Source organism: Triplophysa rosa, linkage group LG22, assembly GCF_024868665.1.
Source record: "Triplophysa rosa linkage group LG22, Trosa_1v2, whole genome shotgun sequence".
NCBI lineage: Eukaryota > Metazoa > Chordata > Actinopteri > Cypriniformes > Nemacheilidae > Triplophysa > Triplophysa rosa.
The window spans coordinates 1-72089 of NC_079911.1; the positions used below are offsets into that span (position 1 = coordinate 1).

Here is a 72089-nt window from a genome sequence, read left to right on the forward strand (position 1 = left end):
TGTGGAAATAAATAAATGTATAAATAAATAAATGAAAAAATAAATAAGCGTGAAAAAATATATAATTACCCATAAATAAGGAAATAAAAGTATAAATACTCATTTATTTTTGCTTTTTTACATTTCTTCATGGATTTATTTTTGTATTTATTTATTTTTAATATTGTCACTTTTGGAATTCCATAGAGGGTGGGGACAAAGACGCGACACCGGCGAGAGAGGATATGGAAGGCCAACAGGGCCAAAACGCCTCTCTCCACGTGAAACAAGGGATCCTGCCGTGATTCTGCCACAAGATCAAGAAAGACATGACAAGATGGGGAACCCCTGCCTCAAGGAGCGACATCCTGACGCTCCTCAAGGTGACTAACAGGACAAGACAGACTGAGACACTATCTGCGTTTATATGGACACATTGGATTGAATTTAATCAGATTGTGTAATCCGAATGTAGTGTTTACATAAACAATAGATTAAATTTACGGATTGATGTGTGTGTTTATATGCTTAAAGTGGATTAAATCTTTTGACATGCGCACAGCGCATGAATGGGTCTTTCCCGCTGTTTCAGGATGCAGATACTACTATCCTTTCTCGTGCCACTATTTTACTTTTTAAAAAATAGACTTGATAATTTACTATTTGGTATTCTAATTAGAAGGCGACGCGAAGATGAAGCTTTATTCCGTGCTGCCTTGATTTATACAACTTTAAAGTCTGTGGATGCGGGTTCGAAGCAAAGACTGGTGGGAAAACGTTGTTCTTTCCCACTTCACAGATGATGAATGGAAGGAAATTTTCATAATGACTCGACAGTCATTTATGAGACTCTGTACGATGGTGGAGGGGTACATGGCACCCGATGATATTACCGTGAGAGCACCAATACCGCTAACAATGCGAGACGCAATCGTGCTCGGTAGCTGTACAGAGTACCGTGTCATTTCTAATCAGTTTGGGGTCCATAAAAGCACGGTGAAGAAATTTGTTTACTTGTTCTGTAAGGGCATGGTGCAAGGACCGATAAAGCAGCTGATTTGGGTACCAAATGAGGAGGAGGCAACGGAGATCGCTAGAAGGTTTCAGGAAGCACACAACATCCCGCAAATAATGGGACTTAAAGATGGCACACATATTCCCATCCTTCCTCCTTCAGATGGGTACAAGGACTTTGTCAACAGAAAAGGGTGGCCGTCTTACGTCTTGCAAGCGGTTGCTTCACAAATCATGGTAAGTAAATTCATTTTTAGCATGACATAATTTTGACATGTATTTTTTCAAAATAATAAACAATTAAAAACTATTAATGAATAAATCATCTGCTTTTAAAAAAGCATTATGACACTATGTGGGAAGAACAGTATTTATTTTATAAATAATGAAAAAAATATTAGAGAGATTAGTAGCACAGCAATTTTTACAAAAACTAATTATACTTTATTTTCAGTTTTTGGAGCATCAGCTGTAAAATGCCTGGCAGCGCACATGATGCCAATGTGCTGCGCCAGTCTGATCTCTTCCAAAGATGTCACCTGCTGCCAAAGGTGAGGCTTGTGACATTTTTACTTTTTAGTATAAGAGAACATGAATTAAATAATGTCTCACCTTATTATTTTTTTAGGGTGTGAAAAACATCGAGGGACAGGACACGAGACTTTTAATAGTCGGGGATCCTGAATACCCACTCCTCGACTGGCTCTTGAAAGGGTACACAAACTCTGCACGTTTAACCCCAGAACAAGAATCTTTTAATGTGTACCTGAGCTCACTACGGGTAGGAGTTGAAAACACCTTTGGGATGTTAAAGTCAAGATGGAGGGTGGTGTTAAAAAGGAGTGATTTTCACTTTTCCATTATGCCGGCTGTGACTGCCACCTGCTGTGCACTACATAACTTCTGTCAGAATGAGAAGGACAATACCAACAGCAGGTGGTTGGAAGAGGCTTGTGACCTCAATGCCATGTATCCTCAGCCTAACCAGCCAGTGAATGTGAAGTACAGTGCAACTGGAAACAATGCAAGAACAGCTCTCACAACTTCTATGTCAAACCACTTTCCCCTATGTGCAGGGTATTTCCACTAAATGAAGCCACTTAAAAACAACACTGCGTTGAAAAGGTAAGACACTTTTAATAAAGAACAGTTTGACACATTTGAAAAAGTTCTCTCTCACAAGTGCAAAAGGTACCCATTTCTAAAACACAACTAAAATGTTAATCATGACATGTGCAAAAAAGTTTGCCTAAGCTGCAAATACAACTTTCTTTGCAAAACTACAACATTAAAGTTACAGGTGTCAACTCAAATTGAAAAAAAAAACTTGCCATAACTGGCAATAAAACTTACAAAAACACCCCAAAACAAATGGCTAACACAACAAGAGCCTGACTGTTTTTTTTTTCTCTCTCATCTAACCCAGATCGTGTAGGCTATGGTCAGAGCTACAGTTTCTGCTGCCATCTGGGCTACTATGGGAGTGGTACATTGGCCTATTGTAAAACTGGCCCATGTATTGCTGTTGAGGCTGCAGAAAAGGCTTTGGAGGCTGTCCCGGGAAAGGAGGAGCTGCTTGGTAGGGTTGAGGAACAATACTCCATCAATAGACCATCAAAATATCCAAGACCATCAAATATCTTTCCTAACAGACATTCAGTTGAGCGAGTGCTTTCTTCCATAAACCTTGAAAGTAACATCTCATCACGTTGTTGATTTCTCTCTTGGTGGTGTTCAATTCTATCCAAGAAGGATTTTTGTTCAGCTGACCAAACCTGCATGAGTTTAGCATTAGCATAAGCATAACATTTTTTCCCTAAAAAATGAAAATATATGCATTATTTCAAATGTCTGATTGCAGTGACAATCAAAAGAACACATAATACCTGTTTGTTTACATATTACCTAATATTCATGCATCTGTTAACTAAAACATACTGCAACGTACATTTAAAAAATGACAATAGGTATATGACAACATTAAGTTCTTCTTATTGTGTGTCACAATAACATAAAGTTCCACTAACTGTGTGTGTGTTTCTCTATAAACACAAGAAACTGCTTTTTTATTTTGAGAAATTGCATACAAACCATGTGTTGTTCTGTTAAGCACTTAACAGCCAAGTAAAACTAAAAACTTTGTAAAACCTTCCTGTTTTTCGATTAATAAAGAATGGTGGGAAATTGGTGGGAAATGAAGCAACATAAAAACTTATAAGCAGTAACTTGATAAACAGTAATCGAATGAATTGAGTGCATAGATGTAAATAAATGTAAATGCACTAAAAAGGCAAATGTATTTAAAATGAATGACTCAGCATTAAACCCACTCTTTTTTGCAGCCCTTTCTTGGCCTTCACCGGTTTGTGCTCAATACTGCATTTAAATGTGGAGGTAGTTGCACATGTGTTAACTCGCTGTTTATTCAACTCAAATGTTCCTGAATTCATCAACAGTACTAATGGACAAATAAAATATATACATTATGTTTAGTGACTTAAGTAAATATGTTAATTTACATGACTTATATGTATCTATGCAAGCAGTGAACGATGCTTTGTACCACATGTTAACAGACGTAAGCTACATTACTGTGATGTGTATTTCATGTTGTGATGTGCTCATTTGCAATACTTATCGAGAAAATGTCAGGTCACATGTTACACAGACATTAAAAAGCATCTTTAACATCCGTATGGTTTACGTTAAGTCTACTTCGAAGACGCGTGTGTGCGTGGAACGCCCCTTTAAGCTAGACATACAAACCCGATTCCAAAAAAGTTGGGACACTGTACAAATTGTGAATAAAAACAGAATGCAATGATGTGGAAGTTTCAAATTTCAATATTTTATTCAGAATACAACATAGATGACATATCAAGTGTTTAAACTGAGAGAATGTATCATTTTAAGGGAAAAATAAGTTGATTTTAAATTTCATGGCATCAACACATCTCAAAAAAGTTGGGACAAGGCCATGTTTACCACTGTGTGGCATCCCCTCTTCTTTTTATAACAGTCTGCAAACGTCTGGGGACTGAGGACACAAGTTGCTCAAGTTTAGGAATAGGAATGTTGTCCCATTCTTGTCTAATACAGGCTTCTAGTTGCTCGACTGTCTTAGGTCTTCTTTGTCGCATCTTCCTCTTTATGATGCGCCAAATGTTTTCTATGGGTGAAAGATCTGGACTGCAGGCTGGCCATTTCAGTACCCGGATCCTTCTTCTACGCAGCCATGATGTTGTAATTGATGCAGTATGTGGTCTGGCATTGTCATGTCGGAAAATGCAAGGTCTTCCCTGAAAGAGACGACGTCTGGATGGGAGCATATGTTGTTCTAGAACTTGGATATACCTTTCAGCATTGATGGTGCCTTTCCAGATGTGTAAGCTGCCCATGCCACACGCACTCATGCACCCATACCATCAGAGATGCAGGCTTCTGAACTGAGCGCTGATAACAACTTGGGTTGTCCTTGTCCTCTTTAGTCCGGATGACATGGCGTCCCAGTTTTCCAAAAAGAACTTCAAATTTTGATTCGTCTGACCACAGAACAGTTTTCCACTTTGCCACAGTCCATTTTAAATGAGCCTTGGCCCAGAGAAAACGCCTGCGCTTCTGGATCATGTTTAGATATGGCTTCTTTTTTGACCTATAGAGTTTTAGCCGGCAACGGCGAATGGCACGGTGGATTGTGTTCACCGACAATGTTTTCTGGAAGTATTCCTGAGCCCATGTTGTGATTTCCATTACAGTAGCATTCCTGTATGTGATGCAGTGCCGTCTAAGGGCCCGAAGATCACGGGCATCCAGTATGGTTTTCCGGCCTTGACCCTTACGCACAGAGATTGTTCCAGATTCTCTGAATCTTTGGATGATATTATGCACTGTAGATGATGATAACTTCAAACTCTTTGCAATTTTTCTCTGAGAAACTCCTTTCTGATATTGCTCCACTATTTTTCGCCGCAGCATTGGGGGAATTGGTGATCCTCTGCCCATCTTGACTTCTGAGAGACACTGCCACTCTGAGAGGCTCTTTTTATACCCAATCATGTTGCCAATTGACCTAATAAGTTGCAAATTGGTCCTCCAGCTGTTCCTTATATGTACATTTAACTTTTCCGGCCTCTTATTGCTACCTGTCCCAACTTTTTTGGAATGTGTAGCTCTCATGAAATCCAAAATGAGCCAATATTTGGCATGACATTTCAAAATGTCTCACTTTCAACATTTGATATGTTATCTATATTCTATTGTGAATAAAATATAAGTTTATGAGATTCGTAAATTATTGCATTCCTTTTTTATTCACAATTTGTACAGTGTCCCAACTTTTTTGGAATCGGGTTTGTATTAAAACACTGCATTTTCACAGCAAAATCACAAATGTACTTTACTATGTAGCATCTTACAGGTTAACTTTACGCTACAGCACTTTAACAAATGCGACTGCAACGCAAAGAAACGCGTTGTTGGCTAGTAATACTCACTTTTGAAAACACCTGCCTCGCAGTTCTCCGCTATGCTCCTGTATGAACTTATCCTGTCCCGTGGGCTCATGGGATATAGTAGTATCCCAAGGATCTGTCGCTGGGTGCTTCAGAATGTGGGCGTAACCAGTAAGACATCCGCGAATTTCTCACCTACTCTTTTATGAATACTGAGGATTGGGACATACTATATTGTTTTCTCATACTATAGGTAAGTAGGTGGTTTCGGACGCCACAGTAGTATACACACGTCCAAATCTCGCGAGAAATAGTGCACCAGGCGTAAATTTCTCGCCTACTGTTTTATGAATACTGAGGTTTGGAACATACTACTCTTTCGCCTACTGCTTTTTGCCTACTATATAGTACGACAGTATGCGGTTTGGGACGCAGCGAAGATCTTCTGGCTTACTTGAAAAACAACAGGCAGGTGTATTTCATTAGGGTTGAGCTGAACTCTGCAGGATAGTAGATCTCCAGGAGCAGGATTGGGCACCCCTGATCTATTGTTAATATGGTTATTTATATCTGCAGTAGACAGATAAAAATTGCTTCACAATTAGGAGTCATTAGATCTTGGGAAAATAGTAAAATATTTGAATTACAAAAAATTATTTAATCTAAACATGTACTATAATCTATGACTAAAATATCTTGATATCAATGCTAAACCAATATCACGACAAAAGCCTAAACTAAATCTTAATGCTACAGCATATAATGACATTCTAGAGCAGGGATCTCCAACCCTGTTCCTGGAGAGCTACCTTCCTGCAGACTGCAGCTCCAGCCCTGTCTTCAGCACACCTGTCTGTAATTATCAAGCAACCATGAACACCTTGATTAGACGCTTCAGCTGTGTTTGATTGGGGTTGGAGCTGGAGACCTCGTTCTAGAGGATTGTGTGCTTCTAATTTTATAACAGCAGTTTGGGCAGGACCCTTTTCTATACCATGACAATTCATGATTTGTCGGTCTGGTTTCACTGGCCCAGTTGTCAGAATCAATTCCTGGAGGGCTGCAGCTCCAACCCTAATCAAACACACCTGATTCATCTCATCAAGGTCTTCAGGATTATTAGAAACTTTCAAGCAGGTGTGGGTTGGAGCAAACCTCTGCAGACCTGCGGCCCTCCAGGAACTGAGCTTGACACATAACAAATGGTAGTTGACAGTTATGTTTGCATGTTGTTTCTATATGATGTATTGTCATTATTTTTAAGTTAGATATAACTATATCATTTGTGAGGGGAAAAAAGTATTTTGTAAAAAAAAGTTTATAAAATGCTCTAACATCTTTATCATCTTCACCCTAAACTTTAGGAAGAACCAGTCTGTGATCTCCTAAAATGCATAGATCGAACTCTGGCCATCTGACCATCACCCTAGCTACCTCATGTGCAAACAACGTTTCATGCATGATCTGCATACTGTCCATGACAAATGTAATTTTAGTTCCCTTCGAGCTTATTAAGACTTGCATTGAGTTCTCTTATTTGTGACTATACACATGGTGCTTTCAGACGTTGTTATAGGCTTAATTGATTTCCTTTTCCAATACTAGAGATGAAAAGTGTTATGATGATCAGCTCAGGCTCTTGTGCAGTAATATAATGAGCAGGTGATCAATGTCAGCTGTGCTGTATTTGGACACCTGCTGCCGTTATGCAATCATAAACCGTAGGTTAAAACCATTTGAACAAATTAGTCAATATTTGTTTGTTCCGGTGCTTTGGAACAAACGGCTAGGTGATTGTAGCAATTTTAATACAGGACATTGTCCCAAACTCAAGGCTGTGATCTTGCACTTAAATACCATGGTATAAATGTATTCGTTATGAATCATGAGGGACATGAGATGATATAAACTACATATAATAATCAGGAATTGCATTTTTATGCAGGCTTGCTGTCAGGTTAACCTGCTGGCAGTTGTATGAATCTTTTCCATGATGGGATAAAGAACCAGAGGCTGTTTAAGTGTTCAATGTGTACAATAAGAATAACAAATATGAGGTCATCTTGTGGGAATGCCTTTATTAAAATGTTAATGAAAAGTGCACTTTCTGAAATGTGTTTTTAACTTGAACTAAGCAAAGACACAATGTAAGTGCAGGTTCCCCTCGTAAATGATACTACAAAATGGACAGGTAAGACTGTGGCTATGAATTACCATATGCAGCGAATATATTACGTTTTCAATAGAATTGTACAAGAAATGTCAACAAATGAGTTCATGATGAAGCTCTTCGTCTGCACTTGCTCGGGATCCCGGCCGGCGCGATATGCCGCACATGTTGAATGTTTGGAGACCTCGTATAGACATCTGGCAGAGATATGGCAGACATCTTCTTTATCAATGTTCAAAGCCGATCTACAGACGATGAAAAATTGCTATAGTTCTTCTGATAAGATGGAAGGATCTTCCGTAACTCGCCAACAAAAACACACACGATCAACCTCCACTTTTAAATCATGTCTTTGGATGCAGATCAGAAGCGTCCGTTTTTACAATAGTGATGTTATTGACATATCTATTGATTATTGAGGTAAACAACACAATTATATCAGTCAAATTCCTCGTTACTTCAGTTTGTTTAGTGTGTGAATGTGTGTGAATCAAACTGAATACGAGTGTATGGAGGGAGAGAGAGCAAGAATTTGTTACTGTTGTGTTGTGTTGTGTTGTTTAACCCTTGACAAAATGTTAAACGTGTGTAGAACCATCACATACTGTGTTGACTTGACACAATTATTTACAATATTATCACGTGTAGTATTAACACAATGTCTATAGTCATGTCATGGTTATTGATGTCATGACCATACGGTATATTGTGTCACACCTGATGTCAGTGATGGAAAACTGGTCTTGTGAAAGTGAAGTCGATGTGAATCTGTTGTGTTTTCTTTTTGCAGAGAAAATGATTCCGAACAAGTTTAGGCGTTTAAGGCCCATCATCAACACCACAGAACAACAAACTTGTTCAGGTGAAGTTTGGCATCTTTATTTAAAAAAGGTATTGCTTGAAAGGAAAAGTGCATGAAGCTTCTTCTTGAAAGCCATATTTAAGATAAAAATATCCTTTTGCAGGTGTTGATGCTTTACGGCCACACCCACCTGCTGGGAAAAGACCTGTGCCACCACCCGTCCCAAAAAGTAGAGCTCGGTGTAGCGTCTGTGGCAAAATTCCATCTTTCGGTGAGTTAGACATTAAACCAGCGTGCCAACTTTGAAACGTGTCATATTATAAGAGAGGCTTGAGGGTGAAGTAAAATACACGATGTACACGTTAACGGTTTCAACACGAAAGAAACCTGATGTTATTTCGCTGTTAGACAATCCAGCCCCCAAAAGAATCCTGTTCCTCAACATCCCAGACGACAAACCGAAAAGTGTGTGGACACTAACTGAGGAGAGCTGTTTCACACACCATATCATAAGAAGAAGAGACGGTTGCAGCGTCTGCGGATCCATTCCAAATATTGGTGAGTTGGTTAAAACGACATTAAACCAAATATTACAAATTGTAATATTTTACAAGAGGCTAGAAGGTGAAGTCAAAAACACACGATGCATACTAACTGTTTCAATCTGATGTTTTGTCGCCGTTAGTCACCCCGCCGCCAAAGAAAATCCCATTCCTAAAGGTCACGGATAGCAGATGGAACCGTGCGTGGAATCAGTCCGTCGCACGGCACATGGGTGAGCTCATAAAACCTTGAACCGCTGTGCTACATTCCCAATCGTTCGAATGAAACAATCCTTGATCGAGTGTGAAGTAAATCATGACTATTAACATGAAATATTAATGTTGCTTAGCAGGTGGCGTGCTGCCTCCGCTGAACCCACAGGAAAAGCCCCCAACATATCATGTATTTCACTCGTTGTTGTATTTTTTTCTTAAAAATACATTTGTATCCAACAAATCATCTTCTTACAAAACGTATTAAATATCTCTTGTTCCTGCTTTGTTTGAACAGCGTCCTCATGTCCGTCGGCGCGTCCTGGAGGAGGAAAGACATGAAAACGAAGATGATGTGAGGAGTTCTATTCAGAAAGCTGAAGCGGAGTAAGACCCTTCTCATTCGTATGATTTCATGAAATGCATTTGTTGATATTGGTGGTTTTTGTGTCAAAACAGATTTCCAAACACGTGTTGCCATTAACCCTAATAATCAAGAGAGGTTTTAATATGATAGAAAGGTGCGCGCACACAGATCTGATGTGTCCATCATAGAGTCGTTTGCTTCAAGCATCTTGTTCATATGGATTCATGCTGTCTCAGCTTTTGGTCTCTTCATGTGATCTCACATCTCTGTGTGGGCCTCACGTTCTGCTGTAGGAAAAAACTTCACATAATTATTACTGTCAAAGAGAAAACGTGAATTGTGTCTAAGACCACAGGACATGAAAATGAAGATGAGCGGAGTGACGTCCTGTACGCCTCACTTCATACTCCTGAATCAAACTTGCCTGAACTTATTGAGAAATGCATCGTGATTCTGATCGTAACGATTTATTTCACAGGGCTCGGAGTGTTAGGATTGCCCTTGGGGATAATTTCATAGTCCTCAGTGGATGGAATGAGAGGATAAATAAACAAGAAATGCAAGTAGACGCATCACACATCTAAATATACACAAGTATTCTTCTTCTGTTTCCTTACGTTTCAGTTGTACACAGACAGTGCTGCTAAAACATGTTTTACCGTTTGTTAATGCCATCACTGTTATGTGATCCGATTGCAGTGAACTCCAGAGTCTCGAGAAAGAATCCGAGACATTCGACGTGTTGCAATGTCAAGTTTTTCAAAGCCTCCCACCTGAGCTGCGGGAAAGTTTCGTCTGGGACCCAGATGAAACCAACCCAGAGGTGTGTTTGCTCTTTTCTTCTTTAAGTGGGATGGAACGCTGTGCTTTCATGTGATTTTGTTCTGAGGGAATGTTTTTCTAAATGTGTGTTTGTGTAAAACAGGATCAGCAGACTGGACACCCGGAGCACATGATGCTGCTGAAAACGATGTGAGTTGTAACGACGGCAACTCTCTCATTGATTTCACATCAGCAACAGTGCTAGAATGTGTTTCTCTTTAACCTCTGACTTGTGTTTTTTGTCTAGAAAAGAAGAGTTGGACACAATAGCTGTGCACCAGAAGGCCATCGCTGGTGAGATGATGAGCATGAAAGAGAAACTGGAAAGACTGAGGATGGAATGGAAGATAACGTACTGGAAGAGGGACGAGAACTTGGTAAGAGCTCAAACTATAGTGCACATATACTCGTACACATCTAAATGCTGAACACGTTAAATCTCTGTGTTGTCAATCATGATGTTTTGCTCTTGTCTTATAGAAATTGCTGGAGAACATCAATTTCAAAATAAGGAAGCTAAGAGATTCTCTCGAGGCCCTCAGAATGAGTCGCATGGAGCTCATGAGAACTGTCAGAAAGTCAGGTAAGATCAACGGAATATCATCGCTAGTAATGCATTTAAACCTGCAGATTAAGACACATCATGAAAGATCACTCGCTCTCTCTTTCACAGTGAAGTGAACAGACACGCAACAACTGCAAACCTGGACACAGCAAAAAACTTCTTGAGATCAGGGAAGTAACAAGACCAATACCCTACTAACATGCTAGCATACTGTGTTGCTAAGGTATGCTAGCTTGTTACTAGGGTATTGCAGCTGGTAAATATGTGTTGCTAGGGTGTTGTAGCTGGTAAATATAGCGTTTCATCTGGTTGCTGTGTGATGAGGTTTTTAAATTGTTAACCATGTTGCTAAGGTATGGTATCTTGCTACTAAGCTATTTCGTCTGTTAAGTAGGTGTTGCTAGCTGGTACAGTATTTAGGTAGGTGTTGCTAGAGTTTTGTAGTTACATGTAGTCATTTAGCAGACCCTTTTATCCAAAGAGACTTACAGAGAGTTCAGGGTTTGCAATAAGCGATATGTCATACAGGAGCAATAATACAATAGGTGCTAATACAAAGTTACTAGTTTCGACAAAAGCCAGACCAATACCTGTTGAGAGGAAGAGAGAGGGGTAGTGTTTTTTTCTTTTCTCTAGTTGGTTACTAGTGTTTAATCTGGTTGCTATGTGTTGTTAATTTTCTTTAGCTATTAACTGTGTGTGGGTACAGTATGCTAGCTTGTAACTAGGCTTTTTCGGTTTGTAATTAGGTGTTGCTAGGGTGTTTAATCTGGTTGCTGTATGTTAGGTTTTTCAGCTGTTTACTGTGTGTTGCTAAGGTATGCATCTGGTTGCTAGGGCATTTATTCTGGTTGCCATATGTTGTTAGGTTTTTAAGCTGTTAACTGTGTGTTGCTAAGGTATGCTATAGCTTGTTACTGGGGTATTTTGTCTGGCAAATAGTAGAGCTGTGCAAAAATATAGACGCTCAATCTGCGGATACGGACCGGGAGGGAATTCGTTCCGGGCCCGCCAAAGTCAAATCATACCACCAACTGACGTAGATTTGTGGGGGTGTGGTTACACAAGGCATTTCAGGCAGGTCTGAGTGAGCGTTCGCTTTCAGATAGAATGACTCTTTTGTTCCCACACTTTCATTTCTGCCATTTTACGTGTCTAACACATGCATGGGCAACTTATAACACACCAAAGACACAGAAAAACATGTATTTGCGCCATATGACCCCTTTAAATAAAACGAATGCTGTTTGTATTCTTCATGCGTCGCAACCCACAGTTACTTGGCTATTGCGGTGCATTAGACTGGAGTCCTTTTTAAAGGGATCAAATGGCACTTGGTGTGTTATAAGTTGCCCATGCATGTATTACACACGTAAAATTGCACAGAACGCATCTTTTGTTCCCACACTTTCATTTATGTAAAAGCCAATGCTCACCCCGACCTGCCTGAAACGCCTCATGTAACCACACCCCCACAAATCTACATCAGTTGGTGGTCTTATTTGACTAAGGCCGCCCAAATGTATTCGCAAGTAAGGTGGGCGTACCGGTCAGTACAATTGAAGAGGAACCTGATGTTCCAAGTATGGTAGGAGGCATTACATTTCTGTCACATGCTTGCAGTATTCCACCAATCACTACACACTGGTTAACTGGCCAATCATAGCACACCTTGCTTTTCAGAGCCATGAGCTTTGTTAAAAATCTGCGTGTTTCAGAGAGGCGGAGCAAAGAGGAGATGCAATCATGCACGGTGTGTGGAAAATACAGTGTTTTTAACCTTAAATCGTGTATACACATTGCATTACATCTAAAACAAACAATAATATTCCTTTTAGCTGTGTCACCCAAGGCCGGACTTACCATTGGCCTTGACTGGGCTCCAGCCCAGGGGCCCCGCCCTTCAGGGGGCCCGCCTGCTGTCGTTAATTTGATTTGTTTAGTTATATGCCAGTAATTTTATTTTTCATTTAAACTTTGTGCATTGGCCTACCAATGTTCAATAGCACTGCCTTATGTAAGGAACGATGTCATTTAATTGGCTAATCGTTCCGTCAGTCATGTTGGCGTTTCCTGATTGGTCATTTTTGGATTCTATCCGTTACGTTTACCGCAGTTGAAACCTGTCTGCTCATTAAGACGTTTGTTCTAATGGCTGACAAGCGCAATCGCAGTGCCGCGCTTAAAGAAAACCAAAAACTGAGAGACAAGAACGCGAAAGAACAGCATTTAGGAAATAATGATTCTTTACACCCATGGCACCACACCTTGATCTTTAGGCAGAGAATCCAGAGCATACCTGTCACCATCTCCCGCCAGGCCGCCACCCTCCGGTTTTATTTCAGTTATTTCTCCTTTGAAACTCGCGGACCGACGTGGCTGGCGCCCGCCTTTGGTAGGCGAAGTTGAACGGTAGCCGAAGTAGAGTAGAGAGGATTCACATCCCCGCGAAAAACTTTCTCTTATTACACCGCTATATGATTCCACTCCGCGTTTTCCATTTGACGCTCGCGCCTCACAGTCTGTGTCCGCTCACTGAAGACGACAGATCGGTTCATCGACAGGTAGATGCAGTAGAGTCTACTAGCTGTTGTTGTTGTTACACTTTCTTTGCTTTTACAAAAAACGTGTTATGAAAAGTGTTGTGTTCTGCAGACATCTCTGAATAAAAACAGGTAATATAGAGTTTATTTCTAATATTTCCCGTTCTGTGGCCATAAGCGGTTCTTGTAAATAATACGCAAACACTGTTAAATCCATCCATGTAAATAAAAAATGAAAACATTCTGCTAACTAATAAACAAAGTTAAAACAACCGAACTACGGGACGCGTGAAGGGACAAACTGCGTTTAGATAGTTATTTCATTTCTGACGTTGAGATCTCTGGCAAAATGTAAATGCTAAATTAAGATGATACCTTGCAGATATACCATTCATGGATTCATGGCCTGTGAGCTGCATTAAACTGTCTCTTAGATTTACATTTAAGAATTTGACATTAAAATGATGTTATGTTAGTCATAAAGTAATTAAAAGAATTTATAACAGAGGGGTGCCCTATTTGCCCTGCACAACCTCAGTTAACTAGACTTTACAAAACTATGGACCCATCTCATTATTATGAAACTATTTAAGCCATAATAAGACGTTTCATCTCATTATATGAATACAATTTTAATGTGCATTTCAAACTCATAGATCTGTCATATGCTTTACTGATGGAATTGCAATAGAATACTAATATATTTTTAACACTTTACACCGTTGCATTTGTTAACATTAGTTAAGCATTAGATTACATGTCTGCATTTGTTAATCTTTATTTTCAGTATTTACTAATATTTTTAAAAACATGCACCTGAACTAACATGAACAATTGTATTTGGCATTAACTAACAATAAACAAGATTAATAAATGCTGACAACTGTATTGCTCATTGTTGGTTTCATGTTAATGCAGGTGTTCTCAAATTTTAGATCCAAGACGTATAATCTCTCAACATCCTCGAGAAATACAGGGAGAACACACACATTTGTTCCTTTTTAGTAGTTTTCTTATTATGGATCAATAAATTTAATTTTAAAATACATAATGGTAGGGCTGTATGATTATGTCAAAAACTATATTAGTCCCCTTGATATTGTAATGTTGATTATTAATGTTGATTGGATTTTACATTTAAGTATGTTTGAAACGTCCTACACGCTATAAACGCACCACTTGTGGCTCCCACTGTCAAAACAAGCATTACAAACGTGTAAACCAATGAACACGTGTCATTGTTAGTCATTGGAGAAAAATAACATTTACTAATGCTAACAAACACATGATTTAAAATGGTACGAGAGCCCCGAAAACAACTCAAGCCCAGGGACCCCCATCCTCCTAAGTCCAGCCCTGGTGTCACCCCTTTAAAGAATAACAATGACACTTTGGTTCCCGCATTAATTGTGCTTTCACGGATGCGACACCGGTGCGTTTACAGCGTGGATGGAGATCACGTTCATGGTACTTCGACAAATGCGCAACCGTGAAGTTTATGGAGCGCGCGTTCATTCATTATGCTTTCATAGATGCGCGAACGGTGTGTTATATTCCGCGGATTCAGCGCGGATGAACCAGGCGTTTCATACTGCCTGCTTTGATTTTTTTTTTTAAATGTAATGTAATGCACTGCAACAGCCAAGTGACTTTGGATTGTATTGGATAATTTTAGATTAGATTAGATTAAACTTTATTGTCATTGCACATGTACAAGGCAACGAAAGGTGACCTCTGCATTTAACCCATCCAGAGAGTAGTGAACACACGTACCCCCGGAGCAGTGGGCAGCTATCACTGCAGCGCCCGGGGAGCAAGTAGGGGTAAAGTGCCTTGCTCAAGGGCACCTCAGTTGTTACCCGCCGGCCCTGGGAATCGAACCGGCAACCTTCTGGTCATGAGTCCGACTCTAACCATTAGGCCACGACTGCCCAATGCCGGAGACCACTGGCATGACAAAGGCTTCTGTGTGTTCCATTTTTTGCACTTTCTTGTTATTTTAACATCACGCAATATTATCTGACTTCAATAGATAAATACATACTATACATAGACATAATATAATAAATGTATTATATTATGTGAATTTGATTACTATCTTAATAATAATCATGAAATTTAGGTCAGCATTTGATTCTCCTGCTTTAGTCGAAATTATACTTGTTCATTCGGATTGCTATTCCTATGTCGCTCAGTCTCACACCGGCTGTGTCTACGCAGATTTTATGGTCACAAACTTGTGAGTCTTGCCTACTGGCAGAGGTAATGGGCTTTATGCATGCGTGACTTCTGCGTTTCACGGTCAGAACCCTAGGCAATTTCCGGTTGGGGAGACTTAAGCCCTATTCGCACGGGATTAGTATTACCTGGGGACCTCTGGTCATTTGTAATAATTGCAGAGGTTGTCTGTGATCTTAATCCCTTGGGAATCGGCCATGTCTGTAATTTGTAAAGTAAAAATTCCCCCACAAATCACCTACCATAATTTGACGAACACCGAGGTCCTGTGATAATATTAGTCCCATGCGAATTGGCATCTCTGTGATTTGGCGGGCTCATGTATCATTTTTCAAGGTTTTATCCACCAGGGGTGGAAACTTGTCACCTTTCGACGAAATTCGCCGTTTTCACCTTGAAATAGGTCATTCACATGAATCGTTTAGATCTGTAAAAAAAATCGTGGGGGGGGGTCGTCGGTCGTCGTCATTGTATCTGCGAGTCATCCGTCTCATGTCACCTGTAGCGTTTTTTTTCCCCTGTTGGCAAAGTGATGGACCCGCCCTACTTTGCCTCTGATTGGCTCGCCTTAATGTTCTTTCCCTCATCATCCAACCAATCTCACTCCTGAAGCCTCACTTTCAGATGCTGCAGGCAACTGGTTTTACGTAGCCTCTGGAAATATGGACAGTGTTGCCAACTTGGCGACTTTGTCACTAGATTTAGCGACTTTTCAGACCCCTTTAGTGACTTATTTTTCAAAAAGCGACTAGCGACAAATCTAGCTACTTTCTGAATGAGCCTTGGCGACTTAGCGAAACATTCTGCTTCACATCTATTGCCCCGCGAAAGAGAGTTTTTGCCTTCCCAGCGCAGCACCGCCTCTGTTCAGTGAGCGGCAGGGAGAAGCAGCACATTCAGTTCAGACCGCACTGACGCGTGAATGAGAGAGGCATGTACAAACAGTGTTTACAAGAACTAATCACTTATTGACCTTGTTTGAGCATTTATGATTTAAAACGCGATGACTGTATGGACACATGAACACAAATGGACTTTAGCTGTTCAACGAAAGTGACTGCTAGTTTTAAGTGGTTGAGTTCACTCACTATTACATAGTTTTTTTATGTCTGCCAACAGAAGCAGAAAAATAAGTCATTAAGAGCCTATTTATTGTGCATTTGGGAAGCAGACCTGAAGCGCTTAGCTTGTCAGATACTACGTGATGACGTCACTGATATGCAAACTAGCGCGTGACGTCATCTGGCGACATTTAGCGACTTTTCGGGTAGGCTTTAGCTACTTTCCATTGAAAAGAGTTGGCAACACTGCGTAAAACATGAAGGAACAAGCTAACGGTAAGCAACTTATTTTTGAAGTAAATGATGGTTAGATTAGCCTGTTTGTAGTCAGCTAAATTAAGTTCGCTGGACGGAATGCATTTGTATCTGCTGTAAATTATGGTGTTCCAGTTTAAATGGTGATTACCGCCTGAGGCTGGGTTTATTTTTTTGGCGCGAGGCTTCCGTTGTGATGGCTATGAAGATTGTAAGTTACGTTATCGCTACAGTAGTTCGCTAACGTTACCCTTTGCAAAAATGCTTCTCAGTCTCAACCTTAACATTTGTCTCACATATCAGTAAGCTATTACTCATATTACGACATGAAGTCGATTTGAGAACTGTTCGAGCTACAAGTAAAGCACAACGTGTAATGTACAGTAATATTAGTATCACTCAGCTCAAGTGTCAGCCTGTAACAGCCTGTTTCATGACGGAGAAACACCTCACGTTTAGCCCGTCAGCCGCTTCAAAAATTTGAGTGCTGAAATGAAGATTTACAGTGGTTTATTTGCCCTGACTAAGTTCATGTAACATCTTAACAACAATCCTTGTTGATTTTAGACCGTAGTTGTCGCTCAAACGTTTTTTAATCATATAAAGGTGTTTATCCTTGAATGGTGCACTGCAAAAAATGCTTTCCTACTTAGAGTTTTTGTCTTGTTTTCTAGTCCAAATATCTGAAAATTCTTAAATCAAGAAGCATTTTCTAGCAAAGTAAAAAATATTGTCTTGTTTTCAGAAAAAAAGTCACAGTTAAGTGAGTTTTACCTTAAAACAAGCAAAATAATCTGCCAATTGAGTAAGCAAAATAATCTTAAATGATTTTGACATTTGGTTTTTTTTTTCTGAAAAAAAAAGATTTGATTTAAGAATTATTAAACATTTGGACTGGAAATAAGACCGAAATGTAAGAAAAGCATTTTTTGCAGCGTGTTACATTTTCTCCCTATAAACTAGTTTGACTTGCCTTTGCGTGTGAAATGTGCTATGTGAATTAACTTGCCTTTACCTATGTTGGCATTTAACTAGCGGGGCGGGGCTCGGGGCGGGGTTTAGTTTGTCACCTTTTTCACCCTTGACAAGTTTTCACCCCTGATCCACCGTTTGCAAATAATGGAGGCTGTTTTGAAGTGTTTTGATATTATTTTGGTTGTTTATTTATCATGGAAACTCTCGTAACATTTGTGTCCCGCGATTGCGGTGATCTTCTGTCTGGTTCGCGGGTCTTAAATCCTGACAGGTACGGTCATATATCATTTAACACCACACAACTAGGATATACAAACTATACACAAACGCCTTGCCATCACATCGGGGAAATAAGTCAGTAAATTTGAGTAAAATCATCCCGTGCGAATGCGCCACATGAAATACAGATGTGGGGAGGTCATTTCTAAATCACACGAGGTCCCCAGATAATGCTAATCCTGTGCGGATAGGGCTTAAAAGTAGAGAGAAATGGAAAAATGAGAAAATAGTTGAATTTAGCAGATGCTGTACATTGCTGCACACAGCAGTGGTATATAGAAGTGCTGTTTTACCGTATTTGAAATGATACTTTCATAAGTTAACATTTCGTTATAACATTCAAATACGGTAGATATGTATGTTGTGTTTATTTCTCCGTCTGTAGCACTTTAAATTGATGTAGATTTCATTTTTAGTCTGCCTTTGCACTACTTATACAGTACAGTTAAGTGCATTTATATTTGGACACAGGCATATTTTTCATAAATTTGTCTCAGCATGCCACCAGAATAAGGAGCGTAACATATCAATCCCAAATACACAAATATTGTGGAGAATTTAAAACGGGTCGCACGTTAGTTGGTGTGGACAGCTTGGCACTGGCCTTGCAATAATTACTTTTGTTATTTTTTTATATTCTTTTTTTTAAGATATTTCTTCAGCTCCTTGCGCCCCAAAGAAAATCCGAACGGACTACACAAACACTGGTAGGACTTTTTTAAAGAAATAGTACCCATAAATTATCTTTCTCTCTTCTTGTTTTCAACCTAGCCTAACCGAGTGTAGCATCTGTGGCTTTTCTACGATCACACCGTGTTCTAAGAAACAGTTCTAAGAACGGTAAAGAAGGGTTACAGTTCTATTTCCACTTGAATCCGTTGGTTTGGCACGGCACAATAAGAAATAGTTTTTGGCACAGAATTCTTAGTATGGTTGGCTAACCATGCTGGTAGAATGTGTTTAGTGACATTGCCACATGCGAACACAAAGAACAAGTAAAAAGGAGTCCTAAAAACAAATATTCTACATTTACACATTTTACATTACATCTCATAACTTGTGCTACCAATGCAATAACTGGCACGTTATATTGCAAAGAGCTTTGTGGACAATGAGACCAGAACCATAGCAGTTTGGTTGGATTTGCACGGAATATAATTGTAAGGCAACAGAACGTTTTGGGCTGATGGTGGGAAATAGGCTTATAGTACCACTAGCTACCATTCCTTAAACTGCAAACCAATGTAGAACACTTGACCAAAGTGTTTTTGATACTGGTTAATGACCTTTTTTCTGAACTTTTATTAAACATTAATCCAGAAAGTGCATACTGATTATGTGCAGATGTACACGAATTAGTCATGTTTAACTAATAGTGTAGCAAGTATTAGTCGACTTGGCAAAAAAATAGATTTTTACATTTATTCTGGCCATTAGTTTCTGGTGTGCTGGAAACAAATAATAGTAGAAATAAATTACATGTGGAATTGTATAATACTAATTTGGTGGTTAATAAAAATACAACACATAGAATGTAGTGTGACCATACTGTAATAAATAGTGTCTTGCATTTTTTTGTCTTCCAAGTTTGTTTAACTTCTATTTTTTATTATTACAACAGTGGACCCTCAGCTGCCAGTTCCACCAGCAATTAGGACATTCCTATGGAGCGAAAATTGTGCCTAAACTTAACAAACAAATCCAGCGTTTTGCAAACAAACGCAACCTTTTTTTGCAAAAGAAACTAAACTCTGAAACGAACAGAAAGCGTTTTACAAATACATAATGCAATTTGAGAGAAAATGCAAAGGTGTAACATAAATGTACTGTGTTTAAGTCTCACCTTTTTATGAGATTCTCTCAGCTTGATTTTCTCACAAATGTGACGTCCAGATTTTCTCACAAATGTGACCGTGCAGATTTTCTCACAAATGTGACGTACAGACTTTCTCACAAATGTGACGTCCAGATTTTCTCACAAATGTGACGTCCAGATTTTCTCACAAATGTGACCGTGCAGATTTTCTCACAAATGCATGTGCAACAGCAGGTGGTGCTATTGGGAATTAGTTTCTATAGGAAGAAGCCATGAACATTACCTTGCGTGCCACCCTTGCCAGTGCCAGAAACTGAATTAATTTCATTCATCAAGTTTCATTCAGTTAGTCTCATGAAATTTATTGAAACTGTTAATAATAATCAGTTGCTGTTCTTAATAATAAATAATAAATTATGCATTGGTGTTGGTGACCAACTTTACGGAGATGCAGATTTCATTTTCCAACAGGACTTGGCACCTGCACACAGTGCCAAAGCTACCAGTACCTGGTTTAAGGACCATGGTATCCCTGTTCTTAATTGGCCAGCAAACTCGCCTGACCTTAACCCCATAGAAAATCTATGGGGTATTGTGAAGAGGAAGATGCGATATGCCAGACCCAACAATGCAGAAGAGCTGAAGGCCACTATCAGAGCAACCTGGCCTCTCATAACACCTGAGCAGTGCCACAGACTGATCGACTCCATGCCACGCCGCATTGCTGCAGTAATTCAGGCAAAAGGAGCCCCAACTAAGTATTGAGTGCTGTACATGCTCATACTTTTCATGTTCATACTTTTCAGTTGGCCAAGATTTCTAAAAATCCTTTCTTTGTATTGGTCTTAAGTAATATTCTAATTTTCTGAGATACTGAATTTGGGATTTTCATTAGTTGTCAGTTATAATCATCAAATTAAAAGAAATAAACATTTGAAATATATCAGTCTGTGTGTAATGAATGAATTTAATATACAAGTTTGACTTTTTGAATAAAATTAGTGAAATAAATCAACTTTTTGATGATATTCTAATTATATGACCAGCACCTGTACAGATACACACCCTGGTATCGGATCAGTACTCTGTATCGGCTGATACCCTGAGCCCAGGTATCGGAATCAGGAAGGAAAAAAGGGTATCGCAACATCCCTAACTAAAATCGAAATGGTTTAAATCATTTACTTTGTTTAATTAAATGTTCCAAACAAAGATTTAAATGTTTTGACATAATTTACTTTACATTAGAATGAAATTAAACCAGGTCATTACCTTTCATTTTCAGAAAAGTTGAGTAACTACTGGATATGCATTGTTGTAACACAGAGAATATTAGACCATGAACGACATGTACCAGTTCATTCAGTCTCATTTGACTTTAATGATTCGTTCAATAAATGGGCGTATTCATTAAGTACATTCAACCAATGAATCACTCTGACAGGGCTCACACTCAAGCGCTATTGGCTCATGGCATGCCTCTTTGAAGAACAGAGCTGCAATCTTTGCTTGAGAATAAATGAGAAATATTTGTCAAAAAGACATAATACACAGACTGTCTTTCATTTCTTCAACCATGCAAACATGTTACATACTTGCTTTGATCTTTAGCATGTCATTCAATCTTTTAATGTACATTACACTTACGTCATCACTTAGCTAATCAGTACAAGATAGCGCTGGTTTGTTTTGGCTTAACTGTTACTTTATGCTGAATTTCAAGTTAGCGGATAAGTTAACATTGGCATATAAAATGTTAGTGCTTGCCTTTGTAATGAGTTTCAGGGTGACTCGATTGCAGTCTCGCATCAAGTTTGCGGCGTTTTACCAGTGATTGTGAAGAAAAATACACTTTGTAAACCGCGTGGAGACACAGAATACATATGTCTGTGGTTCATATTTACCCAGAGCAGAGACTTCTCTTCTCTCTCTGCTTATATGAGGTAAGTATCACATGCGCGCAAGCTGATGTCCGCGAGGTCGGACAAGAATATTTTCATCTTGTTTTTATAAGTTGACGAAAATGTCAGTATATTTTTATTACAGTTTCGTTATCAAGCATTAAAGGAGCCATGAATTAAAACCACAATTTTAACCCGAGATTTTGTTATATAAGAGGGAATCGTATTCAAGCGAACATCCTGTAAGTGTCAGAACTGAAAATGCCCTTGTTACTGAAATTACAACTGTTATTGACACCAGGCTCAGCGAACGCCAGGTCCTGGAATGCACCTATCTATGACAGGTTGAACACCGCCTCCACAGAAAAATATCAACGACTACTTCTCTAGCCCCGCCCACTGGTTCACAAATAACTTTAGCCACACAAAGTACACACCCGCATTTGTGATGATCGAAAAACTGGTAACCATAGCGACATATTTTTCGGCTAAAGATTCGTTTTGCTCGGAAGGCTCCATCACACAGCGCTCTTTTGCTGTGTTGCCATGTTTGTTATAAATAAGCGCTTTTATGCTTGTTGTTTGGTCTTAGATCCAAAAGCCTCTGCACTTAGGTCTTAATAAATGGTCTGTTGCAGATTTTAAGAATTTTTGGTCTTATAAAATATATAAACAATTTGCATTTCAAGGTTTGTTTTTGTCCTGTCTTTATTTGCTTATTTTTTCTGTGAAGATCTGGCAACCCTGTCACTTTAGTGAAGGGCTCTCACGAACGGCTAGCCCCGTGTCATATGTGCAAAAGTGAGGACTTCTTTCACTGTTATTTTTATTTAGAGCGACCAAGCAACAAACATGCAACATTGTGCAGCGCCTGGTTGTTGAAGAACACAGTCACTTCCTTCGGATTCTGATATTAGGAATGCGTGGTTAAAGTTTATTTTTAAGTACGTTCCTGGTCATGTGCGTGAAACATTGAGCATTTTTTCGCGTCATTTCACCATGGATTCCTTTGTGAACAAGGCGCTGGATTTGCGGAGAGACTAAAATGAAAAGCAGTGCTGTGCAGTCAATGTTGGATCCGACAGGAATGGCGCAGCAATCTTATGTGAGTAAAACATATTTGTACTATGCATCACTATTGCTTTGTTAGAGATCGCTTGATATGTCCTGATAATGTGTAACCTAACGTTACTTGTCTAACCAAATTCACAGAAGGCTCCAACTAAGTTTACTACACAAACTGCTAACCAATCATAGCAGTGTGCGTTTACTTCCAAGTCTTCAATGCGGCATGCCCATTTAAACAAAGCGTTTGACGAGATGGCCTAAAAACCTGGGTAGAAAATAGCCTATTACTTATTGATTTTGATGTTTTCGAATGTAAAAACCACACGAACGTCATAAGTAGACCTCAGACAACAGTATAAAACAATAAACAAGCCCAGTTCATCACACCTTTAATTATATTTAGTTATAGTCTCGTTTTCGTAGTGAAAACATTCGTCATATAGTTTATGTCAACAAAATTAACACTAATGTAAACTATTTAAAGTGAATCATCCATTATCATATCTGCTCCACTTAAATGGTCTGGACAGGAGCTACTAAAGTAAGACATTTTATTCGTTTATATAACTCTTTGATGATGAACACGCATCCTCCAGATGCGTCGCGCGTGTATATACTGTATAATAATGCTGACTTTGTGTGTTTAGAGATGAATTGTTGTTACATTTGCTGCAGAACATAGTGGATTGGGAAATTTAAAAAAAAATCTGGTGTATGATGCTGTCATGTGGGTAAAGGAGGAATGTGAATACAATTTTAAACCAAAATGACTTGCGTTTTTTAAGAGTCTCGTGGGTCACGAGTCCAAGTCAAGTCGCAAGTCTCTGTTTTTGCGACTCGAGTCCAAGTCGCGGACTCGAGTTTCCATCTCTGGTGCATACCCTCTATTGTTTGTCATGTATTAACTGATAATAGTAACTGATAGTAGTATTAGGACCACTGATCTAAAGAGCAAGTAATTGTCATTGTGCAGTGATTCAGATTTAGTTTTGATATTTTTAACTTATTTAACTCAACTCAACTTTATTTATATAGCGCTTTTTACGATTTTCATTGTTACAAAGCAGCTGTACATGAGACATATTGACTATAAGCAAACCAATTAAAGTTGTACCTGCAAAAACAAGAAAAAGGTGAAAACACAGAAGACAGACATACCCACATACAAAACACTCCACACACACAATATGCACACGTACTAACACACACAGACAGGCACGCACGCACGCACACACACACGTACACAGACAAGTACGCACACACACAGGCACACACACGCGCACACCCACACACACATTTAAGATAAAGGAGAGAGAAGCACAGATCAAATATAACAGACTATAAATTCCTATATGCAATATTAATTAAGTAAAACTTTAAAATTCTAAAGCAGCTACCCGGCCAGGCAAATAATGCAAATGAACAGTATGCAAACGGTGGCGAGGAACCCAAAACTCTAATCGAGAAAAAAAACCTCAGGAGAACCCAGGCCCAACCAGGGGATTCCAGTTCCCCTCTGGCAAAAGCTGCTGCCTCTGCACAAGCTCGACAGTGCTTGCACAACAAGGCTAAATAAAATAAATAAACTTACTAATAAGGTAAATTATAGTTTAAGATTATCATTAATAATCTAATAGCAGTTGAAATTTTGTGGTGAAGACGTGTCAAGTGACCGTGTCCTTCTTTATCCAGCTCTATCATCTCAGCTCTTGTCAGGTCGCCGCTTCCCATTCTCCGCTCTACCATCAGGTCAGGCCATGAACTGCATCCTGCTCGCTGTGGTAACCTTGGAACAATGAGACTAGACTGGCTGAGAGTAGAGTACTGTTCTGTACTCTTTGATGCAACAAGTACATCAGTTGTGTTTTTGGTTCCGGTTGATCTAACTAATGCAGCCTAAACCCTCAGAGGATTTATATTATGGAAGTGTAGTGTATGCAAGATTAAAAAGATGCGTCTTTAGTCTAGATTTAAACTGACAAAGTGTGTCTGCCTCCCGGACAGTGCAGGGAAGACTATTCCAAAGTATAGACTCTAGATAGAAGGATCTACCACATGCACTTGATTTTGAAATTCTAGGTATTACCAACTGACAGGACGCCTGAGAGCGTAATGCACGTGAAGGACTGTAATACAAGAGGAGTTCACTCAGGTACTGAGGAGCTAAACCATGTAGGGCTTTATAGGTAATAGGCAAGATTTTAAAGTTAACGTGATGCTTTATAGGTAACCAGTGCAAGGTTGACAGAACCGGGCTAATATGTTCATACTTTTTTGTACGTGTAAAAACTCGAGCTGCCGCATTTTCGACCAGTTGGAGTTTTTGTAATAAGCCTGCAGGGCAACCACCTAACAGTGCATTACAGTAATCTAGTCTTGATGTCATGAATGCATGAATTAACTTCTCTGCATCTGACATTGACAGCATATGATGTAGTTTAGATATATTCTTAAGATGGAAAAACGCAATTTTACAGGTGTTGGCGACGTGGCTCTCAAATGACAGATTACTATCGAATAGAACGCCAAGATTCTTTGCTGACGACGAGGGTTTTATGGAACATCCGTCAATAGTTAAACAGTATTCTTGGTTGTTACTTATAGCAGTTTTCGGTCCAATAAGTAACACTTCCGTTTTGTCCGAGTTCAGTAATAAAAAGTTGTTACTCATCCAGTTTTTTATATCGACTATGCATTCCATTATTCGATGGAACTGCTGTGTTTCATGAGGCTTCGAGGAAATATAAAGTTGAGTATCATCAGCATAACAGTGAAAGCTAACTCCGTGTCGCTTTATTATATCTCCTAGAGGTAGCATGTATAATGCGAAGAGCAGAGGCCCTAAGACTGAGCCCTGTGGTACACCGTACTGGACTTGCGATTTGCGTGACACCTCATTGTTTATTGCTACAAATTGAAAACGGTCGGATAAATAAGATTTAAACCATTTCAAAGCTATTCCCTTAATGCCGACATAATTTTCGAGTCTATGTAGGAGTGTGCTGTGGTCAATGGTATCGAATGCAGCACTAAGGTCTAGCAGCACCAATAACGAGATACAACCTCGGTCAGACGCCAATAGCAGATCATTTGTAACTCTGATCAAAGCAGTCTCTGTACTGTGACATGCTCTAAATCCAGACTGGAATTCTTCATTGATGTCATTCCTTTGGAGGAAGGAGCATAATTGAGTTGAAACTACTTTTTCCAGAACTTTAGATATGAAAGGTAGATTCGATATAGGCCTGTAGTTCCTTAGTTCTCTAGGGTCGAGTTGGGGTTTTTTGACAAGGGGCCTTATAACAGCCACCTTATATGCTTTAGGCACATGTCCTAATGTCAGAGATGAGTTAATAATACCAAGAAGAGGATCTATAATTTCTGGGAGCATCTCTTTCAGTAGATTTGTAGGTATAGGGTCTAGTATGCATGTTGTTGATTTAGATGATCTAATAATTTTAGACAGCTCATCTTGATCTACGGTATAAAATAATTGCATTTTCTCCTTAAGGGCGCTGTAGTTAGTTTGTTCAGCGGGTTTCACTTCTGATTGCATTGTTATAATTTTTTCTCTAATATCTTGGATTTTATATGTGAAGTAGTTCATAAATTCATCACTGCTATGCTGATATACAGGATCAGAAGTCACTGACGATTTATTTTTTGTTAATTTAGCCACCGTGTTAAATAAAAACCTAGGGTTGTGCTGGTTTTCTTCTATTAGTGATGAAAAGTAGGCGGATCTAGAAGTTATTAGGGCTTTCCTGTATTTTCGAATACTATCCTTCCATGCTGTACGAAATACCTCTAATTTAGTTTTCTTAAAGTTGCGCTCCATTTTTCGGGCCGCTTTCTTTAGAGCCTGAGTGTGTTCATTATACCACGGTGTGGGGCTGCCATTTTTAATCTTCTTTAAACGTAGTGGAGCAACTTTGTCTAGCGTTACCGAGAAGGTGGAATTAAAATTTTCAGTGGTAATGTCAAGATCTTCAACGTTATTTCTCATGATTTGAGACAATTCGGGCAGATTATCGAGAAACGCATCTTTGGTAGTTGAAGTTATTGTTCTACCATATTTGTAACAATGAGTTTTATTTGCAGCCGTAGGCCAGTGAAGCAAACATAATACCAGATAATGATCCGAAATGTCTTCACTCTGCTGAAGGATTTTAACGTCGTCCACATTTATACCGTAAGACAGTATTAAATCTAAAGTATGATTACGAAGGTGAGTGGGTCCTGACACATGTTGACTAATGCCCATGGAGTTAAGAGTGTCTTTGAAAGCCATTCCTAAGGCATCTGTAACGTTATCTACGTGGATGTTAAAGTCACCAACGACAAGGAGTCTATCTGCGGCCAGTACTAGTTCTGATAAGAACCCACCAAATTCTTTAATAAAATCTGTGTGGTGCCCTGGAGGCCTATATACAATAGCTAGAATCAATTTAAAAAGTGTTTTATCTTTAGTATTAGGTGTTGAAACATGAAGAACCATGACTTCAAAAGAATTATATTTAGAGTTCGACTTCTGGGAAATGCTAAGAGAGTTATTGTAAAGTGCTGCGACACCTCCCCCTCTGCCTTTTAGACGAGGCTCGTGTTTATAATAATAATCTTGGGGGACAGATTCATTTAAAGCAATATAATCATCTGGTTTTAGCCATGTTTCTGTCAAACAGAGCATGTCTATTTTATGATCTGTTATCATATCGTTAACAAAAAGTGCTTTATTAGAGAGAGATCTAATATTTAGCAATCCGAGTCGTAACAGTTGATTATCTGTATTTTGTTCATGTTTAGTTTGTTTAACGTTTATTAAATTACTTTCAAGAGGTTTACGCATTATTTTATGTTTGCTAATCCGGGGGACAGACACAGTCTCTATTTTGTGATGTTTGGGAGAACGGATTACTACATGTTGTACATTTTGTGTATTCTGCGACGTGAGACGGCAAGCAGACAGTTGGTTAAGCCATACTGTCTGCTCCCTGACCTGGGCCCCAGCGAGTCAAGTTTTAGCATTAGCATTAAGACTTTTTGCCATATTTCTAGACAGGATGGAAGTCCCAGCCCAGGAGGGATGGAGACCATCTCGTTTCAACAGGTCAGGTCTGCCCTCAAAACTCTTCCAGTTATTTATAAAAACTATATCATTCTGCAGGCACCACTCAGACAACCAGCCATTTAGTGATGATAATCTGCTATAAATCTCATCACCACGATAAGCAGTGAGGGGGCCAGAGAATATTACAGTGTCTGACATCATGCTTGCGAGCTCACACACCTCTTTAATGTTATCTTTTGTGATCTCCGATTGACGGAGTCGAACATCATTTGTGCCGACGTGAATGACAATCTTACTGAATTTACGATTAGCCTTAGCCAGCACATTTAAATTTGACTTGATGTCAGGCGCTCTGGCTCCCGGTAAACATTGGACTATGGTGGCTGGTGCCTCTATGTTAACGTTCCGAACAATAGAATCACCGATAACTAGGGCACTTTCAGCAGGTTTCTCAGTCGGTGCGTCACTGAGCGGGGCAAACCTGTTCGAGACTGTAATCGGAACGGTCGAGTGATGTTTTGTCCTGCGACTACGCCGTCTCACAGTCACGAAGTTTCCCAGCTGCGGGGGATTTTCAACCGGAACCGAGCTGTGTGCGCTAATGTTGCTCGCATCCAAAGTGTTTTCTATCGTCGTTAAACTCTTACTATCCTCAGATAAAGATTGGATGCGAGACTCTAATTCTAAGATCTTCTCTGTCAGCCTAACTATTTCCCTGCATTTATCGCATATAAAGCCCTCGCAGCTGACAGAGAAGGCTAAGCTAAACATATGACATGAGGTGCAAGTAACAATAATAGGAATAGAAGCCATAACTCACCGGATTTGAAGTGCAATTCCAACTTACCAAGGTTGCTCGATGGATCGTAGTATACTCGCTTAAAAAGAGAAACAGTTAGCACACAAGACAAACCAGAGGCAAGATGATATTCCACAGTGTGAACAGAAAGCAAGCTAACACGCTATTGCTATGCTAACGGCATTAAGTTAACTATCAATTTTGGTTTAGAATCTTCAAGTAAATAACAAGAACAGAGTTATTGAGATATCCGGATAAGTTAGCAACGACAATGATAAGTAACAATAATAAAATACACTAATATTAGAGCGAAGTGGGGGGATACAAACAAGCCGCCGGCAGCGATGCAAGCAGTAATAACCCCCACCCTCTGAATTGGCTCTATCTCTCTCTCTCCTCTCCACCTATAGCTGGTGTGTGGTGAGCGCACTGGCGCCAATGTACAGTGGCTGCCGTCGCATCATCCAGGTGGATGCTGCACACTGGTGGTGGTTGAGGAGAGACTCCCCTCATATGATTGTAAAGCGCTTTGGGTGTACAGCAATACACAGAAAAGCGCTATATAAATGCCTCATTCATTCATTCATTCATTCTCTGCGAACTCGTGAAGAGCACATTCAGTAAATGTTTCCGGTTCGTGGATGGCGCCAGAATGGGGAGATTCCCACCCACACGAAGAGATCAAATATTCAAGCTGTTAATTCATATTTCTATCCCTGAACAAAAACTGAAAAATCGAGCTGAATTGTTTTTTTGAGAAAAAATTAAGAAAAAAGAAGCCGTTTTCTCATTTTTCAACTTTCAATCTTATATCAAAAACTGACTGAATGAATGATACACGGATTGGATTGGATGGGGGGGGGTAAACGGACCAGAGCGAATGAAACCCTGTTAATAAAGCAGATTGCACCTAATACTATAAAAACCTTACATAAACACTTGTTTATATTGTTTACAATGGTTTTGATATTGAATAACAAGCACATCTAAATATTCGGGTTAAAGTCAACAAAGCCGGTGTCTGCAGAGAAACTCGCAAGCTTCTCCGCAGCGCTGCGCCACAGGTACACACAGCTACAAAAGTTGAAAATGCATGATTTAGCTAAACAGGAATGGTTTTTAAGTTTTCGAATAATTGTCGAAGATAAATTACTCGCTTAACTCTTGTTTTCATAGCCAGTAAATTTACGATTTATATGCGTGTAATAACTAGTACACACCCCTTACGGCATTATTCCTGCCTTTCACACAGGGCACTTTCCGGGACTGATCCCGACAATGTTATAGGTCCCCTTCCTGGAATGGATCACGGATCAATACTGGGATGCGTTTGCATTCACAAGCTGTAGCAATTTTACGCAATTTTCTGGGATCAACGGTCTGTGTGAACGGTGTTAGAGTCATACGTAACATCACCCTTACAAAAATTAACCATTTTGGTGGTAAAAGTGTAGTAACCATGGTTTTTTGGTGTATTGATTACTTCTGGCAAACTCATGTTTTAACTATGACAGTAACCATGGTTTAACTATGGTTTTCAACAGTAACCAAGTTTTTTTTTTAACTGCGGTAAAACCATGTTGTTCGTTTTTTGTTTTAAACCATGGTTAATTTTCGTAAGGACATGTAACATTACACTGTTACTTTATATTAAAAAATGTTTATGTTTTAAGCTCTTTAAGCTCTCTGAACTTTTATTTGAGCGATGAGTTTTCCAAGGTGGCCGGTGGTCCCAAATCTGCAACGATCAGCTGTGTATCGCATGTTTGTGATTGTTAGTGGCGCCCTCTTGTGATGTAGCGAAACGTCACCCAGTGTTGTTTAAAAATAATTTGTTACTGTTATATTCAGACTGATTACTGTTGAACTATCCAAATTGTGATGAGCGGGCCAATGGCAAATCAGCGTCGCCAAGGCAACGGCGCAATCAAGCTGCCACACCTGCCGATCGTTGGCACCTGCGCCCCATCAAGCTCACCCTTTATAAACGGCAGAAGAAGAGGAGAGGGTGAGCTTGTTCTCCACTGGTTATTCTCATGACTAACGTATTGCTGTCTATTTGTTATAGAGACCAGGGGCTGACGATTGGCAGGCACCACCCACCACCCACGGAAACTCTTTCCTTTCACGCCCCAGGATCGAACACTACCAAGATTCACATTTGGAACGGACCAAGCTAATTCCCTCACAGCTCTCACCACCGGTTCCACTAGCACCCATCTTGTAGTAAATCACCCTCGGGGCTAAACTCGTGAAGTACTATGACTGTCTTGCTTTCTGCCTGCCACAAAATGTAAGACTACAAACGGAAAACATGGGCGACAAGCTAAGAGACAAACGTAAGACTACAAACAGTAAAGGCGGATGACAAGCTAAGAGACAAACATAAGGCTACAAACAGTAAACGCGGACGCCAAGCTAAGAGACAAACGTAAGACTACAAACAGTAAACGCGAAAGACAAGCTAAGAGACAAACGTAAGACTACAAACAGTAAACGCGGATGACAAGCTAAGAGACAAACGTAAGACTACAAACAGTAAACGCGGACGACAAGCTAAGAGACAAACGTAAGACTACAAACAGTAAACGCGGACGACAAGCTAAGAGACAAACGTAAGACTACAAACAGTAAACGCGGACGACAAGCTAAGAGACAAACGTAAGACTACAAACAGTAAACGCGGACGACAAGCTAAGAGACAAACGTAAGACTACAAACAGTAAACGCGGACGACAAGCTAAGAGACAAACGTAAGACTACAAACAGTAAACGCGGACGACAAGCTAAGAGACAAACGTAAGACTACAAACAGTAAACGCGGACGACAAGCTAAGAGACAAACGTAAGACTACAAACAGTAAACGCGGACGACAAGCTAAGAGACAAACGTAAGACTACAAACAGTAAACGCGGACGACAAGCTAAGAGACAAACGTAAGACTACAAACAGTAAACGCGGACGACAAGCTAAGAGACAAACGTAAGACTACAAACAGTAAACGCGGACGACAAGCTAAGAGACAAACGTAAGACTACAAACAGTAAACGCGGACGACAAGCTAAGAGACAAACGTAAGACTACAAACAGTAAACGCGGACGACAAGCTAAGAGACAAACGTAAGACTACAAACAGTAAACGCGGACGACAAGCTAAGAGACAAACGTAAGACTACAAACAGTAAACGCGGACGACAAGCTAAGAGACAAACGTAAGACTACAAACAGTAAACGCGGACGACAAGCTAAGAGACAAACGTAAGACTACAAACAGTAAACGCGGACGACAAGCTAAGAGACAAACGTAAGACTACAAACAGTAAACGCGGACGACAAGCTAAGAGACAAACGTAAGACTACAAACAGTAAACGCGGACGACAAGCTAAGAGACAAACGTAAGACTACAAACAGTAAACGCGGACGACAAGCTAAGAGACAAACGTAAGACTACAAACAGTAAACGCGGACGACAAGCTAAGAGACAAACGTAAGACTACAAACAGTAAACGCGGACGACAAGCTAAGAGACAAACGTAAGACTACAAACAGTAAACGCGGACGACAAGCTAAGAGACAAACTTAAGACTATGGGGAGTAAACATGGACGATAAGCTAACATCGTGTCTACACGGATGCGGCACGACGCGACAAGAGACAATAGGCAGAAACCACTGACAATAAACTAAGAGATGTAACGTTCAGGGACAAGAACACAGACAACAAACTAACAGACCAACGCTAATGCTACAGGCAGGAAACACGGAGGACAAGCTAAGAAACTAAAGAAGGTAATACAAGCCGCATTCCTGGTTGTGTGACTCCTCCTAGGATTAGCTTCCCTCATCTTCTCTCTTGTGTGTGTGGTACCAAATTATCTGTAAGACAAACCCACAGTAACCAAACATTAAGTAAAATGATCAATAGAGATAATCTTGAAGACTGTGTTCCTGTCGATTTCTTAATCTTTCTATTGTCTATAAGCCTGTATGGGACTGAAGTATTCTATATATTTCATCATTTCCTGTTCTAACACTCCTTTCACTGTATCTACCATCTGTATCTACCAAAGATGCTTTGTTACAATGCAAAATTGGGAAAATCATTATAAAAATCCATTTAAATGCAAGTGATATCACATCTTCTACATGTTTTGTGTCTTGTGTCCTGTGCTTCTAATAGAGCTGAGAAGGGAGGGTGGGGTTTATCTCACTTTTGTTCTCAAAGCTAGCTTCCTGTTGCTAGATGCTTGAAAACTGCACAGCTTTAAGACTTTCTTCATTTCACTGTAAATGAAACGTGCAGAGATTTAATGCATGTATGCGACACAGTAAATAGAATATGTTCAGGGCTCTGGTCAATTTCTACCTTTGAAATAGCAGTAGCACTTTGTTCACCGGCAGTCTGGGCAGATCAGCATCTGACATAAGGACATGAACGTCTGAAAATACACAACAATATTGTTAAGAGTGGGGTGATCATATGTGCCATTTTTCCGAGACATGTCCTGCCTAGGATTTATAGTCTGCGTCCTCTGCAGGTCACATTTGTCGATCACATACATCATCAAGGTTTATTTCAGGTTTTATTTCAGGAAAGCAACCGCTACATTAAGAATGAAACTATTAAGAGAAATAAATGTTAATGTTTTTTTTAAACTAAAATGAGACAACCCCGATGACGTATGCGTTGGACAAATGCGACCTCCGGAAGATGCAGACGAAATCCTGGGCAGGATGTGTCCCGGAAAAAATAGCACGTATGGTCACCCTTAGTTAAGATCTTCAGTCTTCAGAGAGATTCATTTTGGAGAAAAATCTGATCTTCGGGAATGAAAACGTAAATTCTACATTTATATTTGTGACTGTAAACACTTCAGCGTGCAAGCGTAGGATTAGCACAACATGGGGGCGGTTTTCCGGACAGGGATTAAGCCTAGTCCCAGACTAATTTAAATGTTGATCAAAAACAACTTGCACTAACATATCTTCAAATATATCAGTGCGATTGTTTTGTAATAAAATGCACACCAGTAATGTTTTGCTTTTAAAAACGACTGAAATATCTTAATTTTACTGAAGTCTAATCCTGGCCAATTCCTGTCCAGGAAACTGCCCCCATTATCATTATATTCCGGTGGTGTGGACGCCAATCTAGTTATAATTATAATCAATGTTATAGTTATCGTTATAATGTGAACTCCCCTTAACCAACTACTGTTTATTTCACGAGTTTGCATTAACATGTAATCAAATATATTGCATGTATGGTAAAGCGTATTTGGCGAGCTGTCCGAGGGGAGGGCTCCGAGCTCAAAACATGCTGGGACAGAGGAGAGGGACTGCTATATATATATAGACACCTCTCCACGCCGATTGATTGGATTACATGGCCATGCTCCACCCGAACTTAGTTTAATAAACTTATTTAATATGACCACAGCTAAACATGACAAATGTTTCAGATAAAACGAGAGACTTCTGCTTAACTTACTCAGATCTGTCGGCTCTAACAGACGATCCGTCTCTTCTTTCTCTGGCCCTCACATCACAATCCCTGCGATGATCTTGTGCAGGTGTGCGCTGGACTTGAGATGAACATCTATAAATGCATCAAATAATGTTATTAACAGCTGTTTCAGCAAACATTTAAACACTATGGGGCGGTTTCCCTGACAGGAATTATTTTAAGCCAGGACTAGGCCTTAGTTAAATTAGGATATTTAAGTTGTTTTTTAAAACATACTTTAAGAAAAAAACATAACTGGTGGTGGTGAGCATCTTGAGACAAAACAATCACACTGATATATTTGAAGATATGCCAATGTAAGTTGTTATCAATCAAGACACCACTTCATTTAAATTAGTCTGGGACTAGACTTAAACCCTGTCCGGGAAACCGCCCCTGAGCAACTGCTTTCTATTAAAATGACCACAGCTAAACATGATAAAACAGAAAGAATCTGCTTAACTTACTCAGATCTGTCGGCTCTAACAGACGATCCGTCTCTTCTTTCTCTGGCCCTCACATCACAATCCCTGCGATGATCTTGTGCAGGTGTGCGCTGGACTTGAGATGAACATCTATAAATACATCAAATAATAAAATTAAGAGCTGTTTCATGATTCACAGCTAAACATGACAAATGTTTTATTAAAACAGAGGATCTGGTCAACTTACTGAGATGCAGATCCGTCTGCTGTATGAGACTTGTTCGCTGCATTTTCTCTTAACCTTTTCTTCTTGCGTGTTTCCCTATGACTTTTCTGTAAAAACAACAAACCAACATGTAATGCATGACCATTCAACGATTTTAACTTGCAATTAGCAGTAGTTATGAGAAGTAGTTATCAGAGCTCTGTTATAACTCTGACCTGTGGCACAGCAGAAGCAGAACTCTGAGGAGAGATGTCCATTGGCTCACTCTCCATGTTCAAGGGAACTGCGTTCTGAAATAACGTGGGCCCGGTGTTCATCACATTTGTGCTATCTAAGGAGAGAGACACATGTAGAGGAGAGGAGATGTGACAGAAACATTGCTGAATGAATCCACACTGAAATACTCACCGCACTCAGGAACTTTTCTTTTCAAATGCGCGGGAGCGAAATGTCTCCTGTGTTTATCCCGGATAACTGTTGTGCATGTATGACTTTGCTGTAAATACAACAAACAGATTTAATGCAATGTCTTTTAAATGGGTAGATATGATGAGAGCTCTGTTATAACTCTGACCTGTGGCACAGCAGAAGCAGAACTCTGAGGAGAGATGTCCATTGGCTCACTCTCCATGTTCAAGGGAACTGCGTTCTGAAATAACGTGGGCCCGGTGTTCATCACATTTGTGCTATCTAAGGAGAGAGACACATGTAGAGGAGAGGAGATGTGACAGAAACATTGCTGAATGAATCCACATTGAAATACTCACCCCACTTAGCCACTTTATCCCTAAACTCTGCCAGAGAATAGGGAGCGACACGTCTGCTGTATTTAGCACGAAGGGCGGACACTGGACGGAAAAGAACATAAATGAACATAATACATAAAAACAGAAGACATTTCACATGTACATTTATTCATTTGGCAGACGCTTTTATTTAAAAAAAAAAACAATGTACATAAACAACGCTAAACGGGACTGTTGGTTTACAAGAGAAAACGAACATAATAAATGCATGCAGCTCTAATGATTATGAAAACAATCAGACCGCCTTGTACAGCTAAGGTTAGGGCTGTCACGATTATGAAATTTAATTAACGATTAATTGTCTAATAAATCATCGCGATTATGACGATTAATTGTCTGTTTTAGGGCTTTGACATTTAATTCTCATACATGTTTGATTCAGCGATTGAAACGACCATATTGTCGTTCGCGATGAGACGATTATTTAATAATCGTGACAACCCTAGCTAAGGTCAAGTTCATGTAGTCTCGTGCTAATGTAGAGTTAGTCAAAGTGATGAATTTACCCCAGTATCACCAGTGCGCGCGCAGAATGTGTATTTATGAGCAAAATCTCTTTTTATTTTAGTAGTAGTTTATTTTACTGTCCATCTACTTTCTGTAACTTAGATTTGTGTTATTTTGTCGTTCTTTTTGTTGTCCGTGTAAGCAGAGGCGGATACAGAAAGTAGATGATGGGTGGGCTTGTAAAATTGTGGGTGGCCGGAATAATATAATCACTAACTATTAAGAAAAATTAATGGACCAGTGTTCTGTCCCATGGTGGCGTCAAATGCAATTCACTAAACTTCGCTCTGCAAATGAAACGACATCAGCGTGCAGTTGATTTAACGCCGTCCCACGGCTTTCCCTGTATGCGTCAAAAGAAACTGCGTGCGGTTTACTAGACTCGTGTTTGTTTCAGGCCTGTCGGTTTTTATAACCGTCTCTTGTGAAAGTAAACTCGGTGTGTACCTCAGGAAAATGTCTGCATGCTTTACAAAATATGGCACCTTTTGTATTGCTATATTATATTATATATAATCCATTTAAATTGCTCATACCAATAACAACTGAAGAAGCGTGGCTTTCCATCAATTACGGTAATCGGATAGTTTCTGTTCTTCTATCGCGGACTGATCTCGAGGGGACAAATTTGATTGACTAATTAATTCGGAAGCCGGCTGAGTGAGAATATCAGAGACGGCTTTAGCACAAATGCTGCCATTAGCACTCGACTCATTGCATGTTGTTGTGTGTATTTCACCTTCATTTCCAGGTGCCTCAGTGTGTGTTTCTTCAGCTTCTTTATCTAGACGGGTCTTTTTGAAAAATTGCCACATGGCTAGCTGTTTGTTTAGCCATGTTTACATGATCATTGAAAGAGAATCTACAGACAGCGATATTGGCGCGCAGCGTAACTGCCGTAACGTAACTGACGTCACGTGAGCACATTCTCAATAATATTTGGATATTATTAATAAACAAACAATTAAAATGTTTTCATTTAATTTACACAATTAAAATTTAGAATTAAGGTTAAAAAATTATATTTAATAATATAAAAAATAATTTTCTTGGCTCTGACTGGGTGGGCCACCTGTCAATCTGAGTAGCCCACCCGTAGCTCCGCCCCTGCGTGTAAATTAGTGAGAATGACAGACAGAAGAAAGATCCTGGGTCGCGCTTCTGTGTGTGATGACTTTAGTTACGCATGTACGGGTGTTTTTTCTAAGTGCTTTCATCAGCTTATCTACAAATAACTTTATCAAACACTGAATACCACACACCTGAGGCCAAGTTTAACGCCCGTTTGTCAAAGTCAACGTATATGTAAATCCATATTGTATAACTTATGTTTTGCATCGCAAGGCTAATACGAATAAAATAATAACTTGCTATTGTAAGCCTCAGTATGGAAGTAAACATGAATTATTCGTGTCGCGTGTGTGTGTCAGATCAGACTCACCTGCGCGACGTTCGCAGCGGGCAGTTTCTCTCGGTTTTCCCTCAGGGGGTTTTGAAGCGAGATTCTCCCAAAACATCGCTAAAGGCTTCACTTCGTGTAAGCGCTCAACAAAGATGGTGACTAACGACTAGGACCGTCAAAGAACACGACAATTGCTTTCAACTCTCACGAGCACCAAGCCAAACGAGTGTTTCTCCTTCAAGAGACGCTTATCTCTAGCTCTCCTGTATGACGTCACAACAGCAAACGCCCCACGAGACAATCCTGCTTGGCTTTACTTTTTTCTTTCATTTCTTTTTTTCTGCTTTACTTTTCTTCAATTTATACAGTATTTGATTTAAGAATTATTGCTGTTACATATAAATTGCAACTAAATAAATTGCAACAAAATACAAATATTAAATGTTAATTTGAATTGTGTTATCATGTGTTGGGAATGTAAAACAAGATTTAAGATAATGTTTAGATCAATGGACATACAGTATGTGTTTCGTTTTAAAGGTATAGTGACCTCAATGAGAGAAAGGGTTTAAATAATTCATTTCAAATGTGTTTCTATAGCACTTCACAGTAATGAAGAGGAGAACTGGCTCTCCTGAGGGTTTTTTCTTCTTCACATTTATCCATGTATACATTTGAAGTGGAGTTTTGGTTCCTCTGGCTTACTCACATGGAAACTGCTGACATATTGCTTCTTGAGTTTTATACTCCATAAACATATTACATTTAACTTCAACATAAATATTCTATTTGCATGTCATGATATTACTGCACATATTTCTGTTATATTGTCATTTTAAGTTGTCAGTTCTGACAATAATTACGTTTTATCAACTATGTATACTGATATGGTGTTAATACTTTGAACAACATATTATTGTAAATAACCCACTATCAGTAACACTAATATTATTTACCATGATGACTAATATCGCTTGTAGACTTTTAATCGCATCCAGAAGAAGTTGTGTTTACATGATATATACTGTAGTATGTCTGTGTACTGTGCATATTAATTTTGTACTTAGAAATACAAAAACATACACATACATGTGCGTATATATATTTATGAAATATTTAGATGTATTCATTTATTTAAAATGATATATAAATGTTTATACATTTTTCTTAAATATACTGTATGTGCATGTATGTTTATGTTTTTATAAATATCAAATGAATATGCACAGTACACAAACATATATTATTGTATATTGTTTGCGAATGTGTACGGGAAGTTGAGGGCAGCCCAGGAACATGCGCATGAGCAGTAACGTTAGTTTGTGTTGTTGTTGCTTTGAAACCGTCTATTGTAGGAAGGTTGTCTGTACAGGGCTTAAGAAGACTAGACCTAGACTAAAATGAGTGTTGGAGAACCGCCCAGACAGCAGTCAGTTCTGGATTTCTTCCACTGATAGCTGAACAGATTTTCCTTGTATGCGCCAGAACTGGCCCAGATGAGGAAGCGGCATACTGACAATTTACACGATTTCCTTCTGTCGGCCCAATGTGGGTCGGCTGAAGTAGTGTTTCACTTTAATTGGGCTGAATCTGGTGTACATTGCATTGTATCTGGCCCAGTTACAGTTCTGATACTGCTGTGCAAATCAGATAACGCAAAAGAGCAATCATTCAATTAGAACACGTTTTCAGTAATGCGCATTTCTTGTAATCAATGCATTACAGATCCACACACACACACACACACACACACAAAGTTTCATTTGATTAATTTATTAAAAGATTTATTTATACTTAGAAAGTATTTTGAACTCTGCTTAACTAGATGCTGCCACTACCTTTCCAAGTCACGTCTCCTTGTTTAGGAGTCAGCTTGTGATGTTATATCGCTTCCTTTTCTGTTTTTATTGACGTCATGCAATGGTAAATAAAATGCATTTATTCTGAGTGCTAGCATGAGCACCACAGCATCATATAAGTTAGCTTAAAGTACACATGATGTACATACACAGGCAGAACAGAACAAAGAGCTGTCTTTACGTGATAATAGAAGTTCTTACACATTCTTCAATGTTTGACAGTATGTTACAGTGTGCATGAGAGAGACAGAAACATGTCATTTATATTAAACAACAAGACAAAAACACACACATGAACACAGTATATACACACACCGGATGTGTGGATAGTTGAACATTTGATGGTGTGACAAACAAAAGACGTTGGGGTAACTGGACAGCTACTGTATGACCGCAGGGTTAAACACACACTAGAGTAAACCCTGCAGTCTCACAAACCCCCTCCACCGACGGGACGGGGCCGATATGACATCAAATATAAACCAAGCAATTGTTTGTTGTAATTTAGTTCAGCTAAAACACATCCATGAACAACACGGCACATCTAAAAGCCCTAAACATGAAGAGAGTAATGCTTAAAAAAATTCAAGTAAAACAAAGTGAGGGTTATACACAAATCCACTTTGGAAGACTAGAATGTGTGTAAAAATCCAACATAACTGCACATATGACAGGTGAACGGAAACAAATCAAAGAAATCAATGGCATGACTGTTCAGTTCTAAAGAATAAAAAAGAAATCCTGGTGCGGATGAAACACAGCGGCCCGTCCTCTCAGTAGACGTGTTTTCTGACTGACACTGAAATCTACAGCAGCACAAAACGCAGAAGCACAAGTACAAAAGCAAAAGAAGCACATTGCGTAGTATACAAGCTGACTTTAGTGCTCTACAGCATGCCTAATACAGAGGGTCTACAGAACATCTACTACGTCAACATGTGCACAACCAGAAAGTGTAGTGTGTGTGTGTTTAAGGCCGTGCAGACGTGTTCTCACGGCGTTTGAGATCCAGACCTCTTGAAGCTGCCCAGCAGACTCTGAACGCCCTTCTTCACCCGTCGTGCCACAGAATCAGAGGGGGGGCCGGGCAGACACGATCCACCGCCACCGCTGCTGGGAGGACGGGCGTCCAAACACTTCTGATACCTCAACTGTGAGAGACAACAATTCCACTTGAACAAACATCATCGCGCGATTATCACAGAGATGATGAAAACTGATGATATTTCTCTTGGTGAATAAATAAGAATCTCCGTTTGAGGTAGGGGTGGAAATCGTTTCCATCCGTAATTCATTTTTGACCTGGTAATTGGCATATTTGTGATGTCACTGTTTTACATTTGTGTTGGCATAGTGTGGCCCGTCACTTTCCCTGAACTACTTTAGAAGCGCAGCGTCATCTGTGTCACCTACTGTATGTTAAAGAGCAGTGATTTGAGCAAGACTGCTGAACGGTGGCCACGGACACACTGCAGATAAATTGGGTTGTCACTTCACCTTTTAGTGCTTAATCCTGTTCTGTACACACACACTTCGCTCATGTACAGGATGTAAATATGCAGGTAGTGACAACCGCATTTAGCAAAACTAGACAACGCAGTGTGTACACGGGGCCCAACTCAACAACCAGTTGTTAATGACGTCTTTAGATGCCCGTCAGAGATGTGTCGTCATCTGTTGAGTTGCAAGAAAATAAACGTGAGAGAAGTCTTGACTTTGCCACATTTTGACACGGAGCTAGCCGCTCTCACGAGCCCTTCGCTAAAGCAGCACTTATTACACCAAAAAATCTCTAATATCTGCAAATGACCATTTTTAACACCTAAAGGGCCGAGCTTTATCGCAGTGTTTTAAGTAGTGAAGTGAAGTGTGAAGTGAAAGTGACCTATTTGTCAGGTATGGTGACCCGTACCCGAAATGTGACCTCTGCATTTAACCCAACCCATGTGAGTGGTGAGCAGTGGGCAGCTATCACTGCAGCGCCCGCGGAGCAAGTGGGGGTCAGGTGCCTTGCTCCCGAGTCCAACTCTCTAACCATTAGGCCACGACTGCCCCATTATGATGTAAGACCCAACAATAAAATAGCAGACACAAAACCAGTTAGGTTCTTATTCACAGCTGCGAGAAGTTAGAATGTCGCTATGGTTACCAGTGTGTCAATCATCACAAATGCGGGAGTGACAACCTGTTCCGTACACACATGAAACGATCGTTTAGTGAATTCACTCCCGCATTTAAATGCGCTTGTCACTCCTGAAACTTTGCAGTGTGTACGTGGCCTGTGCACACATTTACAGATCATGTACAGTTCTGTGCAAAAGTCTTCGGCACGTTTGTATTTTCACCCCAATAAAATAGTTTTAAGCCCGTTATTGACATCTTTTTTCCTGTAGTGTGTCAGTAGGAAAAATCTGTTTTCATTTCCAAACATTCCTTTTGCCATTAATTGTAATAATCCAGTCAGATTATGTCTGACAACAGCTGGTGTTCCTGGTGTCAATAGCACCATTTTACTGGAGTGGAAATGGCTGTATATTCATGTTTCTGTGTCTATAAGAATGACTGTGACAGGTTTTTGGAAACACTGGAGTCAGCTGTGGAACGCTTTCTGCTGCTTCTCCGCGCTACACAGAGAGACCGGACATCCTGACATTGATTTAGTTTATCTTTCACTTTAGTAGAATGGTACTGTTGTATTTGTTTTTCTCTTCCTCCGCTGTCTCTAAACTGTCTGAATGCTGCACCGCTCTCACCGCTGATTTACACCGCTTTTGTTCCCATAACATCACATTATTATTATTATTATTATTATTATACAAACTAACTTTAAAGAACCCTTTTGACATTTTTGAATCAATGCAAATGCCTAAATGTATAGTACAATGCAATGTAAGTCGCTTTGGATAAAAAGCGTCTGCCAAATGCATAAATGTAAAAGATTAAATGGCCCTTCATATGTGAATGGACCTTTCCTCTAGTTTGAGGATTGTTGCCACTACAGGTTGGAATCCTCTACGTGACGAGTTGACATTTGTTGTGGAAAAGACTGGTGAAGTCGGCATTGACTGAAAATCAGGTAGTGTATGATGGACACGATATTCAGTGCTCAGAATCCAGCAGAACTTCTTTACAATGATGATGATGATGATGATATTGATGACGTGAGACTAATAAAGTTCATCCAGAAATCACAAAGAAGTTTTCATTGACTTCTGTGTAAATTGTGTGTGTTTATGTGCTCACCATACAGGCGGCCTGCACGGCCTCGCTCAGACCGGCCGCATTGGGATCGCACCAGAACATGTGACAGATGAAGTCTCCGGGCCCCTCGGCCATGATGAACGCAAACGTGTGCGCGTCCTTCCCCACGCCCATAAACGACAGGAAACGCACGCGACACTCGTGAAGAACTTCCTCCGACTGCGTGCGTGACAGATCAGGTCATTACTGATGAGGGATGTGGTCAATACAGTGCTTGGTCAGGACTACGCAATGCCGCTACTCTTACCTCAGACTTCAGGATAGCGAGCGTCGCGGACGCCACGTTCACCGTCACGGGTGTCCACTCCTCTTTGTCTTTGCTGCCGAGGGCCGTCTCCAGCGCAACGTTAATAACGTCCATGCCTGTGGTCAGTTTGAGTTTGATCAAGAAGAAAGAGAACCGGTTGCTCATTTGTTCAGTTTCACGTACACGGATTAGAACTCCATGAGCGATTTCTTTGAGGAATAAAGCGAGAAGGTCTTACCGACTGGTTTCGCCACTGCCACACAGCTCAAGTATCGCACGTGAAAACGTTGGACGTGTTCATTCTTAGGTACTGGAAACTCTGCGGAAGAATCAAGATTTTGAATTTTAGTTAAGGGTTAATACTTATTGACAGCCGTAAGGTTTCTTTAAGTGAACTCTCATGAAGGGTTTTGGTGCAACCGGGCACACACCGGTGATGTTAGGGTGTGTTTATAAAAGCTGCTTAATAATCTGCATTAAACTAAGGTTTAGTCCTGTCTGTGAAAGCGGGTCATTGACACTTAACTACTTTCTCTCATTAAAACTAGTGTACATTACATAATCCTCTCTTTTCACACTGTAACCCATAATATTACATCATTTTGTGTGAAGGACTTTGATGTTGAGTATAGTATAATATGAATTATAATCATGTATTTTTTGTCTCTTTATGACTGTATGTATTATTACTTTATGTACAGTATGTACGTGTGTATGTATTTACAGCCGCAGAAAAAAGGAAGCGAGCATTCCAAATTTTCATTTCAATTCATCATTTCTAGATGTATTGTGGTCATTTCAGTCCAGTGTCTGTAAAATTTCAACAAAACCAAAGCTCAGGAGTGACCTAAAGTCATCCAACAGACTGACAGCATGACAAGACACATGAAAACTGTCAGTAAACTCCAGGTTATCACATAAAAAAATCCTGTTTGAACTTTTCCTATATACATGTAGAAATATGACTGTCGTATCACTTAAAAAATGAGTCTGAACTTGAATCTGAACAGAGCATCTTTTCTGTTATTTCCAGCATTTATCCAGTTTTCATTTTCTGCAAATAAATGTAAATAGAAACAATATTTTTATTTTAAATATTGTAGTTCACAGAATGAAACAAAAATGGTCTTTTTACCTGAACACATACCTAGAAATAGTATATTTTAAAATCAAAAATGGTTTTTTCAAAACTTTTTGAAATCTTTTTCAAAATGTTTTTTTCTGCGGCTGTTTATACATCTTCTTAGATTGAAATGCTTTGAAATGGTACAAATTCTGTACCACAGAAATTCACTTTAAACTTGAATTGTTGTGTTGCACAGAAATATGCTATGCTACCCCATTCAAGTCATGAAGAAGAGCTAGAACTGTTTTCCATTTACTCAGTAGAGTTGAATGTGTATGTATTACCCTGGAAAGAGACATCCATGAGTCTGGAGGAATCACTGTTTAATCTGGGGGATGATTTTCTCTGGGCCATGATCTACACGCACACACACACAGAGAGAGAGATCAGATGCTACCGTGAATCAATACACGAAATCCCATGTGCATAAATGCAAAGTCTATCAACTTTCACTGAAGGTTATACAGTATTTTCTCCAGATCACACAGTTTTATACAGCGAGGTGCTGACCTGAGAACAGATGTGGTGCATGCAGGTGGCGATGTTCTTAGCAGGTGTGTCACAGCGAAACACGTGACACTTCAGCACATGAGTCACTTTATCTCGGGCCACATATGCAAAATCCCTGCCACAGGACACAGATGAAAAAAACTTCAGCTATCATAAAGTGCTCTGCTACTGCAAAACACACATGGTATTTTCAACCAAATTCATCTACACAAACGATGTGTCTTCCTGTAATCTGGATAAAAAGAGACGAATGAAAGAAATGCTGCTTTTGATATGACAACTGTTCCATTTTCATAGTTTACAAACCCAGCTGTCTGCTATCCATAGATTTAAAATCATGTTTTAACGTCATAATACAGTTCATACAGTCATTGCCTCAAGCAGGAGTGAGCATAACGCTCCAGCTTTCAGATCTGACGCGTGAATGCGCCTTGGCCACGTTCAGACTGTCACCTCAAATCCCATTTTTGTGCATATGTGATTGAAATCTAATTGAAATGGTTGATTGTCCACACTGTGTATAGCAACTGTTCAGATTCGATTTGAGTGTCCCGTGGTGCTCTCTCATTTTTTGCAGTATCTGATTTGGTTTCTATGGCAATGACAGGGAGCGTTGAACTTCATGCGTCGCTGTGCAGACCGATCGGTGTATGACATTGCAATACCGCGAGAGCGATTCCAATATGGCGATGTCATGCGCTGATCAATCTGAGCAGCGCTGTGTGCAGTAGAGTCGAACACGGCTCATTTTTTAAAAATATGATGGTGTGTAGCCGCTGCACTGTATTACCATGTCTAATGAACCTGCTGCTGAAGTGTATGAAGCTGGTATGCGAGGCTTTATTCAGTGCTCGCGTCTCCTCCAGCACACAGACAACAACATAGCAGCCTTACATCTGCAAAGACGTCTGACGTGCTTACGTTTCAACGTGGCGCGAGAACGCAACGTAAGACAACAGCTACTCAAATCCGATCTGAGCGGTCAGACTGAAACGGATTTTGAGAGATGCGATTTTAATAGGATTTCAAACCACATATTGGTTTTGTAAAAATCGGATTTCACTTGCTAAATATGATCGGATTTCAATCGGATATGCCCAAAAATCGAATTTGAAGTGACAGTCTGAACGTAGCCTTTGATTTTAGGGATGCACAGCCGTTGTGTTCAGAGAAATGCGCATGAAACACACGTTCATTGTGATTTCACGGATGTTCGACTGCCACGTTTGTAGCGCGGATGAACACAACGCGTTTACAGTGCCAAAGGTCTGCAGATGAGTACTGCGCATGAGTAAATGTAAGACACTTCAACCTGTGTCATTTCTGTCAGGCATTCATTTACTTTCTGTCAAATTATATCACGACAATGTAGAGGAAAAGCACAGAGCTGGCTGGACAATGAGGTAGGGATGAGGCACAAGACTATAAAGTTGTGAAAGCGAAACTATCCTTGTGCTCCGCTGCCAAACAACAACTGCGAGTAATAAAACGTTCCGTCTCCTAAAATGCAGTCTAAAGTTTGCATGAATTGACATAAACACTAATAAACTGAAGACCAGCAAAACAATAGAACATTGAATGGATTTGTGAATTGTATTGGTTTAAATGGAAACTATATGGTGTTTACTGGTATGTGATCTATTCTATCGTTGTCAATTGATGTTAGAAAAATACCCCAGGTGGTCCACAGCAAGCTTGTATTTTCATTTTACATTTTTTATTTGAAAAACTATTGCAATATCATGCAACATGTAGCGTATCGCAATATATTGTATTGTGACCCATCTATCGCGATGTATGGTGTATCGTATCGCAAGGCCCTAGTTTCAAACACCAGAGGGTCGTGTAAGAGAGCGGCTGTAATGAAAGAAGGATTGTACCCTACCTCTCCCTGAAATCCAGAATGCAGCAGAAGAGAGAGACATGAAAAACAATCATTCAACACATCATCTCAAGCCATAATGTAAAGCTGTCAGTGATGAAAAGAAAACCGCTGCTGACCTGCCGTCATCACGGCCGACGCCCCACACACGGATGCTGACGATTGGCTGAGAGTGCAGGAGCGTCCGGCTGTCCGGCTCCAACAGATTCAGTGTTTCATTCTCCAGAAAGAGTAGCATCTCCTTCCCCTACGCAACATCAACATGACAGCTGAAATCCTGGAATCTGATTGGCCAGTAGCTGCTCTCAGAACTAACAACAGTCACAGAATAAACCCTGACAGTGTGATGATGATGATCAGACACACAGCTCAAGAGACAAACACACAATCATCTCATCTATGGTCTCTGGAAGTGTTAAACCGCGAGTGAGCAGCGGGATATCAGTTTTAGCTGTCGTTATCTGGGAATAACTGACTTCGCCACCGACCAATCAGAATTCAGTACTTCAAAGAGTCATGTGTAAAACAAAAAGGTGACGTGTAGCGTGTACATCTGCTTCAAACATGCTCAGATTCAGAGTGTCAATGGTCCCACTCTGACATTCATTTGGATGGTTTTCAGACACGCGTGTATGTACGTACCTCGCCGAAGATGGCGGCCGTGTCGTCCAGACGTTGTTTCTGATAAGAGAGCTGTCTGATGCAGTTATTGACAGCGACACTACTCCTGCCAGGAGCCATCTCCTCCTCTGAGATCTCCAACCAACCCAGAGAACGCACCGAGAAACACTGCAAAACAAACACTTCAGTTTTCAAGGCTGAAAAAGCCTTCCTGCACTTTACTGTATGCATGGGGAACTCTCAGATGTTCTTCTGTTGAGTTGGCGAGATTGAAGACTGCAGTGTACATTGTGAGTTTATACAAGTTTCGCTTAAATATGTGTGATAAGAATAAATGAAACGGTGTTCCTTACATCACCACTTTACAAGACCACTTCAAACATTAACACAAAGCCCCCCTTTAAACCCATTCCAATCTGGCACCCCCACCCCACAAAATACACCCACTTTTCATTGAAATCAACTTTTTGCATAGAGGTCGACCCATTTGGATTTTTCTCTGGCCGATATTTAGCAATGAGCATTGTAAAATGAATTTACAATGATCGCCGATGGCCGATATATGATGCAGATTTTTGGGCAGATACAGTATGTTAGGCTAATGTTCTTTTTCCTCTCTTCAGCTCATAAAATCTAACAGTTCAGTAATAAGAAGTGATACAGACAATTACTTCAATTGAACATTTAATGGACACATGCGTCTTCAATCAGTGCACTTGTATAATTGAAATAACAAAAACTCAGGTAAATAAAAGAAACAAGAGTAGCGTTACGACAAACGTCAATAGCAGCATTTTTCAAGATTCTGAAACTCACAAAGAAAGTAGGAAAGCCAGCAGCGTTACCTCGAGCTGAACCCTTGTTGTAAATATGGGCAGACTTACATACTTAGACCTAAAGCAGCTTGCCTTTTCTTTGCTTTTATTTAGTCATTTCAAAACGTTCCAAAATAATGTGTAGTGCAGTCATAAACACATAGCCCTTATTGCTTCAGTTTAACCAATCAGGTCTGGGTCTGGGATAGGGGAGACCCCTTGAGATGTGATGACTCGTGAGTGACGGGGTTTTGGCGCGATACAGGACCAGATTTTGTATAGCCTATTGAAGCGATCGCAATGCCAAAGTTGCCCAAATATACAGCATGTTGCACGGTAATGGGAGAGGAACTCAAATCTCACAACGTGGATTACACATGTGGTGACAGACGACTCGAAGATATAACTAAATCTGAATTCAGCGCACATTTGAATGATTTAATAGAAATCAAACTGAATATGGGATTCTACTTCTTCTTTAAACTGTACAGACTGTGCTCTGGCATACTCTTGACAACTGCTGGACTTGCTAAATTTTGCATTATATGTTCTGCAAAGTATATTTCACGAAATACGTACTGTAGTTCTGTCACATGTTAAGGCGACTTTCAAATGCAAGCGCATTATTGTTTCTGCTGTTCTTGTTTGTTCTGTCGTATTAGTAGCCTGTGTATCAATGAATTGCACATTTTTGGCTGCCGTGGTGTGTGTATGAAGTTCATGAACGAGTGTAAAATGCCTACTCACGTTGCTTTCCGATTAATTATAAGGGGCACTTTTTGCACAAAAACGAAGCATGTGTTTTCTGAGGGTTAAAGTCATTGGTTAATGTCTTGATTGTCACTTTGAAGTGATTTCTGGACATAGTAGTCATATTTTCGAACTCTCTTTAATGCATTTGCTATGTTTGATCCGTTTTCCTGGTTTTTATTATCTTTTGTCATCTTGTCATACTTCGTTTTAAGGAGATAAAATGATCATTATCATCGTTGATTGACATTGCAATCAATTTCTATCACATATTTTGGCAGTTAAAATTTGGGCTGGTTTTTGTTGGAGTGGGCGGGTTTTAGTGAGCCTTTGGGCTGGAAATTGTCCACCCAATCTGGCAACACTGGATGCATCTGCCTGTTACTCAGCCTAACATGCAGCACAATTAGCAGATGCCCATTAATGAAAAAATCCCATAAATCGGCTGATCAATCAGTCCACCTGTAACATTTACTTTCAGCAACACTAGATACAGGCATGTGATCAGCCAAGGACAAAAAAAGAAGACTGCATGCACCCTCGCCACCCCCCCCCCCAAAAATACACAAAAATAGTCTTTAATGCTAATAATTAAATGTTACATGATTAAACAAGGCAACTAATTGATATTTTTCACTTAGCAACCCTTAATCAAATTATTATAATTACCCAATTCTGACCGGCGATTATGGTATTAGGGGTTAAAAGGTTGATTAGTTTAATAGTCACAAAGCAGATACATTACAGATGTGCCAGATGTGGCCTGTGATACACTGTATTTTGTGCCAGTTAGCGCTTAGAAATAACGGTGAAGAAAAAAAATCAATTTCCACATAGACTCATCTATTTATATTTCTGTCAGGACCACTGTCGTCAATTATTTAACGCTAGCATATATTTAGTTTGGCGGAATGAAACTGTTCTGGGCAAACTCTCTGCCCGTCCATGCAGCCTTGCATGGACATAGCAGGAGCGCAGCAATACATGTCCCCCCACCTGGGGAACCAGAACAGTTCCTGATGTGTAACAGGATTAAATTAAAAAGATCCAAAGATACAGGCAGATAAGGAGGAGATGGGGATGAAGGTGGGTTTTAGGTGCAACACGATTAAGCAGCTGATAAGGAGCAAAGAAATGCAACTTAAATAGGACGCAGTCTAGTGTGTGTTGTATGACTATTGGTTGACGTTGATTAGCTGCACCTGATTTGATCAGCTGATGCAAGCTGAACTCACGTGACCTGCCAGAACTAACGCTACGCTTGATTTCTGTCGGGACCACTGTCGTCAATTATTTAACGATAGCATATTTTCACGCACTCAACAGTCGCAGTTCGCTTATGTGTCAGAAGGGAGGCTGAGCTATAAGAACTGCTCGAGCAAGTTCTCCCGCAGAGTGATTATGCTTCAATTTAATGCTGACTGAAGTCAAGCTTAGCAAAGATAAAGTGACATTATTTGTGTACGATGTACAAATTGATTTCATTGACATGCATTGAGTTGTGAGATTGATGTCATTTACCCTCGTCTGGGAAACCACGCACACTTCCGGTTAGTATTCCATTGGGATGATACTATTCTTCTTAAATGCATACACTATCAGCCATTCTCAAAGTCCGGACTGGGAGGGAATTCGTTCCGGACCCGCCAAGTGCCGAACACGCATGTACACACACATGCATGCGCGCCACACGCACAAACCAGTGTAGGGGGCCGAACACATAGAAAGCGCTTATTGCTGTTATACATGCCTTTTTTCAATTGTTTCAGTTCACGAGTTCGCCTGTGCAGATAATGGTGTAGGTTTGAGAGTAAGTGTATTTGGCGTGCTGTCGGGGAGAGGGTTCCGAGCTCGTTCGTTCTTCCAAGCTCAGCGCACTCCCCCCCTGTCCGGGGTGAGGGCTCCGAATCCGGCATTAGCCTGAACCCGGAACACTCCCGGGGGGGCCCCTTTTGTGTCCTGCTGGAGACGAGGGGCTCCAGGTGAGGAGCCGGGGTGGTGGTGGGATTCTTGAGACTGAAGAGAGAGTGAAGGTAAGACGTCTTGACTATTTATAGAGGCTCTCTCTCTTGAACTGATAGGTCGGGTGCTGTGATTGCTGATAGCGGACCAGCCGAGTTAATTATCTGCTCCTTCTCCTCCCGAACTTAGTTAATAAAACATCATTTAGCAGAGAGCCTTTTGCGCATTGCTTATGCCGGGCGCCCCACGTTTTTTCCGGCTTGCTGTTTTTACGGTTTTCTTCAGGTAAAGAAATATTGTCTGTACAGCCCCGAAAGCACGTTGTTTCGACGCAGCTCGTCTTTCTCTTGCTCTATCTGTGCAGCGACTAACAGAAAACAGCAGTACTTTCAACTGACCCAACAAAACGCTGTTTCCAAAACTCTGTCACAGTTACAGACTGCCTGGGCAAATGAACATGAACGTAGTTTGTCTATAAATATTCTCATGGTTTGTTGCACAGACGACGTTGTGCTGCATGATTCACTAAAAGTTACACTGAAGTACTATTTCATAAACCAAAAATATGTAAATGAGAACGGCTTTTTCATTTGTTGTATTAAAAAAAAGCAGCACTGTATGTAACAGTTAGGACAGTAAACGCAAGTACGACTACATGACGCCATGAATATGATGATTAGCATATGAAGAGTTGATTGCTAAAAATAAAAAACAAGCAAAAGCAAAACATTGTTTATAAGAACTTTCGCCGCTTCTTTGGCCGAGGCCCGCCCAAGATGACTGCCATATGACTGACAGGTAAAGAACCCAATCACGTTTCGTTTTGTGCCACGTCATGTTCAGAGGCGTGGAAATGTCCCCACAGTATCAGACCGGAGTACATTCATAGTTTTGCAGTTAACCTAGATACTTTTACGAATTAAGCATTTAGTCGATCGTGATGAGTTCCTATTGCAACCTTTTAAAACCTTCTTAGATCAGATGGCTCATGTTGTTCCCAGGTGGACCGTAAAAAAAAATACGCGACGCGCACGTCTCCCGGAAATCCTGAAAATTCTGCCAATCAGATGACGATTTTGAACGTGTCGAAGTGTTCCCAAGAAAGTGTGCCTTGCATCAGATGTTTATCCAACCGTCTGTGAGGCTGTGCACATCCTGCAACAAAGGGCACTAGAGTGTTATGAGCAAATTGATAACGAGACGAATGGGTAAACTAGCAGTTAAGCTGGCAGGGGAAGCGTACACCCTGCAACAAATAGCACCAGAGATGAATGAGCAAGTGTTAACAAGCAGATATACATGTGACTGCATTGTATCATGTACAATTTTGGCTATATAGCTTACCCCTACATCAGCTCTCACTATCATGATCGCATACGGTTAAAGGACTTACCTACCATGCTTGCAGAAGGATCACACGATTTACCTGAACACACTTTTAAATTGTGTAACTCTCGACATCCATGAACTCGGCAGAGAACTCCCTCCGTATGCGCCTCGTATATAAAATGTACGGTGTGGGAAATGTATCCCCTTACTTCTCAGGGTGATAAATGAGTTACGGTTTACAGGGTTCCCACACTGTCATCAACACCAAATTCAAAGACTTTCAAGGACTTTTTCAAGCACATTTTGGTCAAATTTAAAACTGTGTTTTTGTGCCGTCGCCGGGCATTTTGGGAAAAGGGTACCATTTTTTATGATTTCTCTCTTCTCAAAGGGCCATTTCAGAAGTCTGTTAACAAAGGGTACATGCAGTCACAGACATAAATAGACACCGCATTGAAGGCTTTGGCCTGTTGCTGTTATGGGTTCAACAATGCTGCCATATTGGAGAGGACAAGACATAAACAAAAGGGAGCTTCTTTGAATAAAAAGCACAATAACGTAATGTAAACATTACATCATTTTTTTAATGATTTACAGTCTACGTGGAGTATAAACATGTCTTGTCTCGAGTTTAGGGCTGAAACGATTCCTCGAGTAACTCGAGTTATTCGAATACAAAAAATCATCGAGGCAATTTTTGTTGCCTCGAAGCCTCGTTTAATCCATTTAAGTACAGTACACACGGAGCACTGCGTTTCCCCACGGACCATTATTACTGACGCACAGCCCGCTAAACTCTATTCATGTTACAGGGCTCTCAAGTCTCATGCATTCACCGTGAGACACACGCATTTTAGTCTGTTCACACGCTCACACGTGTTTCTCATGCTGATAAATAACTGATAGCTTATAGGGCTGTGACGGTTGCCGTAACAACCGCACCACCGCGATGGTAAAGTGCCATGACGGTGGTGAACTGCCACCGGCGGTAGTGCACGTCACTCTGACAAATATAGGTGTAATAAATATGAGAGTTGCGATAACGATTGCTAGTTGTAGCATTTCAGTTGTGGGTGGTTTTATTTAAAAGATTTTAAATTAACAGAAATTATTGGCATACGTTTCCGTTGGTGCGTTCGAGCGCAGGCCTGCACGGCAAAACCCAGGTTATTCTGCGGGTTTTGCAATGGATCTTATTGTGAAATGAACAGATACTTAAAATCAAAACTGGCTATGACACGCTTGCTTAGTGTCGGAGCGCGCGCAGGTTTTGCCGCGGTTGCGGAGAGACATCTCTTCATTTGCGCTCGTGTGCACATCTTCTGAACGCGCATTTAGTGCAGCTGTACACATTTTAATCTGGACAATGTCAACAAGTAAGTTTCACATCAACGAGTCGGAAAAAGTAAAGTTTTTATGGCAATCTGAATAGGAAAGCCAATGTAGGTTTAAACAGTTTGTTTCAAATGGAATTGTTAAGGACTGTAAGGGTTAATACGCCACTGACTGAAGTTACTGCAACAAGAGCTTTTTTATTTAGTATTTAGCTTTCTTATATCATTTAAGTTTACATTGTTTACTGATGTTTATTTAAATGTTTTATATGCTGTAGTGTGCCATTTCACTGATGGATTTGCGCGTTAAACATTGACGGATGTTTCATCCTCATTTATTTCAGATATCATATTTCAATTATTTAACAATTTCAAGTATTTAAATAAGGTCTATATTTCTCTTCCACTCATCATGTGGTTGCTACACGCAAATATAATAATATAAATATTATTTATATAAATAATATATATTTCTCAACTGTCAGGGTATTGTACATTGCTAATGTCATCCGCCCACTAGGGGGCCAAAGAGTGAAAAGGACGGCATAAGGGAACAGGCAGACGAACAAGAGTAGTTGTGACGAGATGAATATGTTCCACAGAGTTCGAGGAGTCTAATAAACCAAAAGTAACTAACATACGCCTCTTCAGTTAATGAACACAAGACATCAACCACCGCACCATCTATTACCACCGCGGTGGTAAAAAAACTGCCACCGTCACAGCCCTAATAGCTTATTGAAATGGTGAACTGATATTTTACTTAGTTTTAGTCTATTTTACGAGTGAAACTTGTTTTCCGGCTGCATTGAGTCCATCAAACTAGATGCGGACTAGTGGACACCGAATCCTGTTAAAACACATGTCATCTGTCTGATCTGCGTGTCTGAGTGAATGAACTGCACAGTTTAACGTGCTACACGCGTGATGCTCATGAATTTGTCTGCGTCTGCGCTGAATGAGGACATGAACTTCACCTCCAGAGTTGCGCTGAGAGTTTATTTCACAAACATGTTATTGTTTGAGTGAAGAAACAGACATACTAAAAAATAAGGGTCTTCTGACAACCTGCCAAAATAAAAGTCATAGGCTATTGTTTGAAATTATTATTTCCATTTTTATTCATGTTTCTTATTTATATATTTGTATTATATTGCATTTTGAATTTAATATGGCAATGGAATGTACTAAATGGGTTTAGTTTTCGCAGATATTAATGTATGCTATTTCAGCAATAAAAACTAATTGTTCTAAAAAGGAAACAAATTAGTTGTTTTACTCATTTTAAGAGACCTGTCTTATTTTCTCTTGTATATTTAGTATTGCTTTTTAATAACGAAAAAGTACGTATTATCCGAATACCCGATTAATCGATGGAAAATAAGTAGAATACTCGATTAGTAAAAGAATCGATAGCTGCAGCCCTACTCGAGTTACTTATAGATAGAAAATTGTTCGTTGTTTTGAGGAATTTAGAAAATTCACACTTGTCAATTAGTGATTTGGCTTATTTTTCATAGTAACTGTGGAGACATTCCAATGCAAGTACGGGATACTGTACAGTACAGGTGCCTGCTTATGACAGAATAAAGGACTGAAGCGGAGACAAGTATCACACAGAAGGGGTTTCTTTTGCGATGACAACCGACTGGCTGAACATTATCCTGATTTTAACATGGCTACTTGCCTCAAGAGCAAATTATATCATGTATTATGTATTGATTTTAAATATTTTATTAAACCATTTCTAACAAATGCAAACCTACTGCAGGGAAAACATTTTTACTTTTGGTTTTTAGGCAAGAAAAAAGTTTAAAAAAGACAAACATTCAATTTGGTTTAATCATTTGTAAATATAATCTCATGTTATTATTATTGTACTTGTCAGAATGACAAGTACCTGGATGATTGTGCATTATTAGTTTTGATAATAAACAGATGAGAATGCCCTCAAGGAGCTTAATTCAAAGGGTTCTGCCCTTCAAAGGTAGTACAACATAGGTGAGTTCACTTCTGTTTGGAATTCGCTTTTCATTTGAATACTTTTGAGCAAGGCACCTTACCCCTACTTGCTCCCCGGGCGCTGCAGTGATAGCTGCCCACTGCTCCGGGTGTACGTGTGTTCACCACTTGCTGTGCATGTGTTCACTGCTCTCTGGATGGGTTAAATGCAGAGTCACATTTCGGGTATGGGTCACCATACTTGACAAATAATTGAATTATATTCAATGTGACAAGTAATCAACGGTGACCTGAGGGCGCTATGTACGCTCAATGTCATCTGTCAATCTGCGTAAATAGTGCTCTGGAAAGTTTCAAGACATTATATAAAATAAATTGTAAATAAAAATATATGATATTACTGTATGATGATTATTATTACTATTATATTCAAAATTAGGCACAAAGCAGTTTCTAAAAGATACAGATCTCTGAGGCGTGCAGGAATACACCAGCATTCAAACATTTCGTTCCATCACTGCTGATATGGTGAACTTGATAAAAAATGACTGAGCGACTTCAGACACAGCAAGCTCAAATATCCAAACCTCCGCCCAAACACACAGCAAAAGTTCATTACTGCAACAGATAACACTTCTGGGAGCATGTTTTTGTTTTCGCTAAACCAATGCTATCTAGCTAGCATTGCAGTGTTTCTTAACATCCTAAGAACGATTCAAACTCTTAAGGCACATTGACTGACAAGAATAATGATAACTAATGAAATTATTCTTGAAATGAACGTAGCTGAAAAGAAACTTATTTAGCAGTGGTTTAATACAACATATGTTTGACTGTATACGATGATCTTAACCGTTTTGCTTGATGCATAACCTGCTGGTGTACTCCACATCTTAACTTTGATAAACCATTTTTTTATTATACCTCAAGCATCGTTGAATTTGCACTTCTCTGGCATTGAGCGAGTTAAATAACTGATTTATGCAGTACTGCACATGATCACGATCCATCTGCTCAAAACCTCTTTTTTTAAGTTCTTCCCGCTTTCCCCCAGATCAGCAACGTTGTTTTGTTCTGGCTTCGGCGACACTAACCAATATTTTTAACACCGCTGCAACTAACAAAATCTAGTTTGTTTAATTTAATCACTTTCAAGTACCTATGTCTGTTTTCAAATACTTTCCAGTCCTTGAATTCATATGTCAGAAATTCAAATACTTTCAAGCATTTTCAAGAAGAGTGGGAACCCTGGGTTTATGTGAACCGCTTGAAATCACTCGCGGAATTTTTGAGAACCCCGTTGATGAGTTTAAGCAAGCAAAAGCGCAAACAGCAGCACTTGATGAGAAACACGGATAAAGAGAGTGTCACCCAAAGTTCACCATGGTGGATTCGCACGGTACGCGGCTATCGCGATTGTCTAGTTCATTTTCAAAGGGAAAACATGCGGTAAGCGGCAAAACGCGGGCAATTTCGTTGGCGCAGCGGATGCGATTCCACCGCTCATGTGAATAACACGAAACACTGTTGTGACTTATTCTGCAAGCGTCTATGTGCCAACTACAATACATCCAGGGTGTAAACTTACTTCTGGCTCGCAATGTCTGATACACGGTGTTCGTGTTGTGCAGACAAGAGAAGTAGATCTCGCACTTAATCACTGATCAGGTACGTCCTGCTCTTACATAGACTCTAACGACTGCCAGAGTTATTTTGAGCCGTAAACGGAACAACATACAATGTACACGTATATCTAAATACATAAAACAGACAGTTCACTCTTGGAAATACCATCATGTTTGCATTCTCCGGTGAGCTTAGTACGGTCAGGTCACTGCCGCTTGCTTAAAGGAACAGACACAGAGAGAAAAGCACCCGTGCTGGCAGCAAGATCAACACTCGCGCACAGTAGTAGCAATGGTGGAGGTAAAGCTAAGATTATCCAAGATCCATGATTGAAATAGCGCGTTGCATATCCGAACAACTAGTTAGATATCGCCCAGCTCTAGGACAACAGTCTGTGTGTTGGATGTGATGTGGCGGAGCGTACAAACATCAGTGATTCAGTGATTGTTCTGCGGATCTCCAGCACCAGTGCTGCTGTATCTCTGTAAAGCCTTTGAGAACCGCTGCATTAACACATCCTGCATGTTTTTCATTGTGTCTATGTGAAGGTTAGTATGTCTGTGACATGAAGAGACACATAACATAAGATGATGTATGTGGGAGAGCATGTCTCTCTATCGGCAGCATGTAGTGGGCAGAGACACTGAAGTCTTACTCTTAAATCAATAAATATAAATATAATCAAAACAAATCTCGTGCATGAGCCCTGTGTCATGTGTGTGCGTTTGTACCGTTGATTCATCGTCACTGCTCACGCGAGTCTCCTCCTCCTCCTCCTCCTCATACTGAGAACAACTGCACACACACACAACAGAATCACCACTCTCGCTCGTACACACCCAACAACATTCAATCCACCGATGGCTCTTGACCAATCGGTTGGAGTAGCAGATGTGACATCATCATCTATTGCTTTTTAATAAATGTGTGTGAGGGTGTTTGTGTACCTGAGATGAATGGAGGCGTAACGCAGAGTCGCTTCTTCAAACTCCTTCAGACTGTCATCAGAAGGCCCGTCCTCCTTCTACACAACAAAGGTTTGACAGCTCACACAAATCCATTCACCACAACACAAACGCAGTGTTTAAGACACATCTGTGAACGTGACCCACGACTTCATTTTTCCTTATTTGCACTAATGCTCTCTTGAAAGCTGTTGCGCTTTAAAACGGAACCCATCACATCGAGTCACGCTTTTTATTTTAAAAAATCTCCCCAAAGAAAAAGAAGAATGGTGAGGGTGTCAATGATAAACCCACCTGCCAGAGTTCTTCATCGCTGAACACGTTTGCACGTGAAGCATCGTTCCACGTCATCTAAACACGAAGAGGTTCGTTTAAAACTCAGAAGCTGAAAGAAGTTTATTGAGATAACGTTTGTTGAGCGTAATACCTGCGGCTGTTCTGCGGGCGACGTGCTCTCCTCCAGCGGCCCGGGCGGCTCCCACTGCGTCGTTCCTGTGGGAATGTGCCAGTAGTATGTGCCGGAGGTGTCCTGCACCCGCATCCATCCGGAGGGCAGTTCCGAGTCGGTTTCGAACGCGCTGCCGTCCCAGTACGACTCTACGAGCGAGAAGGACGCAGGTGCCAGTTTGGTTATTATGAACAACTCAGTGGCTAACGGCTGCTGATAAGAGGCACGGAAGGAAAAATACAGCAAGCATCTTACCTGGCTCTCCGTCCGGCGTGCTGCTGGCGGTGCTTCCCTGCGACAGCGACATGCAGCTGGAGTCCTCGTCGCTGTGAGCTCCGTTCTTGGCGAACAGCAAACAAGCGTTTCTGACGGCACCTTCACCCTCTCTCCTCTGAACGTCAGCCACCGAAACATTCTCCTCTTGCTCGGTTTCGTCTCTCTTCTGCTCCTCATGTTTCTCCTTCAGGTCGGCAGAGGAGTAAATGAGGAGCGCTTCGTCGTGGCTCCAGTCATGCAGCTCGGAGCAGAGAGATTTCAGAGCTTTGTTCTTCTCTTGGTGACGCCGCTGGGAGTTCTGGTTGGGGTTGGTGTTCTGCTGTTGAAGCAGATTCTGATTCTGGTCCTCTTTCATCCACTTGCTGTTGCTCTCGCCATCGTTTCCCTGCTGCTCGTCGTCCAGGCCTCCCATGATGCCTCGCTGTGGCAGGACACTTGTTGTGGTGCTTGTGTGGTTCTTCAGGCAGAGGTCAAGTGTGTTGTCGTTCAACATCACACGTACGCGCGCGCGCGCGCACGCACACACACAACTGCTGGAACGACACAACACATCAAATGACAAAATGATAATCACGTCACGAGACAGTGAAATATATAGAACAGAAGTTAATCAGCATAAACATCGATGTGTCAAAGCTTTATTAAGCGCGATTGCGCAAATACTAACCAATACAAGAATATAACGTACACGCCAATACGCCGTGTTATTAACAGGCTGATTGTGTATTTACTGAAACGATCTTTCATGACGTGACCATATACAGACACCTCAACCCTTAAACAGTATTATTATTATGTTATTACTACAATTTTATTATTACACTGTTGTTATTGTCATAGTTGTAATTGAATACAGGCAGCATGTGAATACAACGTCCGATTCACATTCGTTCGCGATACAATCACGATATAAAGGCGATAATCTAGCGCGTCGTTATTAAACGCTCACTCACCTTTGATAGTCTTTCGATCACATCGATTAGTCCTCAAAATCAAATCCTCAAAGCATCAACACCGTTATTCAGCTAATATTGCTAACGCTAGCGGACCTCACGCAACTGACGTCATGGCCGCTGACGTAGGCGGCGCTCACGCAGCAGCGGTGGTGGGTTGCGATGGGTTGTGTCTAGAAGGGATACAGCTACGGCCGGAAGTGATGCAAAACCTCGCCATAAAATGACAATAAATTACATTAGCTAATGCCTACACCTACCCTAACCTTACAATAATAAAAAATAGTAATTAACTGTTGTCAGCGTGACAAACATTATGCGGTATTGAAATGCGCATGTCCAGTGGCGGTAGCGTATCCCTTCTAGCCAAAACCGGTGCGATGGGAGAAACTGGTGATGTTTCGTTCGTGAACGAATCGTTCTTTTTGAACGAATCTTTTAAGTGAACGAATCGTTCTCGTTCACGAAATGCAATGACTCATATTTCTCGCTCACTGAAATCTCTCCCTCGAGCACAGAGCGTCTTGTCTTAAAAGAGTGTCTAAAGCACGAGCCAATGGCGTTCGAGAGTGAGCTTAGACAGAGCATATGATTGGTTGAATGTACTGAACGAATACGCCCTTCACTGAACGAACGAGACCCGCTGATTCTCGTTCATGAACGAGCTGTTACTTCTCACTCGTAAACGAAATGAAAGATGAGGTCTCTTGTTCAACAAGTACAGAAACGGACACAATGTAAAGATCCTTACGAAAATAATTAAATAATACAAGCTGATGGTTAAATGTAACAAAGACAAATTAACATCGTCATTTTTATTGCATGGAAAATGTCAAGCCCTGTTTACTCAGTTATTGTACTGCAAGCACACGTGTTTTGGGTGCATTTTGTATCATTTATTGTTCTTTCAAATAAAAACGACTTCATTACGTTTAATTCATGTCATGCACTTCTCTAAAAACTGTAAAACAAAAAAGTATTGGTTAGCTCTCATTCGCGTCACGTCAGCAAATAGCATTCCAGTTCCGGCTGTGAAGGGACATGTAATTGGTTAGATCTTCCACCGAACGAATACGCCCACACTGACCAGTCTCTGTTGAGTCTGAACGAGAGAGAGAGAGAGAGATCTCGATCGTGAACGAATTGAACGAACTGGTACATGTGGTTCATGAACGAATTGAACGAGTACACTGTAGGTCGCTCATTTAGCGTGTGAGTCTCGTTCAGCAATCAGCAGAAAGCGGATGCAAAGCGCAGTTACAGGTAGGCTACTTTGCACACTTGTTTATTTAAAATACATAAACTTCACGTTTAACATAATCCCAGATTTATGAATGTGTAAATGACCAAACAATTAACTTTTTAATTATGCAGAAAAACCTTGTGCGTTGGTCATCTGAACCACTTATTTAGACTTATTTTATTTATTTAATGAGCAGATCAGAGACGCACATTTTAATAAAGCCTGTAATCACTTTATACGTCCATTAATACGTTCGTTGACATAACACAACTCTTTTTCGCCACCTGCTGGCGTATTAAAGAAATGGTCACTGAACGAATCAGTGAACGAATCTGAACGAATCATTTTGGTGAACGAACTGAAAAAGAACGAATCACTCAAATGAATCATAATTCCCATCACTACGAAGCTTTACAAAGATTCGAATCTAATGAACCAATTGCTTCGCAAATGGTTCACTTATTCGAAGCGCTCGAAACACACGCTGGCGACATCTGCTGGTCCAACCCGTGTAAAAGCAACGAGATGTAGGCCCAAAGACATACTCTTCACCAGTGACTGCTCCCCCATTCATCCCACAAGCACCATTGTCAAGTTTGCTGGTGAGACTACCATAGTAGGGCTGATAACAGTGAGACAGCCTACAGGGAGGAGATTCAGCATTTCACAGAATAGTGCTCTCACAATAATCTGGACCTAAACATCTGCAAAACCAAGGAAATTATTTTGTACTTCAGGAAATCAAAGCGCACAGAGCACTCCGCCCTCTGCATACACGGAGAGGAGGTAGAGAGGGCAGAGAGCTTTAAATTCCTCGGCCTGCACATCTCGACCTCACCTGGTCCACACACATCTCCCAGCAGGTGGAGAAAGCTCAACAAAGACTTTACTTCCTCAGGAAGTTGAAACACGCTCACCTACCTCAAAACCTGCTGACCAACTTCTAGCGTTCCGCCATAGAGCGCCTGCTAACTTACTGCTGCACGGTATGGTACTGCAGCTGTACAGACGAGAACAGGAAGGACCTGCGGAGGGTAGTGAGGGCAGCTGAGCGTGTGACTGGTAGGTCACTGCCCATACTCCATGACATCTACACTGGCCGACTTCAGAAGAAGGCCAACTGCATTTCAAAAGACCCTGCTCACCCTGGACATCATCCGTTCTCCCCCTTACCTTCTGGGAGAAGGTACAGACTGATAAAAACCAAAACCAACAGACTGAAAAACAGTTTCTATCTACCCAAGCAGTTAGATGCTTAAACACATAATCACTTAATCACTCCCAACCAAACAAAAATGTGCAATAAAAACTCCTATACAGGTGCAATAACCCTCCCCTACTATATTACTCTGCTGCACTATTGCTTTACTTGCTTTACTGTCACTGCACTACCTCAGAGGATTTATACTTTTATATTATTGTGGGTATATATGTATATAGGGTATATATATATATATATACCTTTGTTTATGTATGTAGGTCTTGTTCTGTTCTGACATTCAACTGTATACATTTTATTTCTATAACTGTACAATCGCGAAGAGCTGCTAAACTGTATTTCATTGTTCCCTAAACAATGACAATAAAGTTCTATTCTATTCTAATTGAAAAAAAACATTCACAACAGTTTAATGCTGTCTGTCAAATATAATTTCAAAAGCATTAAACAGCTCAAAAGTACTTTTTTGTAGGCAATTTTACTTTGGGTCTTTGCTCCACATGTAATTAAGAGCATTCTGAAAGACTGCTTAACAAATCAGTTTATTGTAAGCAACAATTTGTGATTTGTTAATAACAAACAAGTTATAGTTAGTTTAGTAAAGTCATTTATTTGTGACATATTATCACAAGAACTACAGATCATCACAGAAATTCTAGAAGTTTATATTAAAATACCATTATGAGCCATAATTTTCCATTACAAAACAAAAAATGTTTTGGTCATTATTCCAATAGAATTTAATGGTGTTGTATTGATTCCCATCTGCCAGATAACATCTCACCAACACAATCCAGTAGACACCATTATAGTTTTCATTAATCAATCCCCATTATAAGCTGTAGGCTAGTAGCAAAGGATGAAGAAGTTGAATAAAACTAGTTATATCAAATGGTTTCCAATGTTTTTAGCACAGAATACTCTCAATAGTAGTTTCACTCTTTGTATAAATGAAGAAACATCGAGTATAAACTGTTTAGTATGTCACATGGCTGTGGTTGAGAGGCATAAAAACAAACACTGCACACGTCAGTCGGGTACAGTATATCACAGTGCAAGCAACAACACAAGAAATGAAGAATCTAGATGTAGATCTGGTTGCTGTGGCTTAAATTGAACTATAGCTGATGAACTGGACACACAGTAACACAAGCACACTGTTTTTGTGTAGTTTTGTGATTCTCAAATATTTCTCTTTGTATTTATAATACTTTGTTTTCTGGCCTTTGTAGATGTCTGACAACAGGCTTTATTACACTGGAAGGGTTTAGAGAAATAATGTAAACCAACCAAACAGGAAAACCTGTAACGAGACACACAGGATACAAACACGAAGGACACCAACGTAACTAAATCCACTTTATATAGCAACAAACGAACATCCACAGCAAACTTGAGACATGAAACATCCACGGGAATAAGGAACAGGTAAACATCCACGGGACCAGTAAACAATGACCATCCACGAGAGTCAGCGGTATCTCGGTAACATTGAAACAACTAGACCTGACGATGATGAATGGGAGCATGCTGGTTATATGTGGTGTGGATGATTGCGTGCAGGTGTGCCTGTAATCAATGATGGTGAGTGAGTGCACAGAGTTCTGGCAAGTGGAGTCCATAACTAAATAGTGAGAGCCATACAGGGTGGCCCTACATACAGTCATGGCCAAAAGTTTTGAGAATGACACAAATATTAATTTTCACCAAGTCTACTGCTTCAGTGATTTTATATGTTTTTGTCAGAGGTTACAATGGTATACTGAAGTATAATTACAAGCATTTCATAAGTGTCAAAGGCTTTTATTGACAATTACATTAAGTTTACGCAAAGACTCAATATTTGCAGTGTTGACCCTTCTTTTTCAAGACCTCTGCAATTGGCCCGGGCATGCTGTCAATCAACTTCTGGGCCACATCCTCACTGATGGCAGCCCTTTCTTGCATAATCAATGCTTGGAGTTTGCCAGAATTTGTAGGTTTTTGTTTTTCTTGAGGATTGACCACAAGTTCTCAACGGGATTAAGGTCTGGGGAGTCTCCTGGCCATGGACCGAAAATGTTGATGTTTTGGTCCCCGAGCCACTTAGTTCTTACTTTTGCCTTATGGCAAGGTGCTCCATTATGCTGGAAAAGGCATTGTTCATCACAAACTGTTGGATGGTTGGGAGAAGTTGCTCTCTGAGGATGTTTTCGTACCATTCTTTGTTTATGGCTGTGTTTTTAGGCAGAATTGTGAGTGAGCCCACTCCCTTGGCTGAGAAGCAACCCCACACATGAATGGTCTCAGGATGCTTTACTGTTGGCATGACACAGGACTGATTGTAGCGCTCACCTTTTCTTCTCTGGACAATCTTTTTTTCTGGATGCACCAAACAATCAGAAAGGGGATACATCAGAGAAAATGACTTTACCCCAGTCCTCAGAAGTCCAATCCCTGTTCCTTTTGCAGAGTATCAGTCTGTCCTTGATGTATTTCCTAGAGAGAAGTGGCTTTGCTGCCCTTCTTGACACCAGGCCATCCTCAAAAAGTCTTGGCCTCACTGTGCGTGCAGATGCACTCACACCTGCCTGCTGCCATTCCTGAGCAAGCTCTGCACTGGTGGTGCCCCGGTCTCGCAGCTGAATCAACTGTAGAAGACGATCCTGGCACTTGCTGGACTTTTTTGTACGCCCTGAAGCCTTCTTCGCAACAATTGAACCTCTCTCCTTGAAGTTTCTGATGATCTGATAAATGGTTGATGTTGGTGCAATCTTATAGCAGCAATAGCCTTGCCTTTGAATCCCTTTTTGTGCAAAGCAATGATGACTGCACGTGTTTCCTAGCAGGTAAGCATGGTTAACAGAGGAAGAAGAATGATTTCCAGCACCACCCTCCTTTTAAAGCTTCAGTCTGTTATTCTAATTCAATCAGCATCACAGAGTGATCTCCAGCCTTGTCCTCGTCAAAACTCTCACCTGTGTTAACCAGAGAATCACTGACATGATGTCAGCTGGTCTTTTTGTGGCAGGGTTGAAATGGAATGTACATGTTTTTTTTGGACTAAGTTCATTTTCATGGCAAAGAGGGACTTCACAATAAAATTCAATTCATCTGATCACTCTTTATAACATTCTGGAGTATATGCAATTTGCCATCATAAAAACGGAGGCAGCAAACTTTGTGAAAATCAATATTTGTGTCATTCTCAAAACATTTGGCCACGACTGTACATTGAATTCGCCGCCATGTTTTGTACAGCAGCCCTAAACGGACAAACAACTCTATAACGCGCGTTTCCTCTTCCTCTCCGCTGCGGTATCGTGGTGAAACGGATCACGGGAAGATCTGTGATCTGTGATCCAGCTCCAATGCGCTCTCCAGTTTCAGCTCCAACGCGCTCTCCAGTTTCAGCTCCAACGCGCTCTCCAGTTTCAGCTCCAACGCGCTCTCCAGTTTCAGCTCCAATGCGCTCTCCAGTTTCAGCTCCAACGCACTCTCCAGTTTCAGCTCCAACGCACTCTCCAGTTTCAGCTACAACGCGCTCTCCAGTTTCAGCTCCAACGCGCTCTCTCTCTCTCTCCAGTATCTGGACGAGTACAATATTAAAGCGGTTCCAGATAAACAATGACGCTCAAAACTGCTCTGTCACACAGCTAATATTACAACAACAACATATCTTGGTATGTTAGTATGTTACTCACATACTGATCTGAATCAAAGCAACCTCCTCAGGGGTGATTTTGAGACGATCTTTCTCTCCAACGTCTCTCTGCTGGAAAGTATCTCCATAGATATCTGTGAGTATCTCTGCTAAAAGCCTCAGTACCGCGGCTCCTAATGTGTCTCTTCTGGAAAGTCTTTATAAATAATATTAGCGCAGGTCCTAGCTCCTGCCTGACTTTTATCCTTCTTTTTAAACTTAAAATCCACAGACCTTTTATTTTATGTAATACATAAGTCATAGCTCTTTCTACAGTCTTTCTAATGCCCGCAAAATCTCTTCCCTGCGTCAACATGAGAACGACATCTTTTTGTACTGTGGTGGCCACCGTCGTGTTTGGACTGAGCGATTCATGGCAAATCTATAATACAACGCTAGTGGCCGCTGTTAATCAAAAACTGCGCCTTTAATTTCTAACTAACTTGAGTTCAGTTTTCTCCAGCCCAGTTTACTGCACACGTCTACTGAGAACAGAATGAAACGGTTCGAGACGGGTCAACTGTTCACCATTTTGAGTTTGTGTTATCTGACTCGAAACATGTTCACAGACACGGCTGAAACTGAAATGATCTGATCTGCACTTAAACCCTTTTTCATTTCTCAAAGGGTCTTCAATGCTTTAGCTCTAATCAAACTCATCCATGTCTTTAGGATTACTACTAGGATTGGGACTTGCGGCTCTCTAGAGCTATGTTACAGACCCCTGATATATGCAAAGAAACTTACAAATGATTTGTGTTGAGTCGTCTTTCAACATTCTGTCAGTAACTAATGACCTTCACCTGTCTGACAGCGCTTTACTTGCTGCTCTTTAATGCTAACACCGTGTCTACACTGGACGCGGTGACAGTGTTCAGAAAACAGCAAGCACCAACAAACATTAATCACAAAGAATGGTTTGTTTACAGTGAAGAAATGGAATTTGTTTTTACACTCACACCAGACATTTGAGGAGGTGTCACTCTGTACAGCATCTCTTAAATAACCCAATGATGTCATCTGTCATGCCTAGGGCTGTAGTCAAGTCCAGCTTTGTCGAGTCCTAGACAAGTCCAAGACCAGGACTAGTCGAGACCAAGTCCAAAGAGGTTTGAGTCCAAGTCAAGACCGAGTCCGAATGAGACGATCCAGACAGAGACAGAAAAAAGAATCCTCTTCAAGACCACATACTTTATTTGTAATGATCAAATGAGGTCATTTTATTTACTTTAGGTATAGCAATTTCACCAAAGTCACATAAAGCCGAAGTGCATATTCAGATTTGAGTCTTTTTATTGTAGTGTAACAATCCCATTATGGGCTGCCAATGGAACATGTGGCCACTCTCAGCTTGTTGACTTGTCAGTGATAACTGCATTGAATCAACATCACTTCTGTCACCGCAATTAATGTTGAAAGAATGTAGAAGTTTCACCAAATTTGCTTTAGTTGGGTTCTTGATTCTTGTGTTTTAACATTAGGTTTTCATTGTCTGTTCTAACAGTGTGCTAAAATACAGTTGTTGTAAATAAGATCATTGGGATCAGGTGATAATGATTGTAGTCTTTGTGCAGTTGCCTAAATAATCGCTCATGAGTGCATTATGTTATTGATTTATGAGTATTGTGTGATACTACAGTGTGAGATTAAAGCAGTGGTGTGGCGCATTATACTTCTTTGAATCGACAGAAAATACACACACACAAAACTTTAAATGTGTGAATCAATCAGACATCAAGAATCAATGAAACTCAACAACAGTGACAATCAACAAAAGAAAGCTTCATGCTGCAAAGCATACTGAGTAACATCACAGTACAAAACTCATTCAGGACTCCCAGCATGCATTGCAGTTCATCAGTTTATCTGAATTAGTTTGATGATTGTCACCATCAAGTGTTGATGTCAGGAAAACTTTAGGTTTCATTTTTCACAGGATTTTAGTGTTGTGAAGCAGAAGACTCAAATCAGTCATCAACGACATTTAGGATTATTTATCAAATTTTTACAGCTTGACACCATCACTAAAAGTAACCCACTCCAAGAGGAAAGAGAATGAACTAGGAAAGTCAAGAGTCCAACTAAAGCAAACATGTCTGCTTCATCAATGTTTTGTTTGGAAGGAGAAATTATCATCGGACTCGGTCGAGACCAAATAGAACGTGTCGCTAGTCCACTGAGCAAGTACTCCAGCACTGGTCATGCCCAAACCAGCTCAATCCAGAACTGCCTAAAATAACATCAAAAATTCAAGATGAAAGTGAAAATCTTTTCCTTCACAGCAGCTCTCACGTCACGTCACATCACATGAGATATATACAGTATATATATGTACAGTATATACTGTATATGAATGCAATATCGCTGGAGTAGGAGTTATGATGGTGCTCTATATCTCAGCCCGCGGCCAGTGCCTTTGGCCTAATCACAGCCATACTTATATAGAGCACCATCACACATTATTAATTGGATTTTATAGTTTGGCTCCTGTCCCATTTGTTTACATGGAGAGGGCAAGGTTAATGACAGTAGTGCAACCAGCCAGCAGGTGGCGCTCAAAGAGCTCGCAGCTTTGCTTTTCAGGACGTGTGAAGCACCCCTGGTGTACAGTACAGTAGATCAATGACAAACAACATCAAAGTGTCTTTAAAACCCTCCGGTTTTTAAAGGAAATGGGAACTACTTTCTTCCACCAGCATACAGTTAAACAAGCCTCCGTCACAAATCCAAACCTTTACTGCTTTTAAATTAGTGCTGTGTCAGTTTGTCACCTTGTAAGATGTTTAGCTTGTCCCTCTCTGGTCAGGCCATTCCGCTTTGCCTTGTTAGTTTCAGATTTATTCTGTTGCTGTTTAACTCGTTTGATCACATTCACAATCATTCACAAGTGATCTACACCGCTATCTGATAATGGTTACAATTCTTTATCGTAGTTTCTTTTTCGTCATGTTTTGATTGATTGTCAGACATGTGAGACATTCTTAAAACACTCACAAGAAGATTGAGTCCGGTGGCCTGATAGAAAGTCATCAGGAATGTTGTGCTCATCCAGAACATGGACAGCTTGATTGTCTGACTCGTGAGATTGTTCTGTAATAAATGTACAATTTGGTAGAGTTTCATATCGTGGCACGTTTGACGTACATACTGTAGCTCAGCTGTTTGTGTGTTTGTTTGTTTGAGGGTTATGCGTCACAATCAGACAGACAGTCTGCCGTCACACCTGCCACACAACATAACTTCTTTTTACACACGCACGCACGGAAAGAAAGAGAGATTAAGATTTCAGATCTCTACGTGACTCTATTATAAGGTGTGGTCACCCAAAAGAAATCAGAAAAATGAAAGATTCAGACACTTCAGTCAGAGTAATGAACCCTCATGTCATGTTATATTACAGTATTCTGATGACATCGAGAACAATCATGGTGATCTGATGGTCAATGAAAGGGTCTAAAGGAGAACCTGAGAGAGACAGTGGGCTTCAATAATAACCCAGTCATTAACAGCCCCTAATTATTGGTGCAAAGCACGACTTTTACTATCCTGCCGGCATATTCTTTTTCTAAAGAAAACTTTGGCATGTAACTGCCACGCACTTGTTTGTCACCATGAATGAGGGCTCAAATTGAGGAAAGGTGTGCTATGACTAGTGATCAGGCATACGATGTTCGGAGGAGCGTGAAAAATAGACTTAACATTGCAACAAACTTTGACAAGTCATAGTTCCGAGCGAGCATTTTGTAGAAACGTGGTTTACCATGTTTGAAGAGGCTGGCGGGCGAGATGTAAGATGACACTTCAAAATCAGGAGTAAGTTCTACCCCTGGGGTGTAAGAGCCGGCCAAAAATGCCCCATAGAGATACTCTGGTGAAGAGAATACCCATGAAACAGAGATTGTTTATCCAACTGGGGTAAATTGCAAAGGGATTGTGTATTGAACATTATTATTCTGCATCACAGTGCCATAGACACAAGGTGCTGAGTTCATTTCACACCCGCAACCCATCCGTCTCTCAGGATCTACATGAAGCAAAAAGCAACAAAGACATAGAAACATGTGGGTGGGCTAGTATGACTCCGGGCAGCAAACAGCCAATTATAAATTATATTAACTACTTCCTAGCCACGCCCTAGCAACCATTATCAAGCACCCTAGCAACCCAAACCTAAAGAGGAATATTTTCAGATCTACAGTAAATGTCATAGAGGCATGCGGGTTGGTTTATATCATTCATACAAGCGGCCTTTTCAGTATCATCATTGGCACCTAGCAGGCTACTCCCTAGCAACCAGAGTACCCTAGCAACTGTTTAGCAAGACCTAAATCTCTGCATCAAATCATTGTAGAGACTTCTTCTCTTTTGGCTCATGTTAGCACACAGGACTTCCAACATATGTTAGCAGTGAATAGCTGCAGGCTAATAGTTGTTGCAAAACATGTAACCATTTCAACTAACACATAGTAGTAGTAACAGGTTAATCATCTTCTTAAAGGATTTTCATAGGATGTCATTAATTCATATTTATAAGTCACCTGTCACCTGATACGATTTAAATATTCGTTGAGCTACAAATACTAAACACTGCACTTGTCAATCATTCATTTACTACATGAACAATGTCACAGTGCAAGCAACAACACAAGAAATGAAGAATCTAGATGTAGATCTGGTTGTTGTGGCTTAAATTGAACTATAGCTGATGAACTGGACACACAGTAACACAAGCACATTGTTTTTGTGTAGTTTTGTGATTCTCAAATATTTCTCTTTGTATTTATAATACTTTGTTTTCTGGCCTTTGTAGATGTCTGACAACAGGCTTTAATACACTGGAAGGTTTAGAGAAATAATGTAAACCAACCAAACAGGAAAACCATTGACTAAATAACTGAATTATTTACAGAATTGAATCCCATCAACAAAAAAACAAGTTGATCAGACCTGACCTTGAAGGTAAGATGATGACGAGACGTCACCAGAGGTGTGATTCCATACAGTAGAACCAGATTGGTAACATGACAAACAACATGACTCATTTTGGAGGATCTCTCTGCACACCTTCTTTCTTTCTCTTAAAGACGAGGACAAAAGGTTGCTGACATTAGTTTTGATTTTGTTTCTATTGGTGTTGTACAGTATGTGTACAGTATGCTTAGAATTTTGTGTTTTCTTTTATTGCTCATCACTCATAACAACATCATTAAAAAAGTCCACGTGATTTGTGCAATAAAACAATAATAACACGTTCATTCAAATAAAAGTAACTTTCATGTCACTTTTGGTAAGGTAATTGGCCCTTTCAACAGGATCAACACGCACTTTTGCTCAGTGAAGAGACATCTTCTTGTTTGAGAGTGGCATCTATTGGGGGAACAGGGGCTCTGTTGCATCATATTAATTGTGACAAATCTGAAATTTAATGAATTATATAATTACAGATGTACTGTAAATTTTCTTTGGTTAACATTTCTTTTATCACTGAATTTATTTTTATTATATGCTATTATATATTGCTTAAAAAGAGAAAAGAAATATGCATTTATGCTAAACATTTCAACTAATGTTAAGCAACATAATTATCTTATTTATCATAATTTGTCTTGGACTTTCAGAGCTTTAAGACTAAAGTTGTGGCTAAAGCACCACTTTCTCAAAAAGTACAATATTGAACATTTGAAAATAGTTATGAATAGTAGTTTAGTTTAGATTTCATTTGTAATAAGCATCATAAACTAGTGATATTTGACTAAATGGGCCCCTAACAGAAAGGTTTGTGATAGAAGTCCTGTCATGGTTCTGCCTTCCTAGTCATGGATTTTTGAGTCTGGTGGCAGAATCATGACAGGGCCATGTGTTTAGTGTGGGAAAGACATGGCATTGTTTAGATATTGGCATGCCATGTGCTTTCTCGTGTCTGGTCTTTGGCCCCGCCCCTCTCGCTCCTCGTATAGCTTTCCTCCTGTGTCTCATTACCCACACCTGCCCGTTGTTATCCTCCTTTGTTAGTCTCCCTATTTAATGCCCTTGTGTTTGCTGTCCTGTGCTGGTTCGTTTTGTATTACGTGGTATTGTTCCGTGGCTCACGGTCTTGTAAGTAGTACTCTTGCTCAGTCTTATGTTAGTCCTGTCTCAGTTTTTTATAGTTCTATTGGTTACCTCGTCCGCCTGTTTTGGTTTATGTTTTTTATGTGATTTTTAGTCCTGTTCTCTTT

General features: G+C 40.2%; 2 protein-coding genes and 1 long non-coding RNA gene across 6 annotated transcripts; 1 reads left to right on the forward strand and 2 right to left on the reverse strand.

Moving 5' to 3' along the window:
• Nucleotides 1-53: 53 nt before the first annotated feature.
• Nucleotides 54-4828, forward strand: LOC130546211 (uncharacterized). Its single transcript, XR_008961754.1, has 5 exons — nucleotides 54-362; nucleotides 1006-1230; nucleotides 1448-1544; nucleotides 1622-2118; nucleotides 2420-4828. It is a non-coding gene; the product is annotated as an uncharacterized LOC130546211 (long non-coding RNA).
• Nucleotides 4829-28848: 24020 nt separating this feature from the next.
• LOC130546229 (uncharacterized) lies at nucleotides 28849-38085 on the reverse strand. 3 transcript variants are annotated; one of them, XR_008961755.1, is made up of 11 exons: nucleotides 37841-38085; nucleotides 35854-35934; nucleotides 35661-35776; nucleotides 35495-35582; nucleotides 35302-35417; nucleotides 35108-35193; nucleotides 34903-35010; nucleotides 34421-34528; nucleotides 33296-33368; nucleotides 33141-33213; nucleotides 28849-32805 (listed from the first exon to the last, which is right to left on the reverse strand). XR_008961755.1 is itself a non-coding variant. In XM_057321375.1 (10 exons), exons 1-9 carry the CDS (start codon nucleotides 37914-37916, stop codon nucleotides 33341-33343), a joined length of 807 nt encoding a protein of 268 aa, XP_057177358.1. In that variant the 5' UTR covers nucleotides 37917-38085; the 3' UTR covers nucleotides 28849-32805; nucleotides 33296-33340. The 3 variants fall into 3 exon arrangements, 1 of the variants encoding a protein (XP_057177358.1); XR_008961756.1 differs by lacking the exon at nucleotides 37841-38085 and adding an exon at nucleotides 37139-37221; XM_057321375.1 differs by lacking the exon at nucleotides 33141-33213.
• A 1640-nt stretch (nucleotides 38086-39725) lies between these two features.
• On the reverse strand, nucleotides 39726-60132 carry apbb1 (amyloid beta (A4) precursor protein-binding, family B, member 1 (Fe65)). Of its 2 annotated transcripts, none has more exons than XM_057320498.1 (14): nucleotides 59728-60132; nucleotides 58754-59304; nucleotides 58478-58647; nucleotides 58345-58401; nucleotides 58033-58109; nucleotides 57817-57880; nucleotides 47329-47475; nucleotides 46806-46933; nucleotides 44805-44919; nucleotides 44579-44651; nucleotides 43407-43487; nucleotides 43169-43284; nucleotides 42904-43080; nucleotides 39726-40811 (listed from the first exon to the last, which is right to left on the reverse strand). In XM_057320498.1, exons 2-14 carry the CDS (start codon nucleotides 59265-59267, stop codon nucleotides 40653-40655), a joined length of 1878 nt encoding a protein of 625 aa, XP_057176481.1. In that variant the 5' UTR covers nucleotides 59268-59304; nucleotides 59728-60132; the 3' UTR covers nucleotides 39726-40652. The 2 variants fall into 2 exon arrangements, with proteins under 2 accessions (XP_057176481.1, XP_057176480.1); XM_057320497.1 differs by having other exon boundaries at nucleotides 58754-59307.
• Between the last annotated feature and the right edge of the window lie 11957 nt (nucleotides 60133-72089).

What these genes read in the sequence shown, in the direction of transcription:
- apbb1 (XM_057320498.1), bottom strand. Translation starts at nt 59,267, where the DNA reads ATGTTGAACGACAACACACTTGACCTCTGCCTGAAGAACCACACAAGC. An exon ending in TACGCCTCCATTCATCTCAG is followed by an intron (nt 57,881 to 58,032) that starts GTACACAAACAC and finishes GTGTGTGTGCAG; the next exon opens with TTGTTCTCAGTATGAGGAGG. An exon ending in GTCGGCCGTGATGACGGCAG is followed by an intron (nt 44,920 to 46,805) that starts GTCAGCAGCGGT and finishes GTCCTGTGGCAG; the next exon opens with GGATTTTGCATATGTGGCCC.
- LOC130546229 (XM_057321375.1), bottom strand. Translation starts at nt 37,916, where the DNA reads ATGTTTTGGGAGAATCTCGCTTCAAAACCCCCTGAGGGAAAACCGAGA. An exon ending in CCGCTGCGAACGTCGCGCAG is followed by an intron (nt 35,935 to 37,840) that starts GTGAGTCTGATC and finishes TTTTCCGTCCAG; the next exon opens with TGTCCGCCCTTCGTGCTAAA. An exon ending in GGATAAAGTGGCTAAGTGGG is followed by an intron (nt 35,777 to 35,853) that starts GTGAGTATTTCA and finishes CTCTCTCCTTAG; the next exon opens with ATAGCACAAATGTGATGAAC.